The 66,077-nt window shown below is 46.2% G+C and overlaps 1 long non-coding RNA gene across 2 annotated transcripts; it reads left to right on the forward strand.

The window, feature by feature from the left end:
- Nucleotides 1-8,254: 8,254 nt before the first annotated feature.
- Nucleotides 8,255-37,366, forward strand: LOC311612164. 2 transcript variants are annotated; one of them, XR_014793238.1, is made up of 5 exons: nucleotides 8,255-8,424; nucleotides 22,662-22,845; nucleotides 24,796-24,869; nucleotides 34,437-34,601; nucleotides 37,204-37,366. It is a non-coding gene; the product is annotated as an uncharacterized lncRNA (long non-coding RNA). The 2 variants fall into 2 exon arrangements; XR_014793239.1 differs by lacking the exon at nucleotides 24,796-24,869.
- Nucleotides 37,367-66,077: the final 28,711 nt, after the last annotated feature.

Below are 66,077 nucleotides of genomic sequence, written 5' to 3' on the forward strand. Positions count from 1 at the left end.
ACCCTTTTCTTTTTATTGATTGATTGATTTTAGAGAGAGAGAAGAGTAAGAGAGAGAGAGGAATTTATTTTTCCACTTATTTATGCATTTATTGGTTGATTCTTGCATGTGGACCCTGACCGGGGATTGAACCCACAACTTTGGTATATCAGAACAATATTCTAACCAGCTGAGCTAGCTGGCCAAGGGTCAAAGACCCTTTTCTAACTTGAACAGGGTTGTTTCAATCCTTCACTTGTCATTGTTTAAAGAGACTTGTGAAATTAGATGGTGTCTTCAATATCATTTAAGGTCATTTAAGGTTGAATTCCATAGCCTCCAGAATAGTCTCCTGGAAGAGTGGTTTTCCAGCCTGTGTTTGTACAGTGCCAGTGATGGATTATTCATCAACCCAAGGTACACTTTCCATTATGGCCTGTTGGAAAGATCTTTCTGTACCAAAGTTGAAACTTAACTCCCTATAATTTCTCCTCTTGGGCAGTAGAGTACATGGAAGGGCAGTAGGAGCTGTCTGTCCCAGCAGGAGCAAATATTTTACCACTTAAGTTATTTAGAATTTCTACTGTGCAATGCTAATGAAAGCATATCAGCTTTTCGTGTGTTTTTTGTCATTTTCAAATTCCCACAAACAACACACTCCTCATTGCCTGAGCCAGAAGGACTCAGCTGACCAAGGCCCCTTGGTCCTAGTCCCAGTTCCTGGGACCATACAATAAGTCTGCTCCCCCTTTCTCAAGGCAACCTGTGTAGCCCCCAGAATCTTTCTTTGACCTGGTTTCTCGTGGTAGGTGGCAATCCAGATTCTATTACTTGGGAGCTGGGTAAACTCGAGCAAGTCACTTAATCCTTCTGGCCTCAGTATCCTCATTTTCAAAAGGGGGCGCAGATCAAATCAGACATGTGTTGATCATAGAAAACCAGAAAGTGCTATGCATGTGCTGATGATTGTTCTAATGCTGACCATCTGGGGCTCCAACAGGAAGTGGCCTTTTGCTCCAGGGACAAGGGTGGGAGCCCAACCTAGAGCTGGAGGATGAAAATAGCAGGGGCTGGTCAGGAAATTATAAGCCCCAGAATCGGGGCAGAAAACAAAAAATGGGATCTGACTCAGGAGGACTTTTATGTCAATGAACACACTGACAGACACGCCCTGAGCACTGTGCTCCAAGCAATTTGCATGCAGCATTTCACAAACACCTCATAACAGCTCCAAGAGGTAGGGCGATTGTGGTCTCCATCAGGCAGATGAGAAAACTGAGGCACAGAAAGACTACACTTTGCCAAGGTCACACACTCTGTGCTAGAGCTGACTGCCTGGCTCCATAACTCTTGACCACTGTTCTATCATGATTCTGGCAGCAAGGCCAAGGTGAGGAAGCAACTGGGACAGGAGTAAGGATGGAGCCCAAGGTCTTAAGATTTTACCTAATGGAGCTTCGGGAGGCAAAGGAGCCAGTGGGACTGGGTTTCTGGAAGGGAATGAAATGTCCAGAGCAGATGCAGAGGCATTGGAACTCAAGTTCATGGGTCAGAAGGGCACCTGTGGGCTCAGACACCATAAATAATGCTTAACATGCCCCGGCCCCTAGGCTTACATGATTACCCTTGGTCACAAAGGGAGAAGCTGAGCTGGGACATGTTTGATGCCCTTTCCCTGAGCTTCTGAGCAGGATCAGGGCACCATGTCCTTCCTTAGCACTCTCACCTTCCAGGAACTGCTCCTATTCCCCCAGGGGGCAGAGACAAACTTCCCTTTCCCGCCCCTCGCCCACGCCTGCATGCCCCACAGGGCTTCCCCTCTGCAGGTTCCCGAGCCACCAGGCGGGGGCCACTGTGGGAGCTTGCGCCCACCTCCAGCAGAGTTTGAGCTGAGCAGGCTCTGGCGGGCTTTCGGGCTTTCCCAGTTCCCAGGCTTTCGCAAGCCCAGACACAGCCCACCTCCCAGGGCGTGGGACAGCGGGCTGCGAAGTCAGAGGTGGTTTTCAGGGCTCTGTTCAGACTCGTGGGTGGTGCTGAGCCAGATGTGTCAGGGATCAGCCTGGGGTGTCTGGGGCGAGGGAACCAGACAGACCATTCCCCAGGGACGGAAGCCAAACCCATAAATAAAGGCCCAGCACAAAAGAATACATCTTGAATTCACAGATTTCCTAAAGAATGTGTAACATGGCATTAAGCATAGCCACCTAAGATTGAGTCATATTTCTCTCACCATTTGGCTGCAGCTCAAAGGAGAAATATGCTAGATACCCAGGGGTCCCTTTAAGACAGCTGACTCAGTGGTTCTCCTATCTGCTTCACGTGGAATCAAAACTCAAGACATAATAACAGACCATTGTTTGCAACTGCCAAGTTTAACGTCCTAGTTGGTTTACTTTCCCTGCCTCTTGACCTGGGAACTAAAGAGAGGTCAGGATCCATCTCTGTGAACCTCAGTTTTCTCTGCTGTAAAATGTCTCTCACCCTTGCTGGTTTGGTGCAGTGGATAGAGCGTCAGCCCTCAGACTGAAATGAAAGGTCATGGGTTCAATTCTGGTCAAGGGCACATAGTTTCAGGTTTGATCCCTGGTCCTGGTCGAGGACCCATGCGGAAGGCAACCAATCCATATGTCTCGCTCACATCAATGTTTCTTTTTGTCTCTCCCTCTCCCTTTCACTCTCTCTCAAAATCAATGAAAAAATATCCTCAGTTGAGGATTAACAAAAAAATAAGTAAATAAATAAAATGGGTCTCTATCTCAAAAACTTTGTTTCTATCTGTCTCTTCCCCTAGCATGCCTTACTCTTTCTCCACCTCCTCCCTCAGGGGATGAAAACTTGTGGGGGAGGTTACTGCCAAAGGTCACCAGGTCCCTGATATTGCCTGGTTGTGTCCTGTTCGCCTTTTAAGTCTACACTCAGCCACATTTTGCTGGAAGTATTTTCTGGTCTTTCCCCATCACTCAGTTGGGTTGGGTGCTCCTTTCAGCATGTCCTATATACTAGTAGCTCTATAATTGCATGTTCATTTGTGTGCTGGTCTGTGACTAGTCTAGACCTTGTATACACCATCGTGGTGTCGTTTCTGTCTCTGAAATGCCAAGGCTGGCCCTGGCTCAGTGTCATCCTATACACTGAAGGGTTGCAGGTTGGATTCCCAGTCAGGGCACCTACCCAGGTTGTGGGTTCGATCCCTGGCTGGAGTGCAAATGGAGGCAACTAATTGATGTTTCTTTCTCACATCGATGTTTCTCTCTCTCACCCTCTCCCTTCCTCCCTGTCTCTTAATCCAATTTTTAAAAAGTGCCGAGACCTCTCCTTGTATCTGTAAATATTTGTTGAATAAATACCCACCTTATAGGTATATTTGAAGATCAAATGAGATAAAGGATGTGAAAACAAACTGTAAGTTACTATTACATTTATAATTATTATCCATAGATACATTTATGAATTTTATACAAACTGACATATGTATTATTATATTATTTTGTATTATATTGCATATTACATATATGATATATATATATTAGTAATATTAAAATAGTAATAGATGCCAAAGCCTAGGCAAAGAGATGTGTGTAGTCAAATGTTGATAAAACAATCAGAAATATACATGCATATATACAACTGTGTATTCATCTACATTCATACCATCAATGACAAGAAATTATTATATGCCAAAACCGGTTTGGCTCAGTGGATAGAGTGTCGGCCTGTGGACTGAAGGGTCCCAGGTTCGATTCCGGTCAAGGGCATGTACCTTGGTTGCGGGCACATCCCCAGTAGGGGGTGTGCAAGAGGCAGTTGATCAATGATTCCCTCTCATCGATGTTTCTAACTCTCTATCCCTCTCTCTTCCTCTCTGTAAAAAGTCAATAAAATATTTTTTTAAAAAAAGAAATTATTATAACTCCTGGACTGAGAATGCCAGTCACAGCTTTAAATTATTTTCCAAGAAAGCAGAAAGGTGCAGGCCAGGGTTTGAATGTCACCACCGCTGCCTTTTAAGTGATGAAGACGTTCTGGTTTCCAGAAGATTCTCATACCCCTGGCTCTTACCTTTGCATGTAAATCACTTTAAGAAATCAGACAGTACGAAGGAGGGAAAGTGCACGAGGCCCTTCCTTTATGTTTATGTTTTTTTCTCAGGAGAGAGGACGTGCCAACAGGCTAAAGGCCTGTCCTCTGTTCCCGGACTGGGGAGGGGCCCAGGAAGGGGCCACGAGTGTGTGAGCGGCTGCTGAAAATAAGGCCGAGCTAAAGCTCCACGCTGCGGCCACGCCCCTGTCCAAGGACGGCCTGCCACACCCAGACTTGCAGCGTCAGATGCTGGTATGTCAGCATCCTCTCTCTTATCAGCATCCCCTGCTTATCAGCATCAGGCTCAGCCACATCCAGGGCGCAGTGACAAGCAGCACGTCCCTCTTCCCCGCCGGCACAGACCCGCTCTCCTCAGCCCTACCCTGCCCGGGTCTGCTGGGAACACATTCCTGCCTGCCTCCCTCCCTCCCTCTTGCCTCTCTCTCTCCTCCCTTGCCTTCTTCCTGCCTGCCTCCCTCCTTTTCTGCCTTTCTTTCTTTTCTTTAAAAAAATGTTTTTTATTGATTTCAGAGAAGAAGGAAAAGGGAGAGTGATATAGAAATGTCAATAATGAGAGAGAATAATGGATTGGCTGCCTCCTGCACACGACTTCCCCCACCCCAACCTCCACCCCTCACTGGGGATGGAGCCCACCCTGCCTGCGATCCTGGGCATGTGCCCTGACCAGGAATTTAACTGTGACTGCCTGTTCATAGTTCAATGACCTATCACGGCCTGGCTTTTTCTTAATAAAATTTTACTCTAGTTAATTTTTAAAATTAAATAAGTAATACATTCTAGAGGTTACAAAAAACTACTATAAATGTACAGTTAAAATTCTTCCTCTCTTGCCGGCTGGTGTGGTTCAGTGGTTAAGCATAGACCTGTGAACCAGGAGGTCATGGTTCGATTCCTGGTCAGGGCATATGCCAGGGTTGTAGGCTTGATCCACATTGTGGGGCCAATCAATGATTCTCTCTTATCATTGATGTTTCTATCTCTCCCTTCCTTTCAGAAATCAATAAAAATTTAAAAAAGGAATTCTCCCTCCCTTCACTAGCTCTCAGGGACTCGATGCCTGCTGTATATCCCTCCAGAGATTTTAAAAATGCACATGCTAATATGATTATATACCTACACTCCTTTTTTGTAAATATGATAAGCTTGCATGGTGATACTTAATGTTCATCTTTTTTCTCAATGAATCTCTCTTGGAGATCTTTCCAGTTCAGAACTGAAAGAGCTTCCTCTGTGTTTTTCAAGGCTGTGTAGTTTGCCAATTCATAATTGTTTTAATCAGCCCTAAACTGTTGGACATTTACAACCAATGCTGCAATGAAAAACCTCGACGTCATCACTGCCCTACTGTCCTCTGTGATCAGGAGTGGGCTTGCTGGGTCATTTTAGTAGTATTGCCAAATTGCCCGCCATGGGAGTTGTACCAATTTACATTCTCCCCAAGAACATAGGAGAAGGAACAGAGTTGTAAAACTTTAAAATAGGGGTAATTCTACCACCGACAGCCATTTAGTAAGCACTCACTCTATCCCAGGCAGTTTGCATTTATTACCTCGTTTAATCCCCCAACAGCCTTAAAGTCGGTCTGTTGTCAGAGGGACCCCAAGATTCACAGATGAGGAACCTCCGGCGTCACCATGGCCCTTCTGGCTACTTGGTCTCTCATCTCAAAGCCAGGAAATCGATGCTCACCAGAATACTCCCTGCCTGCTTTCACGGAGCGCCTAATTCTGCCAGGCACGCTGCCTCACCTAATCCTCCCGCAGCCTCGTGACTCAAGCTCTGTCATTACCTCAAGAATGAGCAAACAGAAGGCAGGAGCGGGAACGAGCCCTAGGCTCAGAGCTACACAGCATATCGGCAGCTGTCCCGAGATCTGGACACCAATCCAAACCGTTCGCAGCACTAAGATCAAAAACTCTGTGGGTGGACGCAGGGAGGGCAGCAAGACAGCGTGGATGCCGCTGGCCTGTGCGTACACTTCAAAATGGTGAAATGGTGACTTCTATGTGATATATATGTTACTGTAATTTTTTTAAAGAGGGAAACATGTAATGTGTGTTGGGAGAAGAGAGGTCTCGCTTGTCAAGGCTCAGCACAGGCCTGGCCCGGAGAAGGTCCTCACCGATGGAAGCTGCTCAAGACTCTCAGCAGTAACTGCTGTGTCTGCAGCCACACAGGGGCCTTAGTCCCCGGGGGAAAGTCGCCTCGCGCGTGAGGAACAGATGAGCATTCTGTGTGAAAATGCTTGGCAAACTTAGGGGGGAAAAGCCAAGAAGTGATGGATCAAAGCGTTATCAGCACATTCTGCAGAGTGGAGCTTTGTGTCTGTGCCTCTTAGCACTTTATTTTCCCCATCACAACACTGGTCGCCAGGGGCGGGGGTAGCTTCCTCCGGCCCCTCTCCCTCCCCAGGCTGGAATCTGGGGCTTCCGAGACCAGAGGCAAGATGTCCAGTCCTGCTTCCTACAGCGGGTCCTCTCCTGGGCCAGTTTCTCACGTCCAGCTCCACGCAAACACTGCATCTGCTGCCCAGCGGGCATTGCCCTGTGGGGCGGGAAGGGAAGTCAAATACAGGGTGAGGGGAGGGAGGCTCCGGACCTCCCAGGAAGAGGTGGCTTCAGGACAGGCCGCCTGGTTGTTTGTGACAGATTCCATTACTGGGTTTGAACTCCTGTGGAGTGGATGTTTCTCAGGCATATTTGAGGATCTAATTCTGGAGTCCTTAAGCACAAAAGAATGTGATAAAATGCCTGCCCGTGGACGTGGAGGCGGCTGCCTGGGCTGTCTGTGCATACCCTTTACAGACAGGGGGCGCTCAAAAGGGTGAGGGACCTGCCCAGGGTCCCCCTGGAAGTGTCAGAACGAGGACAAAAGCTCACAGTGCTTGGCCAGGACTGACTACAACCCTCTGCTGAATGAAAAGGCTGGTGTTCAGGTAAACTGAGGAACAAAGGCAGGCTCTCTGGGCAGGCAGGCAGTTTTCATATTAAAATACCAAGGTGTTCGCCCAATAGCCTCTACACCTCTGACCTTTGAACTGAATTAGTCCTCCAAATACCAGACCAGAAGAATCACTTATTCGTCATTCTGTCTTTTGACTCCTCATAACTCCTCAGCGTGTCCTGCAGGAGGGAATGCGGGTGAGCCAGGAGAAGAGGAAGGAAAGATGATGAGGTGGCAGAGGGCTTCCTTACTCAGCACAGGCCAAGAAACTGCTTCCTCTGGTGTCTCCGTGATCAGCAGGACTTGCTCCTCGAGGGAGGAAAGACAACGCGTGCCTCACTGATTCCCCTTCCAGTGCACAATGGGCCAACCAGCGCCGTGTTTCTTCCCGTCAGACTTGGTGGTGGTCGCCGTGGGGGTGGCTGTGGGGACGGGGGGTTCTGATCTGAGGCCTGAAGAGATTAGGCAGTTTGTTCTAGAGCCGGAGACAACCCATGAAGTTTGTCTCACTCAGAGCTCAGGCTCCTCCCTGCTTCTGGAAGATTTCACCAGGCCAGGAAGCCATCAGCGTTGGGGTCAAATGAAGGGAGGAGCCCCAGGACACACCCAGAGCAGTTTCTGGTCAGGCATTCCTGGCAGCAGGGGCACCTCAGCCTCCACGCCTGGTCCCATGCCTGGACTGTGATGAAAGTTGATAGGCGAAGCTGCCGAATGCCGGGGCAGGGCAGCCACTCCAGCGTAGTTTAGGGGCACTGAGAGATCTCCCTGCTAAAAATACCTCCCCCCCTTTCCTGCTGTGGGAGCTGAAATGGTCACATGGGAGTGCTACTCCCTTGGTTTGAGGCTTTATATTCTTAGTAGATCTGATTTTAAAAATTAAACAGCACTGTGTGCAGAATAAACTGAGGCATGACCACACCATGACGCCTTGCTTGGCATTTATTTATATCCATGTGTAGATCCAAGGAAGAATTTGAGAGTCTCACAAGTTTATTTCTCAGAGTAGCAGCTGAGGCCACCAGATCTTGCTCCGGCAAACCTGTGGGAGAGAGAGAGAGACAGGGAGAGAGAGAGACAGAGAGAGAGAGAGAGAGAGAGAGAGAGAGAGAGAGAGAGAGAGCGAGCTCTGCCTTGGACATTTCATTCATCTGTTCAAAATGCTCCAATAGCTTCTGACTGCACTTTAAATAGAACTCTCACCCATACCATTCATCATCTTGCTCATGAACTCCCACCTCAGTCAAATGCTCTGAGCTCTCCCTGTTTCGGGACTTCCTGCAAGCTGCCTCTTTTGCTGGCTGACCTTTTCCCTCTGTCCCTGGCTCCTCTCTGTCCTTCAGGCCTTGCCTTGAAATGCCACTACTTAGGTGGCCCCCTGACTATGATAGCTAAGGTAAGTAGGTAAGTATCCCCTCTTTCAAACTGTTCTTTTCCTTAACAGTCTTTCTTACTATTTGTGTGTGTGTGTGTGTGTGTGTGTGTGTGTGTGTGTAGTCAACCCTCACTATTTATAGATTCTGTGAGTTTGCCTACACCCTAAATTTATTTGTAACTCCCAAATCACAGTGCTTTTGAGGTCATCTGTGGACATGCACTAAAGGTGAAAAATTTGAGTCACTTCAACGCCCATGTTCCCAACTGAGGTCCAACAAGGTAACACTCTGCTTCTTGTTCAGCTCTCAAGCTTCATACAAGTGTCCTTTTCACGGTCAATTTTGTGCCATGTTTTCATTTTTGGGCTTTTGGTTGGGGGTTTTGCTGTTTGGAATGACCCCAGTGTAGTTAGTGCTAAAGTGCTACCTGTGTTCCCAAGCTCAAGAAGGCTGGGAGGTGTCCTGTGGAGAAGAGATTCATTCAGGCATGCGTTGTACTGCGGTTGGCCATGAGTGCACATGAATGAATCACGGTATATTAAAAAAGGTGTATTTAAACAGAAGTGCACATAAAATAAGGTCATGTTTGGAGTGGTTAATGAAAATGCTATGACTGGAGCCTCATAGGAACCTAACCCTGTATTTTGCCTAGGAGCAATGGTGCCATATTCACCAACACAACGCTTATGGTAACTTTATAAAACATAATTTCCACAAATAATAAGGATGAATTGTATTTTTACTGGTTCCTTAGAGCTGCTGTAACAAATACCATAACCTGAATAGCTTAAAACAACAGAATTTTATTCTCACAGTTCTGGAGGCTGGAAGTCCAAAATCAAGGTGTCAGCAGGGTTTACTTCCTCCAGTAGTTCTGGAGGAGAACCCTTCCCTAACTCTCCCTAGTTTCCGGTGGTTTGCTGACAGTCCTTGGTGCGCCCTGGCTCACAGCTGCATCTCTGCCTAAGTCACCAAAGGGCATTCTCTCACGCGTGACTTTGTCTCTCTTCCCTCTTCTTGTAAGGACACCAGTCAAATTTGATTTAGGGCGAAGCCTACTTGAGTATGATTTCATCTTAACTAATTCTATCTGCCAAGACTCTATTTCCAAATTAGATCACATTTTGAAGTTCTCGGAAGGACATGAATTTGGGGGAGAGGACTCTACTCAACCCAGATATACATTTATTTTACCTACTTATATATAATTTTAAAGTATATGGATTTAATCAATATCTATATTAAAGTACTTACTTAATCAATATATTAAATAATGTGCATATTTAATCAATATCTATCTCACCAAATAGATTACAAACTCCACAAGGAATGACAATGTTGTTCTTGTTTGTCTTTAAAAAAAATTTTTTTTTTATTGATTTCAGAGAGTAAGGGAGAGAGTGGGTGAGAGAGATAGAAACATCAATGGCGAGAGAGAATCATTGATCAACTGCCTCCTGCACACCTCCTACTAGGGATCGAGCCCTCAATCTGGGCAGGTGCCCTGACTCATAGGTTGATGCTCAACCACTGAGCAACACTGGCCAGACTTTATTTGTCTTTTTACCTCCAACACCAAGCCCAGCCTGACACCTGCCAGGAGTTCAGTAAATATTTGTGGAAGTTGAGTGGATTAATGAATGAATGATTTCAAAGCCAGCAATGAGCAAATGATCATGGAGCCTCGAGCTCCTGGACAGTCATCATCCATCAGGTCAGGCTGAGAAAGAGGCCAAATGGGTGGGCTTCCATCTCCACCTCCCTCCCTGCTTCTCTTCAACCAGTTTCCCTGCTTGTATATTGCTTCTATGCAATATTATTTTTATAAAACAACCTATTAAATGAGTTTGAGAAGTGTGAACCAACACTGAGCCTGTTATATAGATGAGGAAACCTAGGTCCAAAGACATGACTGACTGGGTCCTCAGGCAGTCATGGCAGAGACGGGACTAGGGGGCTGGTCTTTTGAGCCCTGTCCCAGAAGTTTTGACTGGACACTCAGTCTCCTGCCAAGACATACACAGGGAGCGCTTTGGAATTTACCCTCCCTGGGACTCTGTTTTTCTATCTGGAGCAACTTCTGGGAGAAAGAAACAGAGCCTGTGGCATGTGCCCCTTCCCCAAGGCTCTGAAAGGCCCTTTGTGTGCCAAGTTCATGGACATTCCACAGGCCTGCCCTAGACAAATCCATCTGCCAGCGGGTCACAATCCCTGCCTTCATCTCTGAGCCGAGGTATTTTGGCCTTTCTGCTTTTAAATGTACCCTTTGCTTTTTTGGAAGCTGAAGCCCAGCAAAGGAGGCCGGCTCGGTAGCCCCGAGGCAGATGGGGCGGGGTGGGCTACTGAGGAGAGGGCTCTGTTTTGCAGACCTGGCTTGAGAAGAAAACCGGGCTGATTATCTCCCAGCCCAGCTGCAGAAATGCCTTAGCTCAGCAGCAGATTATAAATAGCCCCAAGTGCACTCCCAGCTGCTTGAAAACAAGGATTTTCCCCCCTGTGTTAGAAGAACAGCTCTTTACTGCCATCCTGGGCTCCCTCCTCCTCCCCACCCCAAAGAGCTGTGATTTATGTCTTAGCACCATTACTGGGGCCCAGGATCAGGCAGCCCCAATAAACAATGATTAATTCATTGCCAAGTTCTATGAAAAAAGGAGGCATTCCTTTGGAAGTCCTCTCGGTTATTCTGGCCGAGATATGCTGACCCATCAGACCAGAGGGGCACTTTTGTTGTGAGTTTATTAGCCTGGGTTTCATCTGGCTCTTTCTGCCCTTGTACCCAGAGAGGGCTGGGGGAGAGCTGGTGGCTTGGTGACAGACGTGAGGGCACGAGAGGCAGAGAAGAGCCTCTGAACTTGACTGAGTTGACTGAACTTGTTCTGAGATGCTCCCTGGTGAGAAAGCCAGGGATGCTGGGCTGGTCCATTTACATTAGAGTCCTTCTCGCTTGAGGAAATCACATCTCAATGCAAATATCGGAGAAATCCTCACATGAGTGGGCTCACTCACTAGGACCTTAAGGGGGAACAGTGCCAGGTGTAAAAGCCCTTTCCAGGTTGCTTGGTTTTCTAGGATCAAAGCTAAATGCCTGCTTGTGGGAGAAAAGTGTTAACATTTCAGAAAAGCATGGAGAGGAAAGAATTTCATCCAATTGCCACCACACCGAGGCAACAATGTTTTCATGGACATCCTTCCAAACCTCCCTTATTGGGTTGCAGGTGGATATAATTTTGCCTAAATGGGGTTATATCAGTGTGTTAGTTGAGCTCTTGATAGAAATAGATGACCCATTAAAGTGAGTAATTGAGGAGAGTTTAATAAAGAGACTATTTACATTGGTCTGGCCAGAGGTTAGGAACACCAGCAAGGAATCGTGGTTTATACCACAGCTAGCAACAGGGAGAGCCACTATCACCCTAGGCCTGAAGGTCAAGGGGAAGGAGTGGCTCCTGCAAACCAGAGCTGTACAGAGAAGGCTGCCCCGCAGGAGCTGGACCCTTCCCCAGAGACACAGCCAGCCCCAGAAAACCAACAGGGATGGAGCCCGAGGAATAAATACCTTGACCTCACGCTGCCCCAACCCTCAGCTGCTGGTGCCTCTGGCTGGCCAGCCCAGCCAGAGTTAGAAGGCAGAGAAGCCCATTGACAGCAGTCCATGGAGGCCAATACTACAGGCACAGAGCAGGGTGGAGAAAAACAGAGAGCAACTAGGAGAGGCCAGCAGAAATGATCCATTACATCCGCTATTACACTGCTTTTGTCACTCCATGGTGACCCAAGAAGTTTCTAAATCAATGGCTATGGGTTGGCTTTATACTTTTTAGTGGCCCTGTGCAAATGCACCAAATTTATTTCACCGATGCCCTATTGATGGACCCAGGGTTAGTTTCTACTTTCTCAAGAGCATGGACAATGCTGTGTTGAGCAGATTTGTACATAAAAGTCTTTGTGCACTCAGGATGCATACTTTGATTCTCCTTTGATGTTTTTTAGAGACTGAGGCTCATGGCCTTTGAAGCTTGCCCCTAGTCACACAGAGGGCACGGGGCTTTTCTGAATCTTCTTTGTCAACAATGGACGTGGAGTGGTCTATACTAGAAAAAGGAATAATAAAGTAAATTTTAATGTGTTTTTTTTTTTTTTTTTTAATAATGTTTATTCCCTTGAAAGTCCTATCGCCCACATGACTCAGAAAAGCAATGGGCTGCTAGGTCCCAGGAGAGCAGTGCCTGGGTGGGTGATGAGGGACGAGGGGAAGGGGATAGAGGAAATGCACAGGGTAGAGAGGAAATTATGTGACAGACACTCCTTCCTGGGTTTCACAGTTATTACCTCAAAAGCTGGAAACGGCTCCAGAGGCCTGTGAAGAGCAGAGGAAATGGGCTCTGAGGTCTGACAGAAGCGAGTGGGAGGCACTTCCTGTTTGCACCTCAGTCTCCTTGTCTGAGACGTGACAATGATGCCACCACACGGGCCTGTCTTTGCGTGACATACACACACAAAAGGGCCTAGCGCTTCGAGGCGCTCAAGAAATACACCTTTCTTCCTGTCTGGCCCCCAAGCTGAGAGCCATGCCAGATGAAATCTTTCATTTTTTAAATTCAACTCATATTTACGGAGAAGTAAACAAGACTCTTTTTGCCTTCAAGGAGCTTAGGAACCATGGTGTGCATGAACTCCCTCTGTACCTTAGAGCCTCGGTGCTTTTATCTGGACTTCTGTTCCTCTGTCTGACTGTGCTTGTCTCCTCTCCCTGGCAACATCCTTATATCCTCTTTGTCCCGTGGGAGCCCGCCCAAACATGTCACTCCCCTCTCTGTATCCCCGTAGCACATGTCTGTTCCTCTCACAGCTCATCACTTGGTACGGACCAGGGATTAAGAGTTGGAGTCAGATGGCTTCGGTTTCCATCCCACTCACTCACCCGGGGTAGCTCAGTCTCCTCATCTGAAAAATGGGTACAATAGCATTTCCTACCCCAGAGGGTGCTTGTAAGAACCAAAAGGGTCTATGCATGCAGAGCCCTTTAGAGGCTGTTACTCTTCATCACTGCCCACCTGGTGTGTATTTATTTCTAAAACGAAATGGTCTGGAACCAGTGGCACACAGAGGACAAGATACACGGTGCCGTGGCGGCGTGGGGGAGAGAGGTTCTCACGGTGGCAGCTTAAGGAGGAGGTGAGGTGGGGCCCATGCTGATTGCCCAGAGGGGAACAGAAGGACAGGGACTATTGAGTCCTCATCCAGCGCTTCTGCGCTGTGTGACTTTGGACCAGCGCCTTCACCTCTCTGGCACATTTCTTAAATGAGAGGTGCTGTGGGGAGTAGGTGGAGTGAGCTAAGTGGCGCTCCCACACACAGTGAGGAAGGCTGGCAGCTCCGATTGTACTGTTATTGCCCCCTCACTCACAGCCCTGCTGCTGGGCTGCTCCCTACCTGGTGGGGTGCCTTTGAGCGTTCTGATCCGGGATTACATGGATCTGGGAGCCTCTGTCAGCTAGAGAGCAGGAGACTGGGCACCTGTCCTGCACTCGCAGAGTCTGTGCCGGGTGAGACCCGGGTCCCTGCTGGGAGCCCATCTGCTGGGTCTGCTAAGGCCAGAGCCAAGATGTAGAAGCCGGGAAGGAGTCACGGTGTCTGAGCTGGATGCCAGCCTGGGCACTGACTTTCTGCTCCCCCTGGTGTCCCCACAGGAGCTGCCAGCTCGCCTGCCTCCTCTGGCCTTCCCCCAAGAGCAGCCACTGAGCCTCCCAGCCACTGTTGCCATGGAGACTGTCTCCCTCCGAGGCCTTGCCTACCATCTCTGAGTCCCGCATGTTCTTCTTAACAAGGAGTCCACCTGCCCCAGACTGACCTCCACCTCCCTCTTCATTCTTCATCCATTCACTCATTCATTCAGGTAACTAGCATGTTGGATGCCTACTATATACATGCCAGGCCGTATTGTAGATGCTGCTGATACAGAATGAACAAGACAACAGAGTCCCTGCCCTCCTAGATATTATGTTCTAGTGGGGAAGAGGGATAATAAACAAATAAACGTATATGACACAAAGAAAATAATGCAAAATGACCTCTCAGGGGAAGTGATGTTTAAGCAGAGGCCAGAATGGATATCTGGGCAGAGACATTTAAGCAAAGGAACAGCCAGAGTGGAGACCTGGTGTCAATAACATACTCAGTGTGTTTGAAGAACAGCAAGGCAGCCAGTCAGGTTGGGGTGCCGAAAATGAGGAGGTCACCGGTGAAAGAAGTGGATTAATATCAGGTGCCAGGAAGACATGGCAGAGATACTGCATTTTATGAGAAGGGATGGGAAGCTGTTGCCAGCGGAGGGGGCTTCAGAAGGGGAAGGGGGTGTTCTGACTCCATCCGAAAGTTTCACTCTGGGCGCTGTGTGGAGATCTGATGGTGGGGGTGGGATGGGGGATGACGGAGGAAGCAGGCTCTTACTTAGAAGGTTGTTCAGTGGCCCAGGTGGGATGAGCTGGCTTGGACCAGCGTGCTGATGGTGTCAGTGATGACAAAGAGGTGGACTCCAGACTTATTTTGAAGGAATAGTCAACAAGACTTGCAGCTAAACAGGAAGTGGAGTGTGAGAAAGTGAACCATCTCAGGAATGACTCCCAGGCTTTGGGCCTGAGCTGAAGGCAGTGTTTCTCCTGAGGTAAAGAAGATGAGGAAGAAGGTATTTGAATAAAATTCAGAGTTCAGCTTGAACATGGAAGTGCCATTTAGCTAGGAAAGAGAAGGTGATAAGCAGGTATTTTACTGGTCTTTGAACCTGGAGTTCAGGAGGAGACAAGAAGCTGAGGACACGTGCAAGGCCAATGGCCTGAATGAGATTTTTAGAGAGTGAGTGTAGGGGTCTGAGGACTGGGCTCTGGTCCCAGTGGCATCTAAACATTGAGATGAGAAGGAAGATGCAGTGAAGAGGCTAAAACTAAATTCAGAAAAGGAGGAAAACAAGGAAAGAGCGGAGTTCTAGAAGCTAAGTGAAGAAAAAAAAAAAAAATTAAGAATGAATGCAGTAGGCAGGATGATGGCCTCCCAAAGATATTCACATTCTACTCCCCGGACTCTGGGAAGGGCACCCAACCTGGTAGAGACATCGCAGGTGTAACTAAGACCATGGACCTTGAGGTGCAGGATCCTCCGTATGACCTGGGTAGATCTTAAAAGCAGAGGGCCGGAGGGAGCCAGGACTACAGAATACGGGTCAGAGAAACTAGGTGTTGCCGCTCTTGGAGGTGGAGAGAGGAGGCCATGAACCAAGGAAGGTGAGCAGCCTCTAGGAGCCTTATTTGCTGGAAAAGACAAGGAAACCTTCTTTCCTGGAGCTTCCAGACAGGAGGGCAGCTCTTCCAGAATCTTTGCCTTGCAAGACCCTCCTCCACCTCCTTATCCACAGAGCTGTCAAATAATAAACTCGGGTTGGTATAAGTCACAAAACTTTTGGTGGTTTGCTACAGAAGCTGTAGAAAACCGACACAGTGAGGAAATGATCAGCCGGTCAACTCACAATCCAAGCGCCAGTAAAACAACAATAACCATTTCCCAGTGTTTTGGGCAAAATGGAGGTCTCGGGACCTTGATCAGATATGTTCAATGGGCACGCAAGGAATTTTAAGAGGCCTGAGGAAAATGTGGGAGGAGAGGAGTAAAATCTGGGCATAGGCCAATCTGTGGAGGAAATAATCTAGAACAGGAAGCCGAGACATGGGGTAGAGATGAATGTGCCCTCAAGGGAGTTTCTGTTCTTATTTTTGAAGATGAGAGATAGTACCGCGTGCTTGCATGCTGATAAGAATGGTCCCAGAGAGAAGCAGAAATCTGATGAAGCAAGAGGGAAACTTGATTCAAACTGGGAGTTCTGTGCTCTGTCCACTCTGAGCCAGGAGCAGGGGTGAAGGACGACAGAAAATCGACCCCTCAGCCCAGCCTTTCATGGGGTACAGGATTCCCCCCAACAACATGGACACAGACTCTCATCTCAGGCCACTCCTGTCTCCAGGTTTGGTTCTGCAGAACCTCAACCCCTCCCTCCCACAACTTGTATTCCAGGAGCTGTGAGGTCTCTTGGGCTTCTGTTTGCCTGTTTCTCTGATGAGCAAGACCACATCTACCTTGTTTTTGTGTCTCCCCAGCCTAGCCCAGATACCGACACAGTGGGGGCACCCATAAATGTTTCACTGATGATAGAAACAAGCCAGCTCCATGAGTGCTCCAGTATGTGCCTGGGCTGCACCCCCCACAGGTATGATCTCACCGGTCCTGGCAGGGGCCCACCCATCCCATTTCCTAGGCAAGTAAGCTGGCCCAGGGAGATGCCATGACCTGTCCAAAGCCACTTGCTGCTCAATGGCAGAATTGGGACCTGAACAAGGGCAGTCAGACACAGAGGCCCCTCTCACCACCAGCGCACCACGTCACCTGTGGCCTAGGGCAGGTGAGTGTGTCAACTCAGGAGCTAACGGGCACAGTGGAGGGCGACCAAGGCCTTCTTGGAAAGCTTTGAAGGCTGAGGCCTTCTTAGCCAGCAGGAAAGAGGGAGGGGCTTCTAAGTGAAGGGGATAGACCAATCTGTGAAGGCACCCTGGTGGGCAATGTGTGCTGGCTGGCAAGCAGCTTCCAGAAGCTGGTCCCAGTTTGCCGTGCATGGGAGTGAGGAGAGGGGAGAGCGATGAAGGCGAAGGAGACGGCCCAGCCAGGGGGCTCAGGCTGGATTTCAAGGGAGATCCCTGAAGGAGCCTGGTATAAAACCAGGCAGAGCGCCAGTTCCCCACCAACAGGGCTGGAGTCCAGATTTGGCCACCGGACTAGAATGGGGAGCCAGCGGCGGCAGCACCCAAAGCTCCCGCACAGCTGCCTCTCGTCTCTCCGTCTCCCTCGCATTCAAGTTCATTTCAGAAAAACAGTGGTCAGAGGCCGGAGCCCAAAGGGGAGGCGTCAGAGAAGGCAGCGAGGGCCAAGACGCTGTGATCCCACAGACAAAGGGAGAAAGCAGGCTGGGAGAGGGGACAGCATGTGACACCTGGGCCACAGGCCTGGGCAGCAGGCCTGGCAGCCCCGGGGATAATGGCTCCCTTTGTCCTGCACACAAATTCTCCGGAAAGAAAGGAGCCCGGGCCCCCTTCTCCTGCTTGCACAATGCTGGCCGCCGGGCCTCACCGCGCCGGCCTGCCGTGGCTTTTGGGGAGCATTCAGGCTCCTCTGCCTCGGCCCTGCCAGGCTGCAGAAGGGGAAGTGGCAGCGGCGAGCCAGACATTCTGCAGGGGGTTGGCAGCCTGGGCTGGGGCACAGCCTGAGCCAGAGCTTTGTTTCTTAGTCCAGAGGAAACCAGAGCATCTCGAGGCTCTGCCTTAGAGCCGCAGACAGACAGCCCCAGCTCGTGCCCTCCCCACCCTCCCCCTCCGCCCCCACGCCCGCAGCTCAGCAGACGACAGTGTTTACAAGGACATCTCGGGGCAGAGAAAGCTGGTGCAGGTTCTGACATTGCCTCTTAACATGCCCAGCTATTTACCTCGCGGGGCCCCAGTCTCCATTTGTAACAGGGACATAACAATGCCAACCTCATAAGATTGTCAGTAGGCATAAGTGAGAAAGTCTATGAAACATGCTTAGCTCACCAGCCTTCCAGAGGGCTCGACGAGGGCCCAGTGGACTCTCCGGTCTGTACTTGGATTCCTCCGAGGGCAAGGCACCCCTGCCTGCCTTCCGAACTCACAGCAGCTGGAAGCCTCTCCTTCACCCGCACTGATGCTGAGGGCAGAGAGGAAGGGGGCCCAGAGTTGTCAGAGGACACTTGGGTGACATTTGGCTACAAATTCATGAAAAACCCTAAGCCACAGCCCCCCAGCTAGGCTGCTCCCAGACACCTGATCCACAGAAACTGGGAGATGTGTACAATAAAATATTGTTGAATATTTGTTGCTTACATTTGGGGGGAATTTGTAATGGACCTAAATTTGTAATGGAACGAATACAATACATGCAAAGACTTTAGAACACTGCCTAGCACATAGTCAGTTTTCCTTCAATGCCATCATTATTTTTATCTTCCTTCACCTCTGTGCTGAATGTCAGAAGTCATCACCTCAGCCACCTGGGGAATCTGGAAAATGAAAAATGATGATCTTCTGTAACCCTCCCTGTAACCTTATGACTTGACATATCAGAATCTTCATTTTACCGGTGATGACAACTTGAATCACTCACCTCTGCTTCCAAAGACAATGGTCCAGAATCTGAGCCCTGGTGGCCTAGCTCCAGCCCTCCATCCCCGTCCGATGATGCAGTGTATGGCAGGCACCAAGGGAGGCTGCATTGCACTGTGAGAAGCTCCCAGCTTCATGAATTGTCATTCAAGCCTGCCAGGATGGCATGTGGGAGCTGGGGACCCACGGAAGCAGAGGAGAGAGAATCCAGGGATTGGTACTGAATGTTAAGAGGCCCAGGAGTAATGCTTTTGACACCAGCGCACACACATATCCTCGCCACCACCTTATGGGGGTGGAACTGTCACAAGGATTCAACGTAACTCAGCAGATAAGAAGAATGCGGAGCTGACCGCCCCTTTTATAAAGACTTCTCTGGATTCAGGTGCAGGCTGAGTGGACACCTCTCAGTCCTCCCAGGAAGCCCCCAGGGTCCTTCTAAGGCTGGGCTGCCTCCTCTCCCCCCCCCCCCCCGAGACTTGGCCTGCTTCCATCCCCACACTGAGCTGCCACCGCAGGCTCTGGTCTTGGGGAGTGCCCTGTCCCCTTTTCAACCTTGGAGTGGAACTCTAGCCCACCCCCAGTCTTTCAACCCGGTGCCTGAGGCCCTGATTGAAGGGGCTTCTTGTCAATTGCTACGTAGGAGGGCGCGGTGAGAGTTACCGGGAAAGTTCAGGAATGTATAGTGTAGAACCATGGAGAAAATAGAGGTTTGAAGACAGACCCAGCTGGCTTCAAATTCTGATAAATCTCATTGTTGACACAGCCTGAGGCAAGTGACCCAGCATCCCTGCTCTGTTAGCTGCCTGAGTATTGAAGAGGATGCTTTGGGAGGGCCATCAGCACACGCTATCAAAAGGCACAGGACACACGCTCTTCCGCTACCGAGAAACTGCCCACAAAAATACACTGGCTGGTGTTCACCCCTCAGGAAGTGGGTTCATAAATCACAGAGCTGCCTCGGATGGGACTGCTTAGCAGCTGTCAACAAGAACAAAGGGAAAGAAGAATATCTCAAGAGCTCATTTCTTCTCCTCCCAGGTGCAGTCCCGCCTTCAACCGAGCTGCCTTTCTTATAGCCTGTGATCATGCTTTCTCAATCTGCCCCCACACCTGGCAGAGTGTGCCCCACACCTGGCAGAGACCCCCCACACCTGGCAGAGTATGCCCCACACCTGGCAGAGTCCCCCCATACTTGGCCGAGAGCCCCCAACAAGTGATGCTCCACAGTGAGCTGTGGTTCCTGGACTGACACGAGCTGGGGCCCTGCTCTCTGAGAGGCAGCTCTGACTTTTCTGAAAGCAGCTCCCTTCTAGACAAGCCGGTGGCAGGGAGTATGACCCAGGTCTCCCAGCTCCTCATGCAGCCCCTCCTCCAGAGCTCAGCCTCTCCCAGTGCTCATCTTTGCTCTGCTGCCCTTGCAGCTCCACTGATGTCCCTGCTCCCTCTTCCCCTCCAATTCGTTCACGCTGCTGCGCCGGAGTAAAGCACAGCTCCCAGCCTCGTTCCCGGGGCTCAGGGGACAGTGCACCTGCATCAGCACCCCTAACACACCACTGCCCTCCCCACTGTCACCCTTAACGAGGGCCTTGGCTCCAGCCTCCCTCACACATCCCAGGTCACAGCCACTCCTGCCATTCCCTCCACCAACCAGGCCGGCTCAGAACTCCTGGAACACCATTTACAGGACTGATGTGCCCATTAGACGTGGAGACTACTCCAGACCATGGCAGATTTTCCTCCAAGTCCCCCCCCCCCCCCACACACACACACACCACAGGGAACCTGGCATTTCATAGGCAGCAGATGCTCAATAACTACTTGGAAAAATGAATAAACCAGGGCAAAGGATTAAGGCAGGAATAATTTCTAAGTGGATGAAAGAGTAAATGAGCGAATTGTCCTGAATTCATGAAGGAAAGATTATAACTGACCACTGAGTCTCATGGTCATTGGCCTCCTTTCCCCAGACTATGCAAGGATCCATCTTGGTAAAGAAAACACAGATGCAAGCTATGGATAGAATTCACTTGGGATCCCAGCAGAGAAACACCACCACCACCAGTGACTGCAGAAAAAAAAAATACAGATCTGCAGAAATATAAATTATGGTCCACCTCTCCCATGATTTTTTAAAAGTGTAATTTAAAATGAGACAGAACTTTTTCTTATTAAATGCATAACCCTTAGTGGACAGAGGAGGGAACTAGTCTCAATGCTGTTGGTGGGAATGTTACCATATCTAACATTAATAGGGGCCAATCTGGAAATACACATAAAAATTTTGACCTTGGAAATATGTTTAGCTTCTGATACAGCAACTTCACATTTAAGAAATTAAACACCCCCCCCCCCCAAAAAAAAGAATTAATCCCAACAAAATAATTGGGCAAAGAACCAAGGCTTATGAATGAGAATTTTAATTTACATATTGTTTGTAAGTAGAATAGAAAAGAATATAAAAGCCTACAACAGTCTAGTTAAGTGATTTTCAACCAGTGTGCCTCAGGAATTTGTAAAACATGCCATACCTGACTATTTAGTCAGGTGCACTGACCTCTTTTCCCTTAGATTGTCCAATAAAAATTGACAGCAGTCAACACAACAATAGCCATCTGGTGTGAATGACTCAAAATTATACCCTTTTTTTTTTTTGTCAGATAGGCAAAAAATATATTTTTTGGTGTACCACAGAATTTCAGTAATTAGTTTATATGTACCAGGAGATGAAAAAGGTCTCATTGAATAAATTATGCTTCATCCACACAGAGAAACAACCAAACCTTGTAGAGTAGTTAAATAGAAAATAAGTTAATACAGACAGAACACAATGCAAAAGCAGATGAGTACTTATGTCTTTTTATTGATATGTATGTGTCTATGTTATTTGTGAATACAAGAATTATGGAAACCTATACACCAAAGGCTAAGATTGTGAGAAGAACTGTTGCTTTTCCTTGAACACACTTTGGTAGTTTTTGAAAAGCAATCATTGATTACTTTTCTAATCAGAAAAATCTTTGGAGAGCGCAGGGTGCAGCAGGCAGAGGCCTGGCCTAAGTCCCTCCAGCCCTGACCTTGCTTCTGGCCTTCGCTGCGGCTCTGCCCAAGGACTCAGCCCCTGGGAAAGGCTGCCCAGCCCACTTTCTGGAACAATGAAAACAATGGTGCTTTGGACAGCAGCGTCAGGAGCACTTCCAGAGTAAGGCCTGGCTCGCTTCAGCCCCAGGGTGAGGTAGCAGAGTGCGTGAGGGCCCCACAGCCCTGGGAAAACTACGCAGGGTGCGCCCCTGGGGACAGGCTTCCTCCTCTGGTCCTTGCCCAGCTTTGTTCCAAGGCCGCACCACCTGTGGCCACTGCCCTTGCAGCTCTTGGACTTCATCCACAGCCCCAGGGCATGAACTAATAAGGCCTAGGCAGGGCTCCAGGTTAACCAGGAGAGAAGAGAGTGTTATTTTAACCCAAAAGCTCCATAGGAAAGGAGGCAACAGGATAAAAATATTTGCTAATGTTTCATCATTGATGTATGCCAGACACTGTTGGCGAAGGCTTGTAGTCAGTGGTTTTGGATAAAAACTTCAACTCTGTGAACCTTGGCTGTTGGTTTTCCCCCTCATCTATGAAATACCTAGCTCTCAGGGTTACTGTGCAGAATACATAGATTATGCATGTAAAATACTTAACCCACCCTAACTGGTTTGGCTCAGTGGATAGAGTGTCAGCCTGTGGACAGAAGGGTCCCAGGTTCAATTCTGGTCAAGAGCATGTACCTTGATTGCGGGCACATCCTCATTAGGGGTGTGCAGGAGGCAGCTGATTGATGTTTCTCTCCCATCAGTGTTTCTAACTGTCTATCCCTCTCCCTTCCTCTCTGTAAAAAATTAATAAAATATATTAAAAAAAACAAAACAAAACAAAAAAACAACTTAACCCAGTGCCTGGCGGATAATAAGTGATCGACAAGTAGTGGTTGTTATATTCTTCTTGGTGTAGTTACACTTTGATGTACACAAGGTGACCTGCCTTTTTTACTTACCCTCTTACCATGCAGCTGGTCCATTCCAGTGGGGACAGTGGTTGGCACCACTGGCTTTTCCTCAACCAGCCAAGGATCCTTGACAAGAGCAGATGAGCTCCAGCTAATTAGGATACCAAGTTGGAGCTAAACTCGGGCTGCCTGAGACTGTCTCTGAAAGGAAGAGGAGCTGTGCGTGAGGGATGCCAACGCCTCAAAGGTAAGTGTTAGGGGTTGAACTGTGTCTCCAAAAAGATGTCAAGTCCTAACCCCAAGACCCGTGAATGTGCCCTTATTTGGAAATAGAGAATTTATAGATGATCAAGTTAAGATGGAGTCATTAGGGTAGGTTCTACTTCAATATGACTCCTGTCCTTATAAAAAGAGGAAATTTAGACACAGAGGCAGACGGACAAAGGGACAGAGCCATGTGAAGATGGAGGCAGGGATTGGAGTGATGCATCTATGAGCCAAAGAACACCAACAGCTGCAACCGGCCGCAGCTAAGAAAGAGGCATGGGACAGATCTTCCTTCACTGCCCTCAGGAGCCGCCAATCCGACCGGCACCTTCATCTTGGACTTCCAGCCTCCAAAACTGTGAGACAGTAAATTTCTGTTTTTTAGTTACCCATTTGTTATGACAGCCCTAGCAAATGGCTACTGTGGGGTACACTGAGAGAGAACAGACTCTGTCTTTTGTAGCTATGTGGCCCTTGACAAGTTATTTACTCTCATTAAAACTAGTTCCTTTATTTGTGAAAATGAAGAAGTTAATACTAGGGACTACCTCATTGAGGTTGAGTGAGATAGTGCATGGAATGCTCTAGACACAGTTCCTGACACATAAATGCTCTGTATATATCACAAATGTCCAAATTAGTCACCATAGAGGCTTATGTATGTGTGTGTGTGTGTGTGTGTGCTTAAATTCACTTTAAGTTCTTCACAAGTATATCTTTTTCTTTTCATTTGAAATTCTAAACTACTTATTACAGGAAATGAGTAATCGTGTTGACTCCCCAGTGACATCAGAACAGCTCTTTCTCTGAATTTCATAAATGCTCAGCGAACGCTTCTTACTCAGTAAAGTGTGTTCTGTATTATGATTGTATTAGGGTAAGTTCTGGAGTGGATTTTGATGTTTTTTGTATCCTCAGTCCTGGATGCCTACCTAAGACATTCAATGAATACTGATTGATTCGTATTGAAGGAATGAATGTAATTTATGGGGTACATGATTTGGCCTATAGTATGATTGAATCTATGGCAAGGTATGATGTTTTATCAAGAAACAATTTCAGCCAGTACTTGCTATGATCTCTGCACCATAATAGACTGAAGGAATAAAAATACTAAGCCAATTATTGAACACTATCGTGTCAGGTCCTGAGCTTCATGCAGGTTATCTCTTACATAACATTCTGGAGTAATTGCAACTCTTATCTTCCTTTTGCCAATGTGGAAACTGAAACTCACATCAAAATCCTTGCTTCAAAAGTCACAGCAAGGAAAGTGGTATCAGGATTTAAACTCAGGAAGTCTGATTGATTCCCGGCTCCACACCCTTAACCATTGTAGCTCACTCCCTTCCTCTTACTAAGGAAGTGGAACACTGTCAAGGTTCCTAATCTAGTTTCAGCATCTCTGTTGGGCCTGGCATGGACCTTGAAAAGCATCTACTTCCACACTCGTTATGAAATGAAACTGAAAACCAAGAAAGACACTTGACTAGCCTTATAATGAGAAAGTTACTCAAAGGGGATTTGAACCCAGGTCTCCTGACTCCCAGCCTGGGTTGCCTTGATGCGAGTGGAGACTTGGGCTGCAACTGGTCATTCACCAAGGTACTTAGTTTTCCATCCCACAAATGGTCAGGAAAAGTCAGGAAATACTGGCTGCCAACTTCTCTCCCGTCCATGGAGAAGATGGGCTGGAAGGAATCTTTCTGAAAATCTTTAGAAAATCGCTCCTTCTGTCCCCACCTCCTCTGAGTGTGAGTCTTGCCAGTCAGGGCCAGGCGCAAATGGCATCCCAGGCTTTATTCTGGGTGATGTGCTGCTCGTTCTAACTCAGAACATGGACGTTATAGTCCACGGGCTCTAATGATGCAGAGAACCATAGGGCGTCTAGCTCTGTCCCTAAAGGAGACAAAATGATCTGTTTACTTAGTTGTAGCCAGAGGAGGCTGGAGCCAATTGCACAGAAGTCCAGATGGCGCCTTTCAAAGCAGAGAAAGGACACTGGTAAGCCTTCCTCATATTTCACAACATGGTGTGTGTTGCACCTGGCTTCTCCTCCTGGCCCCACCCTTTCCCAGGCGCTTGCCTTCTGCAGTCCCACAGTTATGGCTCTGGGTCGGGGCTGAAGCTTGGGCTGGAGCTGGGGCTGGAGAGGTCTGAGCATAGTCACCTGGAATCTGATTCTCCTGAAAAGCACTCATGGATGTTCTTCCAAAGACCCCGGGTCCTCACAGAATTTTCTAGATAAATAGCAATGGGCTCCTTAGAGCCCAAACAGTTCCTGAGCTGTCAGACAGCTGCCAACATCTGGGCTTAGTGCTCAGGGAAACACTTTGCAAGAGCAACTATTACATGTGAGCTTTGCTGGGTCGCTTACCATCACCTAGTTATTTTCCACTCAGTTGAGAGGCAGCGCAGCTCTGCCTGGTGGATGTGGTTTCATTGCATTTAACTGGAGTCAGAAAATGTGAGCACTGAAATCGATCCGGGCCACAAATGGCTGGGCGGTTGACACACTTTCTTCTATTTCATACATCGGGCTTCCACACACATCAGTGCATTTGCAAAGAGAGATCAGATACTTGAAACTAAATAATAAAAACGCTTATCAATGGGTCCAGCCCCTCCTTACGAAAGGCAACTGAAGCCTAGAGAGAGAAAACAGCTTGTCTGGAATCACATTGCCAGCGAAAGCGACAACGATAGAAGCAATGGAACCCAGGGACCCGGCTCTCCGGGTAAGGGGACAGGGCCTGTGTACTGGTGTCTGAAATTCCATCTTTGGGAATGGTTACATATTTTTTCAAACAACTTGCTGGTCTTGCTTGGGTATAGAAGTAGTGAACAAATACATTTTCATTCTACATCTTTTTAAAAGACCAAATGTGTTTATAACATCTTTAAAAGTTCTCTTTTGCACCTCCTCATCCTCTCCCCAATGCCAGTGCATTCCCAGGGGTGGCCAATGTTAACAAATGGTGTCAAATATTTGCAGGCTTTTTCAATACAGTTAGTAATACATTTACAATGTGTGGTTGGGTTTTTAATATATCCTTATATAATATATAAATTATTTTTAAACATATACCAATATTTACAATATATATATCACCTCATTTATAAATACCAGATCAAATTATATCGTTTTGAGACTCTCCCTGTCCACTTAACCTTGTGTCTTAAGGCTCTTTCCATATGGGTCCTTCCAGAACCGTGGCGTTCTGTCAATGGCTCCATGGTATCCATTGTTTGAATGTACTCCAATGTGTATTTAGCCATTTCTCTATCTTCGGACATCCAGGTTGTTTCCCAGCTTTTTCTGTTGCAGTCACAACTGCAGGGAACTTCCTAGTGTGTACATCTCTAGGACAGGAGCCAGTGTTTCTGCAGAAGAGTTATCTAGAAGTGAAACCTGTGAGGTCATTTGTCTTGCAAAGGTCTCCCTTTAAGTTTTGATGCGTCACCTTATTGTTCTGAACTTTCTCTTCTGAACCTTCTTTGAGGGCCTTCAACAATCCTAAACTTTCATCTAGGATCGTCCTGGAAACCCTGTGAAAGCTAAGTGCGGTCCCTATTTTACAAAATAAGACTGCAGCCAGAATTTATTAACTAAATTCAAAGACAGCTCTTGTCATCATGCCCAGCTGGGCCCCTTGGGGGCTGTCCTCTCACCTGGGTCAATCCCAGTTTTCACATCCGGGAGGTGGGACTGGAGACAACAGCTACACTACCTCTAGCAAGGTCAAGTACTCCGTGGGAGAAGCCAGCACAGCATAAACAGTCCCTGTGTTTTCTGCCAACCCCTACCAGCCAAGAGAATTTTGCCCTATCTGTTTCCTGTAATTTGTGTAACAAAGCCAATAGGCTTATATTTTTCATTTCCAAAGCTAAAGATATATCATAATATTGAATAGGCTTTATCAAACCCAAGAGTTTGCTATGCCCTGCTCTCCATTACCCCCTGCCTCTCAGCATTTCCAGATCGCCAAATGTGACCCCCCGTCAAGAGAGGACCCTGACCCATCCCTTCCTCTTTTTGCATCTGTTCTCAACAGAGGAAGAGCTACCAATTTCCAGCTGCAAGGTTAAAATGGAAACCAGCAAAAATGCAAGTGAAGGGCTCAATTTCCCAGTAGCTGCAGCTGTCTAGTGCCCTGAGCTATTTTTAAAACCCTTTTCAGAAACACCAGTGCTTGCAATGGATCTATTTTCTTAACTGCCAAGAGATAATGCTTAAAAGGGATAGCTTGAAAATATTCCCCGGCCCTCATGAAACTGACCGAAATAGATGGTGCATAAGGCAGCCTTTGTCCGGGGCAGTGGAGGAAAGCGAGATGAAGTCTTTCAGACCCCAGGGCAGCCGCGCTGCAGCATCTACTCCTGACAACCATGGCTTTGTGTCTTGAATGTGCACCAGGACCAGCAAAGGCAAGAAGACCAAACAGTAATTGTAGAGAAACTTCAGAGACCTGACATTTAAATCGATCATCCATTCCAGGAAACAGGGGGCTCAAAATAACTCCCAGGGAATCCCCCTCAACTTGAGTGCTGCCTTATCTGGTAAACTTGTCCATATCACAAAAATTAAATGAGTCTTCTGCCCTTTACCCCCAAATTTTCCCTGCCTCATTTGGTGGAATCACCAGCCATACGGTCATTGGTGTCATAAATTTTGGAATCATACTCAACTCTGCTTTTTTTTTTTTTTTTTTTTTTTTTTTTTTTTAACCTCCTACATCCAATCAGATCTTACTAATACTGCCTCCTCAGTAGTTCTGGAGTCGTATTCCTTTACATGCCCACAACCACTGCCTTGATTCAAGCCTTCATCATCTCTCAGCTGGGTTTTTGCAGGAGCATCTTAACTAGTCTTTCTGCATCTATTTTTGTCCCTCTCCACCGATTGGCACTAGGATTTTAAAAAATAATTTCAATTCTCATTATGTCACCTCTTGCTTAGAATCTTTCAGTGTTTAATTGACCTCAGAAGACAGTCCACACCCTTCAGCAAAGCGCACAGACCCTCTTGACCTGCCCACAGTGATGGCTTCCCTCAGCCATTCTATAATCTACCTCACGCTTTGTGCTCATCGAGCTAGCTGTCATTTTCCGCACGCCATATTATTTGTTTCCCCATGCCTTTGCTTATGCTGTCTCCCTGCCTGGAATGTCATTCATCTCTATTTTCTTAAGCAGGTAATCCTTTATGGGCATATATATATATATAAACATATATAGCAAAGTGAACAAATTCTATATAGAGAGCTTGCTGCATTTTTACAGAATTGATGCCCTGGAGTAATGATTATACAAATCAAGGATTAGAGTATCATCCACCTGCTGAGGCCTCCTTCCCGCCCTCTCCCAGACACCTGATACTCTGTCTTCATTCCAAATTGATTATTTTTGCCTGATTTTGAATTTTATTTAAATGGAATAATACAGTATATGCTTTTTCAAAAGATGGTTTCTTCCATTTACTATTATTTTGTGAGATTTGCTCATGTTGTTGCATATGGCAGCAGCGTGTTTTCATTGTCTTATAATATTCCATTGTATAACTATATGACAGTTTATTTATTCAGTCTAATGTTGATGGAAATATGAGTGGTTTCCAGGGTTTAACAATTAAAGAGGTCCTGAGCACATATGTGCATTTCTGCCAGTTGAATTGCTGGATTGAATTAGCTTTAACAGATATTGCCAACCAGTTCTCCTCTATCAATATTGAGAGTTATAGTGGCACCATATGTTTGTCTACACTTGAGATGATCAGTTTTTAAATTGTACCTATTTTGTTGGACTTTTAAAACTATGTCTGACAAATATCTGCCTCTGAATAGAAGTGTCTGACCATTTATACTTAATGTAATTACTGTATAGTCAGTTTTAAACCAACCATCTTGTTATTTTTATCCTATCTGTTCTTTGTTCCTCTGTGTGTGTGTGTGTGTGTGTGTGTGTGTGTGTGTGTGTGTGCGCGCGCCTTTTTTTGGTTTATTGAGTATATTTTATTTTATTTTATTTTAAAATATATTTTATTGATATTTTATAGAGAGGAAAGAAGAGAGACAGAGAGCTAGAAACGTCGATGAGAGAGAAACACCGACCAGCCGCCTCCTGCACACCCCCCACTGGGGATGTGCCCGCAACCAAGGTACATGCCCTTGACCGGAATCGAACCTGGGACCTTTCAGTCCGCAGACCGACGCTCTACCACTGAGCCAAACCGGTTTCGGCTATTGAGTATATTTTAGGGCTTGTTCTAGGTTTGTTTTTGTTTTTTTTTTATCATGTATCTGTGAGTTAACAATCTATTTTTAAATAGTGTTATAAAACTTTATATATATTATAAGGACCTCCATGAAGTATACTTTTATTTCTGTTCCTTCTGATTGTGTATATGCGTATATGTGTGTATGATTTTATTGTTGTCACACTGATGCTTCTACATAAAGTCTACATTTTTTGGCTTAAACAGCCAATTATATTTATTAAAAAAAAAGAAAAATTAACTTAAATTTACTCACATATTAGTCATTCCTAAATCTCTTTATTGCTTTGTGTAATAAGTTTACAAATGATGCCACTCTATAAATGTTTGCTGAGTAAATGAATTATTACATTTTAAATACATGAATGAAAGCCTTTAGCCTCTTTGAGACTCCATTTCTTGTTCCATAAAATGGATAACTAACATCTTTTGTCAGCTGTCACAAAAGTGCGGTGAGGATCAAATGGAATAATAGAACACTGACAGTAGTTAGGACCCTGGAAAGTCATTCAGCTTGTATATGTTCTAATAGTTCTTTGCCATATTTTTCTCCTTTTTTTGTTAGGGGACTTTAATCGCTTCCAGTTAGATCTTTTCAATGTATTTTATATATTTTGTCCCTTCTTTATTATAAATTACACAGTTTTTCTTCTGTGCTTAAATCTGGATATTTCTTATTATCTTCTCTTCAAGTTTACTAATCATCTATTTTATCATATCAAATTTGCTAATAAATCTACCTATTAAGGTCTTAATTTCAATTATTGGACTGTTTAGTTCTAGATTTTTATATGATTTTTTTTCTGTAGACCCAATTCTCCACCTTGACATCACTCTCTTGAAAAAAATTAATAACAGTTTTTTAAAGATTGTCTGTTAACCTCAAAGTCTTTATCATCTGGGGGTCTGTTTCTATTGTCTGATTTTTTCCCTTTGGATTTTGATCTTTCAATTCTCTTTTATTGGAATCTTTAGTAATGTTTTAAAATAAAAGCCTGGGAATTCTCCTGAAAATTTTTTAGAGAATCTGGATGATGTTATAGTTCTCTAGAGAAGTTTTACTTTTCTTCTTGGATATAATTAATATAGGAACAGTTCCCCTTAATTCAATCAGAAATTGAAATGGTTTGAGTGTGAGTTTGTTTTTGGAAGGCCTGATCTATTTATTTCTAGTTGCTCTTTCTCTTAGGACATATACCCTCAGTGATCTCATTAAAAGTCTGTTGTAATTACCAGGACCTTTTCTTGTGGGCAGAACTTGAATTCCCCCAGTACCTTGAGATTGACAAAAATTTTGCTTAGATATTTGGCCTTCTAGCTGTCACCTTCTAATTGACTTTCCTGATGAACTGCAAATGCCTTAAGGGGAAAAGTGGTGTAGACTGTCACCCTCTTCTCTACAGCTCCTTTCTGTCTACAATCCATTTACCTTGTTTGCTAGTTACCTTGGTTGCCCTCAAGTCCTAGTTACCTTGGTTGCTCTCAATCCTTCCAAACAGCTGTTTTTGTTTTTTGTTTGATCAGTTGTTTGTTTGACTTGTAATCTAGCCTTTCCAGTTATTCTTGGCAGGAGAATTAGTACATCATAAACAACTATCTAATACACAGAAGCAAATGTGCCTCCACCCCTTTCTGACTGGCAAACTCACCCATTTTGTCTTAGATGCCATCTTGCCCGAAAATCTCCCCTTAATATTATTCACTCACCTCCATCCTTCTCTCCTGACTCCTCACACCTTCATCTATAATTCCATAATACCCTTGTGTGGGTAATACCCACATGTAAACTATTGTTTATAATTAAATGGTTTTGTCTCTCTTTCTCCTACACTAAACTGAGCATCCTGAAGCCAAGGAGAGACTACAGTTTATTCATCTCAGTATCCTCCATCCCTAGTACAACGCCTAGCTTAAACAACGCATGGACTTAATTGGCTTTCCATAGATATTCAGAAAAGCATCAAAAGACAACCAAATTCACCAAAAATTGGATTTCCTTGACCCTAGAAGTTATCACCAGGATTTCCTGACTCATTCTCATGGCTCTCTTCAGACTCTTAGGAGTTCCTCGACTAACCTTAAGAACATGGCCACTAAAATTCAGGTGATATGCCCTATACATCCTGAGTCACCACCTTAAAAAGGCAGTAGTGGTTTACCCAGATAAGTCACTTTATCTCTTTCATCTTCAGATCCCTCATATGTAAAATAGGAATATTAAAATCTACCTTCCTGTCTTGATATGAGTCAGTTATAGCTTTATGGTTAAACACACAGATTTTAAAGTTAGATAGCCTGGCTGCCAATTCTGGCTAAGCTACTCAAAAAGCTGTGTGATGTTGAGCAAGTTAATTAACATCCCTGTGTTGATAAGGAATTAGCATACATAAAAGTCTAAGAGCAGTTCCTGGCACAGAGTAACTATTAAACATCAATATCCTAAGAGGATCCAATGAGCTAGAATATAAATATCTTATAAAAGACCATGTTGTTTATTACCATAATGACTTAGTATCATTATAATAAGTCATTTTGCTTGAAAAAGAGAACTTCAACATTGAGGCTTCAATGGGTGCTACCAAATGACATATTTAACTAAAATATAAAGATTCAACCTTTATATTTTCTTTAACTTGTTGAAGAAGAAGAAGAAGAAGAAGAAGAAGAAGAAGAAGAAGAAGAAGAAGGAGAAGAGGAAGAAGAAGAAGAGGAAGAAGAAAGGGAAGGTCAGCAATTTGAATTTGATCAAAGAAACATTAGTGAACTAAATTTTCTCCTCTCCAACTTTTAAAAAAATATGTGTTTTACTGAAATATCAAGAAGAAGAAGAAGAAAAAGGAAGAGAAGGAGGAGGAGGAGGAGGAGGAGGAGGAGGAGGAGGAGGAGGAGGAGGAGGAGGAGGGAGGAGGAGACATTTTCAGCTCCAACAATACTCTGAATGACTCACATATGAGAACTGAGGTTTTCTCTGTAGTTCCTAAAATCTATAAATCAGAAACCCAGAGCATTAGATGTTTCCCCAAACACAGGCTATGGGCAAACTGGGCCAGAGACAGCAAAGGAAACATCTGAGAAGGCACAGAAACCTCCAGACAGTATGGCATTCTCTGTGACAGCTCTTGTCCCCAGGACTCCACATTCAGGACTCTGATGGCATTACAGGGGTGGGAACTGTGAGACTGAGTCTCTCTGTGACCAAGATGTTGGCCAGCAGTAGATACCTTTAACAGCATCTTACCCTTAAGCAGTGCTCAAAAATATTTAAATATTGAAGAGGGCCATGATATTTCAGTCAAAGTTCAAAACTATTAAAAATAGCCCTAGATATAGACAATCAATGGCAAATCCACACAAAAATTAGTCTAGCCCTAGCTGGTTTGTCTAAGTGGATAGCGTCAGTTTGTGGACTGAAAGGTCCCAGGTTCGATTCCGGTCAAGGGCATGTTCCTTGGTTGGGGACACATCCCCAGTGGGAGGTGTGCAGGAGGCGGCTAATCAATGTTTCTCTCTCATTGATGTTTCTGATTCTCTATCTCTCTCCCTTCCTCTCTGTAAAAAAAAAAAAAAACACACAAAAACAATAAAATATATATTTTTAATTCAAACAGTCTAGATCAGGGTTTCTCCACCTCAGCACTGGTGACATTTGGGACACGGTAATTCTTTGTCGTGGGGGCTGTTCTGTGTATTATGGGATGTTTAGCAGCATCCCTGGTCTCTGCCCACCTGATGCCAATAGTACACCCTCCCCTCCACCCCATCCCCAACCTTCGTGACGACCAAAAATGTCTCCCCTTGTTGCCAAATGTTCCCTGGGAGACAATTTTGCTCCTGTGGAAAACCACTGGTATAAAATTTGGCACTGGGGGGTGATTTTGTTTAGTTTTGATGAGCAAATTAAAGATTATACTTCCACACTTAAAAGTTAAATTCTGATGAGCTATTTATGTGGCATGTGTATATTTTTAACCTAAAAGTTGTCCATGCCAGAAACTGCCATGCCATCTTTATTATCCAAATGCATGGCTTCCTTGTCAGCCATGGGTAGCAGGAGAAGAGAGGCTATCTTTTTGAGGAGGAAAGGCGGAGTACCTTTCAGCATATTCAACAAAGACCCACTGATGGGGCTGCCAAGTAATCAAGACTTGATTACCAAGGTTTGGGGAGAAACAGATGTGTGGATATCCAAAAAAAACCCAAAAAACAGAATATGCAAAAATCATTTCTATCTGGCTTGAGGAAGCATGCTGTGTTTTTGTGTTGGTTTCTTTTTGCTGCAAATCAATTGAAGGGGATTTTGTGTAGGCCAATATGGAAATGGAAGAGGAAGCCATCTGGGCTGGTCAGAATCTGAAATTCAGAAAGAATACAAAAGGTCAGCAATTTGAATTTGACCAAAGAAACATTAATGAACTAAATTCTCTCCTCTCCTACTTTTTAAAAAATATGCTTTTTATTGATTTTTTTTTTTTTTTTTTTTTTTTTTTTTTTTTTTTTTTTTTTTTACAGAGAGGAAGGGAGAGGGAGAGAGAGATAGAAACATCAAGGATGGGGGAGAACCATTGATTGGCTGTCTCCTGCATGCCCCACACTGGGGATCGAGCCTGCAACCCAGACATGTGGCCTGACCAAGAATAGAACCAGGACCTCCTGGTACATGGGTCAACGCTCAATCGCTGAACCACACCAGATGGGCTCTCCTACTCTTTGAAGCCTTCTTGGAATAAAGGAGATTATAATCTTTTCTTCTTGGAATGAGAGATTAGTAAGGGTGAGATGTGAGGGACACTGTTGGTGCCCATCCAGAACTCCCATATCTATTGGATCAGCTAGCTCCCTGTGCCTGTCCCCACATCTGTCAGCTAACTGAGCACACCTGTAACTTTCCCACAGCATTGCCCTCAGGGAACAGGCAGGGGTGGGGGGTGGGGGGTGGGGGGTAGGGTATATAGTGTTTTTTTTTACTTGAGCTGGGACAAACTAAGGTAAAATTTATGCTCCAGAATTCCCCATGGGATCAGGGTGAGGCTGTGACATTAGCTGAAATCACTCCTTTTCCCCTTCTTCATCCTGCTTCCTCTATGCCCTTACTTGCTTCTCCTGGGAGTTTCTCCTGATGAATCAGTTCTTCTCAATTCCTGGGCTCTGGGTCTGCTTCTGAGAAGAATGGGCTACGGACATTTTCCTTTTACCCACAAGACCACGTGGCCTGTGCAGGGGGGCCTGAACCACACAACCAAACCAAAGACCTTAGGGTTTTAAGATATCTTCCCACTTTTCAAAAATTCTCTATGTAGGACCAGAGCCAGAGAAGGGACTTGAGCCACACCGAAGGGACTGCCCAGAGCAGGAGGAAAAGGATCCTGGGGTCAGGCTAAAGAACATGATTACCTGGAGATCCTTCTGAAACGCATGCCAAGGGGAGAAGACAAACCTTGCACCAGGGGCCTGAAGCACAGAAGGTGGGCACCAAGGAAACCACCAGACTTGAACCCCAATGGAGAAGGTAACCGTCAGAGCTGGCCTGCCAGCCCCATCTCCTCACGCCAGGTTCGAAGCGCTTCTTATGCTCTGTCCTGAGCATCGTGGGGTGTTCAGGAGCATCTTTTGTGGGGTAGCAAGAGCAGTATGGTTTTGTGGGGAAAACCCCTGGTTCTGAATGCAGACTCTGCTTGTACAACAGATGAGAGTTGGTGATATCCACACCCAATCACCCGGATGTGACCGTGGAGACAGTCACAGCACCCAGGCCTGTAACTCTCTTCACGGCCTTGCCCTGAGCTCATATGTGTATACAGTAGTGCTTAGCACTGGATTGGCCCCAAATAGGTAAATGTTGAATGAACAAATGAATGAAAAAACAAAGAGGGTTACCTGAATGGGTAGTAACCAGGAGGGCAATGGGCTGTCCATCCGTCACAGAATATCCAGATTCAAAAAAATGTGTGGTGGCTCATTCCCATTGCTCAGCCCACCCGGGGACCCGGGGACCGGCGAATGCTGTTCAGTGACCAAGTCACCATCCGTCTTCCTCTTCCTGTGGGTCCAGACAAGGTGGCCAAGGAAGGAGGCCCTGGTGAGCAATCACGGGATGACAGATAATGGCACAACATGGAAAGGTGCCTCCTGGGCCCCTGTTTGAGCCGACTCTTGGACACACGTGTTCTTCCAAGCCTGCCAGCCACCCTGAGCTTCCATCCAAGGCCCTTGCCACACCAGGGACACCATTGGGTGCGGCATCCTACAGGAGTATCCATGGCTGAAGCCAGTGCGGTCAGCACCAGAGTCCCAGAGAGCCAGTTGGCTGGGTGGTTGGAGGGTCCAGAAGAGACCCTGGGCTGGGAGGAAAGACTAGCCTCAGCCTGACCCGGGAGGGGCTGGGGAGGCACTGGTGCAAAACTGCTCCACAGACATGGGGTCTCCTTGGCAGCCAGGGACTGGGGTGTGGAAACAGGGAGGGTAGCTCCCAGATAAGATGGTTCCTGACTGCTGAGGGCAATTCTCCACAAAGGGGGCAGCTGTGAGCATTAGCAGCCAACACTCACCGCCATGGGGCGGGGAGAGGGGTGACGGATGCATGGCCCCTGCAAAGGGGATCAGGGAGGGGCAACCCCGGCTCCCATGCCAATGCGGCTGCGTGCCCTGAGCAGGAGCCTGCACAGGAGACTCCTCCCACAGGACCCCTCGCCACCAGTGAGCTCTGTGACCCAGGATTTCCGGAAGACACCTGCCCCCGAAGGAGTGCGTTTCTTTTCTCTTGTTGGGATTTTAATCAAACAAAACAAAGCTTAACAGTCCACCTCTCCGGCCCGCCCTGTGGGCGTCTGGGCCTTGGCTTCTCTTCTCAATCCTGCAGCACCTGCTGGTGAAGCCTCAGCAACCCCAGGCCCCCACTCGCACCCCAGAAGGTTCTGACCTGCAGCCTCTCTCTTCCCTGGAAGGAAGATGGGCCTCCCGCTCTCTCGCCCGCCCTGCCCCGCAGGTGCCCCACTCAGCGGTGGCCTGGCAGCCTCCACCGAAGAATGTCACTCTGGCCTGGGGCCCGGCCTCAGACAAAAGCCCTTTGGAGCGAGGCCTGCATCCCCAGGCCACCAGGATCTGCCGCCTCCGCCACCAGGGAGGGCGGCTAAATTCATCCCCTCGAATGGAAGCTTTCCACAGACCGAGGCCGCGTCTCTGCTCAGGAAGTGAAATGAGTCCGAGCCTTTGCTGGCCTGCCCTTGGCTCTGGGACAAATAGCTGACTGTCCTCGCACTGAGGAGGGAAGGAAGATGAGATGTCACCAGCCACAGGCTGGAGGCTGGGAGGCCTGCAGACACGTGTGCACTGGGGCGGGAGGAGGGAGCCCGGTGCCCAAGACAAAGCCAGAGTCTGAGCCTCAAACAACCCTTCACACCCAGCCTGACGCTGTCCGGGGCTGGGAGTCAGACGAGCCTCAGTCTAACTCCAGACTCTGTTGTTTAAAATGGTGCAACCTTAGCAGCTCATTCTCAAACTGTTTCCACATCTAAATGAGGTGATAGCATCACTAACTAGATAGAAATACTATGAGAGTAGGTCATAGTTTTCTGATTACAAAAAGAAATACATGGAGAGAACCAAAAAAAAGGTGTAAAGAAAATAAAGCTAAAATGGTTGAGATGAGGCTAATGATTATATTCTTTTGATACTTTTCTTTCCGGTCTTTTTTGCATTCATGCACATAAGTGTGACTGTTGGAAATCACAATCTTGAAGCCCCTCAATGTGTTTTGTTTGTTCACAGAATTCACATTTAATACACACGCACACACTAAAGGAGAATAGAGCTTACCTTGTAATGACTTGTTTTGAAGATTAAATGAGATGATATAAGCTCTTAGTGCAACGCCTAGCACTTTCCCAGCACTTCTAAGACCACACCCCATCACATCAAGCCGTTTGTTGGGGAGCCAGTATTTAACCTGTGTGGAATCTTCCAAATGTACCCACACACTCTTCTTAACCAAGATCACTTGCACTGCTCATTCTTTCAGGTTAAGTCTCAGTGTCTTTGTGATTCTGTTTCTTTGGGATCTCTCTCTAGGCTTGCTTCTGGGAGGCCATCAGCTGTGGTCTCATCTGGACCAGGAACAACAGTTCCCACCAGTGCCCATCAGAGGTGGCCATTGAAAGCACGGCCATGGTGCTGGAGAAGCTGTTGTTGATTGCAGACTCATCTAGAACAGGAGACCTGTCATTCCAGAACTTTCTTGCCACAATGTCTTGCAGACCACTGTGGCCCTTCATGGCCCCCAACCCTCCTCACTTCCTCCACTAGGAAATAGGAGACATTAGAAGTGGATATGGCCTTACAGGTCAGCCCTGTCATTTTATGGATGAAAAGGTGGACACTCAAAGGCGTGAGATGAGTACAGAACTGAAATGTTCACCAGGCACAGAGGCCTCCTCCCCTCCTGCCACCACCCACTTCCTCACTCTGCTGTCACCGTTTCCTTCTATACGTCTTGGATCGAATCTTCCAAATTTCTTGGATGTTAATTTGGGAAGTCCTACCAACCACAATTTTAATAGCATTTCCCAGGGAAACAAAAGTCACATCCACCTGGAACTTCAGAACCTTATGTGACCTTATTTGAAAATAGAATCTTTGAAGATGAACTTAAGAAGAAGGCAAACCGGATCAGAGTGGACTCTTAACCAATGACCGGTGTTCTAAGGAAGGGGGAGTTTAAACAGATACACAGAGGGCAGACAACCATGTGGAAACAGAAGCAGAGATCGGAGGTATCACCACATGCCAAGAAATGCCAAGGATGGACAGCAACCAATCCTTGAAAGAGGCAGAAAAGATTCTACCCTAGAATCTTCCAGAACTGTGAGAGAATGGTTTTCTGTTGTTTCAAGCTACCCGGTGTGTGGCACCTTGTTACAACAGACACAGGAAATTGAGTGGCCTTAGCCTGGTGCTCTTTTCCTTCCCTTGATGAAGGAAGAGCACAGCTTTAAAGACAAGAACTTCTATAAACGAATTAAGGTCCGGGCCCACTGCTCCATCAGATTTGCATTTTTAAAGATGACTTCTCTGGAGGGTGATGAAGGTGAATGAAACAGGAACAGGTATCCTCACAAATGGAGTTCTAAGTCCAGCTCTGCACTCACCCCTTACAAATAATGTATTTTTACCTCCAAACCAGGGCTCAAAGAGACATAATGAGTGGGCAGTGTCAAAGGGAGGTGGAGAGCCTGGTTTCTGGCCTCATTACCTGTGCCCAGATTCTGATAATAAAATCACCCCATTAATTTGCAATTTCATAAGTACATTCATGGAAAAAGCTTAGAATAGGGTCTGGCACTAGTAAATAACCAAGTATTAGTCCTGTCACCAGGGCTCAAGATCATGTGGTTCTGAGTGACAGAGGCAACATTTGAACCAAGGTCTTTCTGGCTCCACTGAAGGTGTAGGTTCCATGGTTCTGTCCTGGGAAAGATCCATAAAGCTCTGAGCGCCACCTTCATCCACAGATTTCATCTTAGTAAATAGGCCCAAGCGTCGTGTACATGATGCTCTGACTTGATGGGGATACCCCACCCAACCAAATGCTCCAAACTGGATGGTGACAAAGTCTTTGATTGGAAGCTTTCTTTGAGAAATAGGACTGGTGGAGAGGAAAGGATGTTCACGCTCAAGCTGTAGCCCAGACGAGGCTGAAGCCAGCTCTTCATTCAGTCTTAGATGATGAGGTGTGTGTATGTGCATGTGTGTGTGAGGTGTGTGTGTAGTGAGAGGACTCAGAATCACCATACCCCTGAGCAGAGTCGGTCAAGAAATCAGGTTCATGGTCATCTTTGCAACTGAAGATTGCCTGCACATGTCCACCCTTGTCCACCAGCCTCCCCTGAGAAGTGGTATAAACAGGTAGTTACCATCGCAGGCTCTGGAACACAAAGGTCTGAATTGAAATCCCTGCTCAACCACTTACTGGCTTGGGAACATAAGCAGGACAACTTTTCTGAGCTTTTTTTCTTTTTTTGTAAAGAGGGAATGACCATTGGCCCAATGTCATGGAGCAGTGGTGAAGAACAAACAAGATAATATCTGTCAAGCATCAAGCCCAGAAGTACTTGCACTCAGCAAATTGATGCTGCTCTGATAACGGCGTTGATGAACGTGAAAGTGAAGCCCACTCAGAGAGTGAAATGGGGGAGGCCATCATTTCCACAACCACCAATGTCTGGGCAGCCCCTTGCCTTGCACACTCCCCACAGCATGGAAGGGAAATCAGATTAACAGACTTGAGTCCTTTAAGTCCACTTGTAAATTTCTGCTTCAACTGGGTGCTGGCAAATGCCTTCCATTTCGTTTCCCTTGGAAATGCTATTAAAATCCTGCCTGGACGGACTTCCCAATTGATACATACAAACCACCTTCGAGGAGGTTGATCCTAAAACCAGCATCTCCGGGAAACACAACCCTGTTTGTATAATTTGTGAACAATGACTGCAGCTCTTTGTTCTGTGTCTTTTGGCTGATTTTCAGTTTATGAGGAAGTGTCTGTACTGAAGCCAATTTGAATAGATTTTGCAAGTAAAATTTCAGGGGACAATGTGCCAGGTGCCTCAGAGAGCCGGAGTCTGGTGGAATCTGTCATCTGTTCACAATAGCCCTAGCTGACGTCTGTATGGTGATCCAGTTTCTAAAGCACCATATTTTCACATTTGGTATTTAATTCTATCTTCACAGTAACCATTTGAGTCTGATATTGTTCTCATTACTTTACAATTTCCCCATTTAACAGATGAAACAATAAGAGATTGAGTGATGCCAAAACCGGTTTGGCTCAGTGGATAGAGCATAGACCTGCGGACTGAAAGGTCCCAGGTTTGATTCGGTCAAGGGCACGTACCTTGGTTGAGGGCACATCCCCAGTGGGGGTTGGGAGGTGCAAGAGGCAGCTGATCAATGTTTCTCTCTCATCGGCGTTTATAACTCTCTATCCCTCTCAATTCTTCTCTGTGTAAAATCAATAAAATATATATATTTTTTAATTTTTTTTTAAAAATAAGAGAGAGAGAGATTGAGTGGTGTGCCCCAGTTCTTATATGCAGTCCTGGATTGTCTATAAGTTGCACCCAGGATTTTACTTAAAAGCATTATTTCAATAATTTAGTGAGTACCTACTTGTGTCAGGTATGCTGTACCAAGCACTGAAAATACAGAGATAAATAAGGCATAGTGAGTAGCTTGGGTAGGAAGGGAAGCTGACGCGGAAAACAATGTGTGATATACATTACAATGTACACACAGACAAGAGGTTAATTATTCATTTCCTACCCCCAGTCTCTCTTCCAGACACTCTCACGGGATTGCCAATCCCTGAGACATTGTTCCTACCCAAATCCCAACCCTCTCAAAAACCCTACTCTTTTCAAGACAATAACCTTAAGTTGCCAAATTCAAGGGTCAATTCTTCATTCTCATTGAACTCAAGTTCTCAGAAGCAATGAACAGGTTGACCTTTCTTCTAACACTTTCTCCTTAGGCTTTGGTTCTCCTTTCCCAGAAAACAAAGATCCTTTTCAGTCTTTCTTGCTTTTCATTTGCTCTGTTTGTAAATACTGAAGACCCCTGGACTCAGGTTGGCTCCCTTTCCCTGCCGAGGCCTGCTCTCTTCCTGCATTCCCTCGTGGCCCCAGGGATACCAATACCATCCAATTGCTGATAATTCCAAGTGGTTAATTATCTTCAGCCCCAATCCCTCCCCCAAGTTCAAGGCCCACATACCCATTTAGCTTACTGATCTCTTCACTTGGATATGTAATAGTCATGAAAGTTAATCATAAAAATTATGCGCTTAAAACAAACTCCTGACTTTCTCCCCTACACCTGTTCCTCCATTCTTGCCTATCACTGTTAGAGGCACCATCATTCACCCAGTAACTCAGGTCATATGTAGTCATAGTCATGCTTGATTCCTCTCTTTTCAAAAACCACATCCAATCTATCAGCGAGTCCTGGAGGTACAGCCTGCAAATTGTCTTGAGTCTACTCACTCTTCTCCATCTCTACTTCTACCACCCATCATAATCTCTCTGAAAATAGATTTCTAGCTCATAGCTCTATTCTTACTTCCTATTAACTCATGGAAGTTAGATCTTTTGGCTCAGTGGATAGAACATCAGCCTTCAGACTGAAGGGTCCTGGGTTCGATTCCTGTCAAGGGCACATGCCTGGTTTCGGGCTCGATCCCCAGTAGGGAGTGTGCAGGAGGCAGCTGATCAAGGATTCTCTCTCATCATTGATGTTTCTCTCTCTTTCCCTATCCTTTCCTCTCTGAAATCAATAAAAATAGAAAAGTAAAATAGAGACAAAAGAAATAGCAAATCTTAACTTAAAAAAAAAAAGCAAATGAGATCATGTCACTCTACTGTTAAAATCCTCCCACTGCTTTTACAATGAAGTCTAAACTTCTTAGCATGGCCGATCAGGCTTTCCATGATTCCACTCGTCCCTTGCTCACTGACTTCCCATCCAAAGCACTCAACCGGCTCCCTCACTGCCCTCCGCCCAAACTGCCCCAGGACTTTGCACGTGCTCTACCTTCTGCTTGAAATCATCCCCCTTGCATCTTTGCAGGCTGGACTCTTCTTTCAGGAAAAGTCACGTTCTCCTTGACCCAGGTGCTGATCATATGGAAGTGTCACTCAGTGACAATCAATAGAGAGGAACACAAATTTTTGCATTTTCCTGTATTATGTTATAATTCCATAAGAAGTTTTAAAATGATTTCACCTGAAAATTTCTAAGAATGAATTTTCTCTATTAAGGCAAATTATAAGTTTTTGGCAAATGGTACTATTGTAGGTTAAACTGAATTGTGTCCCCCTAAAGATACGTTAAGGTCCTAGTCCTGCGCATCTGTCAATGTGACCTTATTTTAAAATATGTTCTTTGCATATGTAATCAAGTTAAATGAAGTTATACTGGGACTAGGGTCATCCCTAAATCCAATGACTGGTGTCCTTAAAGGGAGAGGGGGGCTTGGGGACACACAGGAAGAAAACCACATGGCACGGAGGCATAGAGACAAAAGTGATACAGCTATAAGCCAAGGAAGATCTGCCCAGGATTGCCTGCAACCACCAGCAGCAGGAGAAAAGCATTGAATAGACTCTCTCCCTCATAACCGCCAGAAGAAACTGACCCTGACAACATCTTGATTTCTCCCTCTTGACTCCTGAACGGAGACAACTGTCATTGTGTGAAGCCTCCTGGATTGTGATCATTTGCTATGGCAACCCTAGGAAACTAACATAAGAATCAAATTCCAAGAAGGATTACTTTTTGATCCCCACTCAGTTTCTTGGTAGAAAAAGTAAAGAATGTGCTCAAGGAGTGGTTACATTTCATCATTTTTTAAATAACCACCTTGTTTTCAGCCACACCAGGTCATCGTCTTTACTTTCCACTGCAAATGACTGAATCAGCCAGTTTCCCGGGCAGGTTAGTCATGTACAGACCTGGAGGCAAAGGAGGGAGAGAGTGGGCAGAGGAAAAAAAAGATGGCACAATCTTCAGATATCATCCATCCCAGCTCTTCTCCACTATTAATGTTAGGCAAAGATATTATTCCCTTTTCTACTTAACTCCTTTGTCATTACATAACAATTCAGGATTACTTTTAAATGTAGACAATATAGGAAAACAAATAAAATAAATAAAAACTACTCATGGTCCACATCCAAAGACAACCACCTTGCACATTGTGGTGTATTGACTGCCCGATAGTTTTCTTTGCATATATATCTTTTTCTTAAATAAAAAAAAAAAAAAGTCCTTTTCTAACACCTACATGTCTTCTCTTCCTTTTTCTTGATAAACACAGATCTTTAAAAATGCTCTTGAGACCCATTCTACTGCCCACACACACATTTCTGCTTTTGTTTTTCCCCATCCAGTCCTTGCCCTGTGCCCCTTCCTGTGGCCAGCCCATGTTTCCACACAAGGAATCCATTCTGTCTCCAGCCCTGAGTTCACGTAGGAAGGCCTGGATCACAGTGCAAACAGTACAAGGGGAAAGGGTGTTTTCCAAAGACTTCTTTGGAGTAGTTGCTGATTTTCCAGCAAATATTATATTTGCTTTCTCTTTCAGACCTCAGGTGCTGAGAGCTGAGTTCATTACACTCCTCCATTCAAGACATGATTATTCTCAACATCAAGGCAAAGCACTTTTTGATTTAGTGTGCTCCTTTACACTTCAAGTCCCCACCCTCTCCCCCACACCCCCATTAAGAACCCTCCTGATTTGTTTGATTTACGTCCTGGAATGGATGGCTTCCATTGGCAGCTCCAGATCCACTCTCCATATCTCTTGGCCCAGCTCTGGGACCCTGGGGCTCATCTGTAGGGTGAACAGCAGATGCTTGCTTGCTAGATGGCTTCTGATTGGGTTTGTTCAATGAATGGGAAGCACTGTCAATTCCTTCCTCACTGCTAGGGAGTAAGGGCCTCTGCTGGGGGCAGGTGTTGGCTGCATCCCACACTCCTGTGAGGTGACCCTTTCAGGAAGCTCTCCCAGCTGATTTGGCCTCCAGATACTTCATCATCACTGGTTGTATTCCTAATAGTCCTTTTGTTCATTCTCCAACTATGTAATGTGTGTAGCCCATCTTTTTCCTGCCTAGAGCATATCAGGCACTAACAGGTATGTATCTTTTATATTAATAAAAGAAAAACATACAAATTAACCATCACTCTGCTATACCAACAAGCCATGCCCACCAGCCAATCAGGAGCCAGTATGCAAATTAACACAACCAAGATGGTGGCCAGCTATGGAGCCAGCAGGAGCTTAGGTTTCCCCGGTGATGGAGGAAGCCAAGCTTTCTGCCCTCTCTGGCAGGCCCTGGGCTCTGCTCAAGGCTACAAAGTTTCGATTATAGAAGATAAATAAATCCCCGATCCAAGGGCCTCCACGTGGGTCACTGGAGGGCATGGCCAGCCTGCAACCACCACAGGCACCTCACCCAGGCCACCCTATGTCCCAAGGGAACCTCCACCCTGATCTAGGACACCCTTCAGGGCAAACCAGCTGGCCCCCACCTTTGCACCAGGCCTCTATCCTATTTAATAAAAGAGTAATATTCAAATTGACTATCACTCCAACACACAAGATGGCTGCCCCCATGTGGACACAGATGGCTGCCACAAGATGGCCAGCAGGGGAGGGCAGTTGGAAAGGACCAGGCCTGCAAGGGATGGCAGTTGGGAGCGATCAAGCATACAGGGGAGGGCAGTTAGGGGTGACCAGGCTGGCAGAGAAGGGAAATTGGGGGTAACTGAACCTGCAGGGAAGGCCAGTTAGGGGGGACTCAGGCCTCCAGGGGAGGGCAGTTGGCGGGGGGGACCAGGCCTGTAGCGGAAGGCAGTAAGGGGTGAGCAGGCCTGCAGGGGAGGGCAATTAGGGGCAATCAGGTTGGCAGGGAGCAGTTAGACATCAATCAGGCTGTCAGGGGCGTGGTTAGGGGGTGATCAGGCTGACAGACAAAAGTGGTTAGGGGCAATCAGAAAGGCAAGCAGGTGAGCAGTTTGGAGCCAGCAGTCCTGGATTGTGAGAGGGATGTCCGACTGCTTGTTAGGCCTGATCCCAGTACCAGGATCAGGCCTAACAGGCAGTCGAACATCCCTCGAGGCATCCCAAATTGGAGAGGGTGCAGGCTGGGCTGAGGGATACACACTCCCCATGCACAAATTTTGTGCACCAGGCCTCTACTGTAGTTGTAAAATAAGGACTGTTTATTTGCAGGCATGTGTATGTATGCACATTTAATGAATAGAATATTACTGTCCGCCAGATCTCATCTGTTTCTTATTCACTTCCTGTAATGCTATTTCTGTAGTCTGCATTTCTGTAAATAATCCAAGTTTTTGCTTCTATAATAATTGCAGACAGCAGTGCCCTCCTTCCCCATCCCACCAAGCATCCCTCCTCTTACTCCTGAGTCCCCAGTGAGGATCGCCCCGAATGCTCTGCAAGGCCACAATAAATGTGAATCTGTATACTCTTTTTATCTAATATTTTTCAGTTCTTTTCCCGGTCTCAGTTTTTAGTTTTATGAGCAAATCACATTGTGTAAACTTTGACTATATTCCTCAATTAACAAAGTCACCCTAAATTCAGAAAAGTTGCTCTCAGATGTTTTTTTTATTCTTGATTTTTTTTCCACTTTAATGATAAACTGTGTAATGAAATAAGTGACAAGAGTCACATAGCTCCCATTTATGGAGTACTTCATATGCGCCGGGTTCTCCCTTAAGCCTGGCCCGAGCTTCAGCTCACCTACAGCATGGAGCCCATTCAGACTGGCTTTCAACGGCCACTTGTTCAATTTCCAAAAGTTTTGCAAGCCGGTCACTAAACACAGCAATTATTAGAAATGGAATTACGTAAACTCGCAATTAAATAACTACATGAGAGACAAGCATAATGAAAACTCAGCACTCATCATTTCCTAATTATCTTACTACCCTTAACTACTAGCTAGGCTCAGATCTGTACAGTGGAAATATCACCTAATGATGCACATCTCTTTCCAGTTCTATGTTCAAAGATGTTACACTGCTGTCTTGAAATCAGCTGAGGTGGGAGTATGTGTGCCACGGAAATTAGCAAACACTGTAGATCAGGAATACCCCATCCCTGAGTGTTAGTTGTGAAGCATTTACCAGCACACCACTGCCCTTGACCCTCACAACTGCCCTATGAGATTCCACTCCCCCCTTGTTTACATATAAAAAAGTGAGGTTTAAAATAGATCAACAATTATCCCAAATCCTTAATCTAGTGAAAGTTAGCATTGGGAGCACAAGGATAACTCGTAAAACTGGAGGCCACACCGGCCCAAGGAGTCACAGGACAACAGGGGGCAGACATGGCAACCGGAAGGCAGGACTTGGTTATGTAGTATCCTGTGCAGACAGGAAGCTGCCTCTCTCTCTCTTGCCACCTGAAGACCTCTTGGCGCTTCTCTCTGCACTTGCTTTATTTTCCTCTTCACTTTTGTGCACGCATTTCTGCCTCATGGTTCCCAAGTCCTTGACTTAAGAACTTGTCCAGGATGACTCAAATGACTTCCAGAAAACACCATGTTCCTAGAACAGGATCTGATTGGCCCAGCCTGGGCCAAGTAGCTGCCCCTGGTTCAATCCATGAGTCCAGCAGGGCTACTGGGCATGAGGGGAGTGATTTGGGAGGGGGTGGGCTGAGCAGACACCCATAGTGTATCGCCCATCTAGACCTGCCTGAGGGACCACTGGCCGCTAACTCAGGTAGAATGACAGTGATAATAGGCAGGTAGAATAACAGTGATAATATTAACCACTCTTCCAGTTCTTAGGATGCAATGGCATTTAATACAATAACCCTTCGAGGTATTTCTACTATAATAATCACTCCCCTTTTTACAGATGAGAAGCCTAGGGCATAGAGAGATTGAGAAACTTGCCAAAGAGCAGTAGTCAGAGGGGCAAGGCCTGAATTCCAGCCCAGCTGTCTGTCTTTAGCACTGCCCTTGGGATCTGCTATGTCCCACACCTGGCCGCTCAGATCTGCCAGGCCTCCCTTTCAGAGCTGGTGGGAGGACCAAATTAGATACTGGGGCCTTGGAGAGCGGTCTAAACTCTATAAACACGAGTCCCTCCTCATGTTGTCATTTACGCTGGAATCCAGGCAAATGTGGGGCACATTGAAGGTCAGCCTGCCCTGCCTGGCTCTTTTCTGCCATCCCACCAGGAGAGTCACCCTCCACCCCGCCCCCCCCTCCCCCATCCATAAGCCATGTCAGTGGAAGGACTCTAGTGAACTTTAAATACGCTAGGTAAAACAGGCAGTAAAGCTTTTATTAGACCCATAGTCACAGCTATGCTTTCTCCAGTGAGGGCTTGGAGGGAGCACGAGAGAGGGGAGAGAGGGCAGGACAGCTGGGGGAGGCAGCATTCAAGTGGAGGCAGCAGAATCGGAGAGGAGTCAGGGACGAAGGCAGGGCTGCAGGGTGGGACAACCCTGGCCAAACAGGAAGTGCCATCCAGTGCCAGCTGTGTCTTGTCAGCATTGGAGCCATCGGATCACCACGCGCTGAGGGAGCTCCCCGTTACACGGATGAGGAAACTGAGGCCAGACCTGCTCAGGACCAGGTTGGTCCTGTCTCTTTTCTGGTTTCCCAGGTGACCTCTGTCAACCTTCCAACAATACCTCAGTGTCTTCTTTGAGGGAGGGTCCCCTGCCTGTGGCAGGCACCAGGGAGTCACCGCTGAGGATGCAGAAGGCACAGGCAGAGCCGGGACTCCCAGCCTGAGCTTCCCCAGGTGCCTTCACTCCCACTGATGAGCCTACTCAACTGCAGGTGCGCCATCACTCCTGCTTGTCACTTTCCAAAATAAACTCCAAGCCCAAACGCCCGGCAGTCAAGACCTCCCTCCCCCTCCAGCTATCAGGCCTCCTGCCCTCTCCCTGCCAACAAGGGCAACACCTGCCCCCCCCCCTCCCGCTGCATTCGCTGTGGCTGACGGTCCTGTCTTCACAGCCAGCCTGCAAGCCCAGGAGGGCCCTCAGGTAAGTCCTTTCTCTGCTGCTCAATGAGCCTTTATTCACCCTCAGATGCTTCCACTCTCCTCCTCAACATATCCTTCAAATTTCTATCCTTTCACCCGATGAAGCAAGAGGCAGTGATGAAGCAAGAGGGAGCTGCAGGCATGCCGGGCACTTCACACACCATCTCTGTGAGCCCCAGCAGGAGGGCGTTATCTCCTCCCTGCAGAAGAGGAACCGGAGGCTCAGGACCGCTGAGCAGCACCCGGCAGGGTGAGCAGCAGGTCCAGGGTCGGGTCCAGATCCACCTGCCTCCACAGCCCCTGCTCTTTCCCATCGGCTCCCTTTTGTGGACTTCGCCTCCTATTGGAACAAGAAGACTGAGGCCACGTGGTGGAAGCCATCTCCACTCCTGCTGCCCACCTCTAAGGCATCTACCTCCACATACACCCTCCCCCTCCCTGTCTCGGAGGATGAGCCCCCAGCGCCTCCCTCAGCCCAGCCTCTGGGTGCTCCTGCTCCTCCCATCCCACTTGCTTCATCAATGATCTCCCCTCTCTCGTGTCTTCGGCCTCCTCCTCTCCGGTGGATTCCCCTTGGCTCATGAACATGCTCAAGCCTCTTCTATTATTCTCAAGACAAACGAAAAGTTATTCCTGGTTCCTAAAAAGTGTTAAAAATAGAATTACCATATGACCCAGTGATTCCACTCCTAGATATAGACTCAAAAGATGGAAAGGCAGTTAAACAAACACTCGCACATGAGTGTTTATAGCAGCACCATTCACAATTGCCAAAGGTGGGAAGAAAACCCAGATGTCCACCCGCAGATGGATAAACAAAATGTGGTGCATCCATACGAAGGGTCTCTCTCTATCTCCAGTCTTGCTCCACTCAACTCCATCCCCAGCACCGCCACGAGAAAGCAAATGCGATCATGTCATACTCCCAAGAGTCCCTTCACCTTCTGAAGCAAGTCCACATTTGGGCCGTGCGGCTCCTGGGCATCATGGCTTGATGCCTACCTCCCTGTTGACACCCACACTGGTCAATAAGATGTTGCAATATCCCAGCGCTTTAGTTAGTTATCTGCTCACCCAATAGTTGTCTCAACTCCTCCATCCATTCTCATCTGGCAAACTCTGCTCTCCTGAAAGGTACTATCTGGGAAACTCTGCTCATTCTCCTCCAGAAAGCCTTCCCAGAACCCTCTGTGCGCCTGGGTTTTCCCATGCCTCTCTTTATCTTTGCACTTGGTGCATTCGCTGTAAGTGACACCCCCTCCACCCTGCCCCCTCAGACTGAGCAACAGGAAGGCACACATAGTTTCTTACTTGATTTGGTAACTTCAGCATCTAGAACAGTGTCTGGCACAGAGGTCTTCAGTACAGATTTATTGATGTGAACACTGAAAATTCATTTTAGTCACCACTGTGTCCTCACACACCTCCCTGCCCAAGCTCTGCCACTTAATAAATGTGTGTGTGTGGGAGGGGGGAGGGGGGCTGTGAATGTTGCCTCATCCCTTTGGGACAGGGTCCATGTTTTGCACACACTGCACCCTCCACAGCCGGTGGCCCAGCACCTTGTACATAGTAGGTACTCAACAAATATCATTCAAAGATCTAGAAATTAGTTTGTCAAATCATGTGTTTCTTTTTCAGGTGGGGTTTATTTTTAATCGCATCTTCCTTTGATTTTAAAATTAAAATATATGCCTGGCTGCTGTGGTTGAGCATTGAACCATGCACCTAAAGGTTGCAGGTTTGACTCCCCATTAGGACACATGCCCAGGTTGTGGGTTTGATCCCCAGCCCGAGTGCATGCCAGTGGCAATCAATAGATGTTTCTCACATTGATGTTTCTCTCTCTCTCCCTCTCCCTTCCATTCTCTCTAAAAAATCAACTAAAATGTTTTAAAAACAAAAAACTTGAAATAAACTCATTGTAAAAAAACATGGAAAAAGCTTAAGAAAAGATAAAAATCACTCATAATTCCTCCACCTACATTAATGCTACCCTGTTTCCCCGAAAATAAGACAGTGTCTTATATTAATTTTTTCTCCCAAAGTTGCGCTGGGTCTTATTTTTAGGGGATGTCTTATCTTTCCATGCGCTAGGTCTTATTTTCACAGGATATCTTATTTTCGGGGAAACATGGTAGAATGGGTCCCCCTCTCCTCCCCTGTCTCTTGTATGCACAAGCTCTTGGGGGAGTGCCCCAGCAAGGCAAGGCCCCGATGGCTGAGCTCAGGCTGGCATCACTAGGACAAGCTTCCAAAGAGAGGACAGGGAAGGGGCAGAGTCAGCACTAGAAATGTGAGAAGTTTGTTTTGGGTGCAAATTAATGGCTCCTGTTTATGGAATGCTTGATGGGGACGGTGTTCAGATTAGAGCAGCTTCTCATCACCACCCTCATCTTTTCCCCACCCAGTTCTGAGCCTTTTGAAATAATAGAGGGAAGATCAGATAACAGAACCAGTACTGGAGACCTTGGCTTAGATTTAATGGCAACAGTGGATGTCCTTCTACCCACCAAACACCTGGCCCTGGGCAGTGGTGGGAAAGTGCTGGCCTCCCCCTGTCCTGTGCAGCCCCCCCCCCCGCCCCCCCCCCCAAAAAAAAATGTAAGGTTGGAGGAACAAGACAGAATGAACGCTTCCAGTGGTAACTGGATCCCAAAGGAAAAGTCAACAGGGTACATATGCACAATTCCTACTAACAAATTTACCAGGCAGGCGATTCACTCCTCCTGCTCGAAGAGGGGAGGAGGCCTGAGTTGAGGGGCCAGGAGGAAGCCCGGAGTGTTACAGGTATGATGTCCCTCCATGTGGAAACATAAAGGCGAAAGTTCCACGTAAGAGGACTGTGCTAATGATAGTGATTATTTTATCTCTCTTCTGAATATAACTGTAAGGAGGATATTTAACTGCCGGGGTTCTTTTCCCAGCCTTACAAAGGGTTCAGCATTCAGGAGAAAGGGGCTGTGCGTAGATGATTAAAAAGGAGTCCAAAGACAAAAGATATTTTTGAAAGACGTTTGAGGTCAGAGGAACTTCAGCTAAAAGGAACTGAAGACTCTCTTTGTTTCAGACCCTGTGCTATTTATTCAACACAATTTGTCCCAAGGCAAGGTGGAGATAATACATTTCAAAGGGTACTGTATCAAAGGGTAGAGAAGCATTGTCAGTTTGGGGAATAGCCTACAGCTGTTCAGGTGTTTGGCCAACAGGAGGCAATAAAATGCCCTGGGCTGTCTGGCAGCTAGCAATCCTATTCAGGTTTGGGGGAAGTGCTGTTTAGCTATTTCCAACAGGTAAACTACATATGTGGCTCACCCTTATTGAACCTCCAAGTCCCATCAACCTTTTGATGGAACTCTTGTGATTATTACATGCTGGAATTGGTTCTTGGCAATTAACATCTCCATTTTAGTATGAGGAAACCAAGAGGGATTAAGTAAGGGTACAATGTCTTACAGCCAGCAGCTGGGGGAGCTGGGATTTGAACCAGGTTTTTCTGAATGCTGGTCCCACATTTTCCAACCTGGTTCACTGCTCTTCCTCTTTCCTTTGGAACCCCATCCACTGTCTATCAACCCTGCTAACAAGGCATGCAGTTCATCGGGATGGAGGGACCATGAGCACAGTAAAAATAATATTAAAAAATTTAGTTAAAAATTTAGAATAGGTGGATGTCCTGGTTATTGTGATCAAGCAGGTGGAGGCCTCGTTAAGCTGGGCTTTGCAAAACAAATGGGATTCCTGTGTTTTTTATTCTCATTATTCTGATTTGTGGGGTCGTAAGAATCAGCCCAGACACCCATTTTTCTTTTCCCACGTGTGTTGACTTCTGGGTGTTGGTTTAGTGTTGGTTCCATGATCAATTGTCTGGGGTAAGTTTCTTATTTTGAGTCTAGCTGTCTTCATCTGTAAAGTGTGACTGTGGTAAATACTAAATGGCACGGAGTCTATGAAAGTGCTTGGGCCACAGCCTCACTCAACTTGTTTTCTCTGTCTCCTGATCTCCAGTCGTTTTTCATCGCTGCTGCTAGGAAACCCGCAGAGATCTCCCTGGCTTTGACGCAGCCTGATTGCAAGGCTGGCAGCTGCTGGCCTCCTGCCCAGAGCCCTCATTTAAATCCTCACCTCCCATCCTTGCACAAACATTATCTCGCTTCTTACAAGGGTGGAGACAAGATGTTGTCTTGATGTGATTCTTCCATGGACACCTGCTGCTCTGCACAATGAAGCATGAACATGTTTGGAAAGGGAGAGCTGGTGACACTGTAGCGCTGAGTCCCAGGAGGAGCATAGGCCTGGGTCCCCGGAATTCCCCACAGAGGACCACCTGGGCCCACCAGTCCCCGGGTGCGAGAATGAAGCAGTCTGGCCAAGGCTGCCTGTCATCAGAGCTCTATGTGTGTGTGTGTGTGTGTGTGGTTTTGTTCTTGTTAGGCAGTATGTGTGATTGCAGGAATCCTGGACTGGCTTGGATCTTCCCAGGTTTCTAAATGGGTTCCCCAATCTCCAAAAGTGACTTCTGGAATTAATTCACCTTCTAAGGGTTTGCCTCTTGTATACATGAATAGCTCCTCCTCCTTCTTTTCCTCCAGGCCATACACGAAACCCCCCAGGCCATACCCATTCTGAAGGCAGAGACTATGCTTCACTTTTATACCTTACCACCTGTCCACTCCCCTCGACTCACACGTCCACTAGGCAACTAGCATTTTGACTAACACATTAAAGAGAGTCATTCAGTAGGTAATGAATGAATGAAACCAGGGTAAGTGGATATCTTTCTGAACTCAAGGAGTCCAGTGATCGTAGAAAACAAAATGGGAGTTGGGAGATCTTGTATCCTGGTCCCAGATCAGCCAATACATGATGATGATGATGATGATGATGATGATGATGATGATGATGATGATATAAGAGCTAATATTTATTTATCGCTTTCTATATTCCAGGTACATGTAAAGCTCTTTCCAGCCACTTGCTGCCTTATACAATCTTTACAACAACTCTTCAAATAATGATTCTTATCCCCATTTAACGGATGAAGAATCTGAGAAGTCCGTTAACTTGCCCAAGCTCCCCGGATCTAGCATATCGATATTTGACCCAGCTTTGGCTATCCTGCCACCCAAGCTTTTTCCAGTTGGCTACCACGCCTGATCTCCTTGCCCTGGGTGGCTATGGCCAAGTCTCTGCCCCTCTCCGGGCTTCACTGTCCTCATCTGTGAAATGGGGACAGGGGACAAATGGTGCAACTACTAAATGTCCTATTAGAACTCTCTTTCCACAAGATTAGCAGCAAAGCAAAGTGCAATCCCTTCTGTGCTTGCAGCCTTTCATGGCCCATAAATCCCTTCTCATCCTTCTCATTAAGCAGATTGCCTTGGAAACAAGATTTGCCTACATGGTTAGACCAGCTCCCCAGAGCCACTGCTCCAGGGAAATCTCAGCGGCAGGACAGCTCCTGGAACAGGCCTGTGTGAGCTTACCCCGAGGACCTCGGAGGCACTGCCTGTCCTTCCAACACAGGCTCCCTTCTCAGGGCCTGGCAGGGGTTCCAGTTTAGAGCGGTTAGACCAGCAAAGCCACGTCCTTGCACAATGCAGGCGAGGCAGGGTGGGGACTGGGCAGGGTAGGCCTCTAGGAAACATCTAGTTCTGGGCTGGCATGATGTAAGCAGTTCTGAGAGGCTGGCTCACCCACCCTTGTGCACTCCAGGAGGGGGATCTGTCATTTATTCTCCATAGTTCACTCATTCATTCATTCATTCATTCATTCAACAAACACATATTAAGCATCATGGTGAGACCTCCTTGTGATGGTGCCGCCTTCTCTTAAGGAGCCCATCCCTGGAGAGAGAGTGGAGATAGTACAGCACTCTTTGGCTGTGGGGCCCTAGGACCCGGGTCAGCAAACTGCGGCTTGAGAGCCACATGTGGCTCTTTGGCCCCTTGAGTATGGCTCTTCCACAAAATACCACAGCCTGGGCAAGTCTATTTTGAAGAAGTGGCATTAGAAGAAGTTTAAGTTTAAAAAATGTGGCTCTCAAAAGAAATTTCAATCGTTGTTACTGTTGATATTTGGCTCTGTTGACTAATGAGTTTGCCGACTACTGCCCTAGAACATTGCATACCCTCTCTGAGCCCCAATTTCCTCACCAACTAAATGGGGTGTATAATGCCCCATTTCTTGCCTCATCTTTTGCAGCTCCCATATTCTATAAACTATTCCCTGTTTCCCAAATACAAAACACCTACACTTTCATCTCTTTGCATCACCATGTTTACCCCCACCCCCGCACCTTCTCTCTGCCCGGGATGTCCTTTTCCCAAGAACACCTTAAAAATACCTACTCAAGCCTAGCACCTAGCCAAGTCTCAGGCACAGTAGAAGATGAATAAATATTTGCTCAATGAATAAATCCCATAATATCAGGTTCCTCCCCCTCTCTTCCTTCCCTCCCCTTCTCCTCCTTTACCTCTCCGTCTTCTCCCCACCCCTCTCCTCCCCCTCTCTCCCTTAGCCATACCTGATTTCCGCAGGCAAAACAATTATTTATTTTCCCCATTAAACTGACACTGTGAATGACGCAGAACACCGGTGTTTTGTAAACATTTAGTAAAAGTGAAAAACAAGTTAGTCAGGAAAGGTATTATTATCTTCGTTTTCATAATGGCTCTTAGGTTCTGAACACTCCCAAAGAACTTGGTGAATCATCCTGGAAGATTAAGCAACTAGCCCAGCCACAGGGCCCCGGGGAAGCCTCCTTTCCTGACTCATCTGAGCTGTCAGACCGCAGCACCCCTGGGCATTGAAGAGGAAGAACCGATTTTGTGACTCCCAAACGCATGTGTTCCAGCCCCTCAGGAACGGGGTGCATTTTTCTTTCTTTTTTGGCACCTAAAATAATGGGGAGGTCGCTTACGAGCAATGTGTCCTTTGATTCTCGATGAAATACGTCATGAGTCATAATTGGAAAATCTGGAAGCAACCTACATTTGGCAGCTACTGGTTAAATAAATGAAGGCACTTTCATGCAATTGAATAATACCAAATAATGATAAATGCTGTTAATAATTATGATTAATTATAACTCATGTGTCTGTGTACGGAGAGAAGAAGCATTTGTGACTGTTGCTTCAAACACAGGTGTTCTTTTTTCACAGCCGAGTTTTCATTACCTTAGAGATAGCTAATTCCAACATTATTGAATTTTGGGAGGTTTTTTAAAAACTTAATTTGAAATAATTTCTAACTTACAGAAAAGTTGCGAAATTAGTACAAAGAACTCTCATTTGCCTTTCTTGTGCATTTCTCTCCCTCTTGCTCTCATTTGATATCCACTTATATTTGTGTTGACATAGTTACTTTTTATTAAACACTAGAGGCCTGGTGCATGGATTCGTGCAGGGGTTGGGGTCCCTTGGATTGGCCTGCAGAGATTGGGCCCCAGCTCACACCCCCAGACTCATGGTCCCAGCTCATGCCCCCAAGCCTCACAGCCCCACAGCCCTGCCTGGCACCCTGCCTTGGCCTGGCACCCCCCCCCTCATTTGCTCCACCATCCAGCCTGCTGGGTGATTGATCAGAGCCAGGCCCGCACCTGGCTCCCTTAGTGCCTGGGAACCTGGTGGGGGCCCCCGTCCCCCTCCCCCCCACTACTGCTGGTCGAAACCTGTGGGGCAATTCTGCAGGGCAATCGGGCCCCTGCTTGAACCAATATGGCCTGGCACCGCCCACTCACCTGCTCCATTATCCAATGTGGTCCCATTCTCGTTGGAGCCCATTGGGGCTGGCAGCCCGCATTGCTGACACCTGCCATGTTCTGCACTGCCCCCTGGTGGTCAGCGCACATCATAGTAAGTGGTTGAACTCCTGGTCCAACTACCGCCCAAGGGGAAAATTTGCATATTAGGCTTTTATTATATAGGATTTTAGGATAGTTCACATATGTTATGTCCCTTTCGTTACCTCTTAGTATTTCAATATGCACTTAAGAACAAGGATGTTATCTTATAAGTATTACATATAAAATCAGAATTATTTTTTAGTTAAACTTTACTATAATCATTATATTATTTAATCTTATATCATATGGCTGCACCTTATTATACTTAAACTTTCTTCTAAGATCTGATATCAGAATTGTTTCAGATTTTTAACTATCCTCAGTAGTTTTGTGGTGAGGTTCTCTGGGTATAAATCTTTATCTTAATCATAGATGACTTCCTTTGCATGAATTCCTGCAGGTGGAATTCTTGGACAGTGTTCATCAATTTACATTGCTCCAAGCACCTCACCACATCCTCACAAGTGCTGAGGATGATCATTTTTTAAATTTTAATTTAATTTATTGGGGTGACATTGGTTAATAAAAGTACATAGGTTTCTGGTGTACAATTCTGTAACACATCATCTGTATATTATATTGTGTATTCCCCACCCCAAGTCAAGTTTCCTTCCATCTCCATTTGTCCCACCCCCCACCCTTTTCCCTGTTCCACCTCCCCCAACCCAAACCAATCCCCCTTCATTACTAATTTGGTGTTGATTCTTTTCATTAGTTTTCTCTATTATTAGTGGATCTAATTTTTTTATACATGTATTAGCCATTTTCCCTGAGAACGGATGTTTCTTTGTCGACTTCGAGGGGAGATGAAAGGCAGAAGCTCTTAAAGGGGGAAGCAGTAGGGTTCACCTTGAACAGCATTTGTTTTCATCGTCGGAGGTTTCTTTCACTGCTTGGGAGAGGCAGCAGCTGAGAAAAAGCAGCTGGGGGAGGGGGCAGCACAGCAGGAGTGACTTCAGCTCTGAGTCATCCTGAAGCTCATAAAGACGGTCTTCCTAAAATGCAGGTTTGATGACATCACCGGCCTGCCTGTGCCTTTATCTCCCTATCACCGACCAAGAGAAAGGCCTCCTCAGTGGGACCCAACCACCTGCTCAAGCATGTTTCCCTTCTCTGAACATGTCACATCCTCCATTCAATGGCCTATGTGCCATTCGAAACACACTCTCTCCTCTCCCTCCAATTCGGTGTCCTCTCTGCTTGATCCCCTAGTCCAGTGGTCGGCAAATGCGGCTCACAAGCCACATGCTGCTCTTTGGCCCCCTGAGTGTGGCTCTTCCACAAAATACCATGTGCGGGCGTGCACCTACAGTGCGACTGAAACTTCGTGGCCCATGCGCAGAAGTCGGTTTTCGGCCTGGGCGAGTCTATTTTGAAGAAGTGGCGTTAGAGCACTCAAGGGGCGGAAGAGCCGCATGTGGCTTGAGACCCACGGTTTGCCAACCACTGGCCTAGTCCATCTTTTCTTCCTTCACTAGTCCAGCCCTAGCCAGTGGTTCAGTTAGTTGGAGCATTGTCCTGTACACCAAGAAGGTTGTTCTCAGTGTTTCTCTCTCTCTCTGTCCCCACCCCCCACCTTCCTCTCTATAAAAAAGAACAATCAGTAAGAGATATCCTCAGGTGAGGATTAAAAAAATTTTTTAAATAACCATTCCAAAGACCACCTCTTCTTCAATCATACATTCATTCATCACCTAAAACTCAAGTGACTTTCATTCCTTTGGACTTCTCTTTGTTCTTGAGGCAAGAATCAGGGCCAAGTTTCATTCAACCCCTGGTTTGTTGGGTTCTCCCACTTCCTAGAAGTGTGCCTTGGGCAAATTATTTAAAAAGCTGAGTCTCTGATTCCTTTCCATAAAATCAGAAAAGTAAATGAGATCATGTAAGTAAAGTATCCACCATCACTGGCACATAGAAGAAAGATGTGAGTTTCTGCCTTACTTTACTTTGCCTTACATCCCCATAATGAATTTGTTTGTATACCATCCCAGCCTTTTTCTAGAACACATGGTCCTCGCAGGACTGTGTACATCCGGGTGCCCCCTACACCATAGCATCTAGCACAAACTAGTCAATAAACATGTGTTGAATTTGTTTATGATTAAAGGCCAATCCTTGAGAATTTACTTCGGACTGAAATTTACCAGTAATAGGCAAGTGAAAGCAAAGTGCACAGTTTCTGCAATGAATTACTTGGGGAGGTAAAGAGAAACAATTGAGCGTGAACTCAGGCTCCAAGGCTGGATCTTCCTCTCTCTGGTTGTCAGATTCTGAAAAACAAACAAACAAACAAAAAAAAACAACACATTTATTTCAAGTAAAAGCCTTAGTTTTTTTGTCTGTGCAGGGAGATATAAACAACTTATCGCATGGGGTTCCTGGCAATCATTCATAGAGTGGATAGAACAGATATCTAGTGAGCACTCCAGCAAAATTATCATTTTATGGGTATAAAAGGAGACAAAGACAAAAAGTATTGTGAGAATAAAGTTATTGAGGAAAGATTGACGTGTATATCTCGTACATATTTTAAAAGTCCCCGAGAATGCTCTTTAATACAGTATTTATTTAAAATCTGCTTATTTAATTATATTTTCAAAGAAAAATATTTATAAACAAAGAGTGAAATTCTTAATTAACATGAATTGTCAGAATTGCTGAGAGTGCCACAATGCCATCATCTTATGTTTCACAGAAAGTATGTATCCTGCAGCTGGGATGGCAAGCCCATGGCACACTTTCACTGGCATCATTCATATTTGGGCATATATGGTATGCCAGGCATTTAACAAAGCATATGCAAAGTACAAGGAAAATAAATAAAAAAAGATTTCAAATTAACTGTGTATTGTACTAAAACCATGAAACAGGAGTCCTGAAACTTTCAGGTTTTTAGTGCTTCTGAGTTGGAAAGAAATGGAATATTTCTCAATTTCGTCCGTTCCAAGGTCCTGAATAAAGTCGAGAGGGAATTCTGGATCTGAATTTTTAAGGAAAGAGGATAATGTGCACAATTTAACCATCCATTTAGACCAGGAGTGCGGAAACTGTTTTCTGTCAAGGGCCATTTGGATATTTATAACATCTTTCAAGGACCATTCAAAATTACCAACTTAAAAATTAGCCTGCTATATTTGGTCAAACATTCATTAACTCACCCCTAATACCTTGGCAGGGCCAGACCAAATGATTTTAAGGACCTTATATGACCTTGGGCCAGATGTGCCCCACTCCTGATTTAGAGGACGGAAGAAAGGGAGGGTGGAAGGGGGGAAAGAAAGGAGGAAGGAAGGTAAGACCATCCCATCAATAAGCAAGTTTCTGCTCAAAATCCTTCAATGGTTTCCCAGTGACATTAGGAAAAACTCCAAACTCTAGCAGGAAGTAGTGGGTAGCATTGGTTGCCTATAAAGTCATCATTCTCCCTTCCCCCTTCCCAACTATACCTCTAACTCATTCATGTAACACTTTATCCCCAGTTTCAGAGAGAATCTAAACTAATTTCCCCCCACTCACACACACACCCAGTACATAATAATTTCTGATGATTGTCATTGACCATCATCAGCAAAGGAGTCTTACTACAGCTGCTGCTGGCAGCCACCCTGTGACCATGAGGAGAACCAGGCTGGGAATGACAGAGCAATGAGCTCAAGATTCTGAATCAATCAACTCTGAAGCCACCCCCTTTGAACCTCTTATAATGTTAAATGAGAAATTTCTTTAATATTAAGTCATGTGAATCTCAGTTTTGTGTAACTGGCATCAGCCAAAACATTCTACCAGTAATTCATGCTCCACGGCTTTCCTACAAGGTATCTCACCACTTGATCTCAATGCTTTCAAGCCCTGTATGTCTTTCAGTTACTCCAATATGTCTTTCCTCTAAGTCTTTACACATATAACTCTCCTTTTGGCTGGGTAATTTCTACCAATCCTTAGGTCTCAGCCTAAATGTTACTTTCTTTGGGAAGGGTAAGTTTTCCAGCTAAGTTACATATCATTCTCTGGAAGATGTTTACATATTATTTGGCTAACCTGTTAATGAACAGGATTAAATTTTGGAGGCGATATTGCATGGTGAGTTAACCTATAGATTCTCAACCTGGGTTAAATCTAGGCATTGTCTCTTACTATCTGGGGGACACTGAGCTTGGTCTTCCCCATGACTTGGACCAAAGCCAGTGCTGAGAAGGCAGCAGGGAGAAGAGGCTACTGTGACTGTGTGCCTGATGCTATCTTTATTGCGGGCCTTGCCCCGCAGGCAGCATCCACTGGCTTTGAGAAAGGAAGGCTCTGGATTTGCTCCATCGTTGCACAACTTCTGGTCACGTCCACAGCTAGATATTGCTGATCACCCAGGCAGGGTGACCCATGGGGATGAGCACTTGGAACGGACAAGCTAATAAGCAAGTCTCAACTGGGCCTCATGGTCTCATCATCCTGCCTGAACTGGGCGATCCTGCACAGGCCTCACTGCCCGAGGGCTTGCCACTCACTCCCAGCCCAGCCCACTCTGATTCAGCCTGTTGGCCAGGAGGAAGGCAGGTGTCTGTGCTCAGAGGCTGAACAGGGAGCGAGTACTCTGGCATGATGGGTCTGTGGGAAATGTCCCTTTTCCTTTTGTCTATTTAAAATTTTTTTGGACAACATACATATTTATTGTTGAAAAAAGAAAATATTCAGATAAAAAAATCCATCACCCTAATTTCCACACTGAAGTAAAAGTCTTAATTTTGGTATATACTCCTCTCTCTTAGTTATATATTTATACTAGAGGCCCAGTGCACGAAATACATGCATTGGGGGTGGGGGGCCCCTCAGCCTGGCCTGCACCCTCTCACAGTCCTGGACCCCTCAGGGATGTCTGCCTGCTGCTTAGGCCTGCTCCTTACACGGATCAGGCCTAAGCCGGCAGTTGGACATCCCTCCCACAGTCTGGGACCCCTAGCTCCTTACCGCCCACCTGCTCGCTGCTCCTTAGCGTTGCCATGGATGCGGGAGAGGCTCCCACCACCACTGCTGCACTTGCCAGCTGTGAGCCTGGCTTCTGGCTGAACAGTGCTCCCCCTGGGGGAACGCATTGACCATGAGGGGGCAGCACCTGCATTGAGTGTCTGCCCCCCGGTGATCAGTGCGCATCATAGTGACCGGTCGTTCTGTCATTCTGCCATAATGGTTGTTTGGGCTTTTATTATATAGATATCTATATATTTACATATTTATATATTTATGTACTTTTATATGTTATATATTACTAGATAATATCTTGTGAACACAAAGGCAGAAGGAGGAATAGAGTTCAAGTGCTCTAAGGTCCTAGTATTTTGGGGAAGGTGGTAAAAGTGTTCTACATGAAAGTGTATTTTATATTAATAGTAATAAGTCAAGGATACACATTGAAATATCTAGGGTAGCCACTAAAAGAATGGTAAAAAGCATATGTAACTAATAAGCTAATTAGAGGAAAAATAAAGTCACAAATAAAGTAAAGGAGAGGGAAAAAACAAAACAGATATGCCAAATTTAAACATGTACAGGTAGATTTAAACATGTACACATCAGTAACTATATTAAATGGAAATGGATTAACTATTCCAAGTAAAACTCAGAGATTGTCAGATTGGATAAAGAGAAGAACAAAAGCCAACTTGATGCAGCTACAAGAGGTCTATAAGAACACTGAAAGGTTAAAAGGAAATGGACTGGAAAAGACAGACCACATGAATACTCACCACGGGGAAAGGACTCTTGAGGTTCAAAGTGTTGTTAGAGACAATTCACAAACTTTAAAAATTCAAAACTTTACTTTAAAAAGAAAAAATCTAGACGTTTAACTTTTCTTGAAAAAATTGGAAGATCTGGCACCATGCGATCTGCATTTCCACATGGCAATAAATGACAAGCGTTGGGAAACCTGGTTCCTCGCTGCTCTCACCTCTGCTGCTTCTCTCATTGATGGAACGTGACCGGCCAAAGGCATCGGAGGGAGCGGTATCTGATGCAGACGACCCTTGTGTATGTAATTAAGCACTTGCCACCTCAAGTGTCTCCGAAGGACCCTGGAGGTCCATGGCCTGTACTATCTGTGATATAACTGATAGCCACAGAAATTTGACTCAGGCATGGACATACAAATAAAAACCACAAGAACTTTCAGACAACCAAATAGTCTTAAAACTAATTTTTTTTTTTTAAATTCCAGTGTTGTACCGTGGATCATTCTGTTAGGTGTCGATGTCATATTTCTTCCTTACTTTAAAAAATAATTTGCTATAAAAGTAATATTTATGATAGAATCATACCTGAAAATACAGGTAAAACTAAAGGTAGAAAAAAAAATCGGTCAAAATCCCTTGACTCAGACATAAGCTCTGCAACATTTTGTGTACATCCTTCTCATCTTTATTCTATGCATTCAGATACATAGGAAGTGAGTTTTTATTACCCCAAATGTTTTATAATTTTTGTAAACTTAACAATATGGCATCAACAACTTCTCAAATTTTTAAGTATTCTCTCTAGTATGATCTTGAATAACCTCATTATTATCCATCATGTGGTTGGCCTTTGATTTATTTAACCAAGCCCCTATTTTTGAGATATTTAGGCTCTTTGCACTCTGGCGTTATGTTTTTGAACAATGTTTCAAAGGACGTTCTAGAAGTAGAACCAGGGAGCCACAAGCTGTGCAATAACCCCAGGCTTTTGATAGCGGTGTGAAGGTTGTGCTGTATTTCAGTGTGCAGAGGTTTGGCTTGCAGAGTAAGATTGGGTTGTCAGGAGAGACACTGGCGGGAATGGAAAGCTTATTGCTCATACTCCATTGAGAAAAGGCCTAAAATTTTAACGTGCATCTGAACACTAGAGAGATTGGGTATGATACATGTTGGTTCCAGTACTTGGGGTTCAAAAAGCAAATCACAGAAATTCAAAGTCAAGGAGATGTGGCTTTGTTGTGTGTGTGTGTGTGTGTGTGTATGTGTGTGTATGTGTGTGTGTTATGTACAGGAAGGTGTGTATAGCAGTTACTCAGAAGTCTCAAGCTGCGTTTAACAGGAGAACAAGGACAAGGCCAGCAGCAGGAATTCGGCTTGGTCAGATCACTGCAGAACAGCGTGCTCAATTCTGAGCGCCCCAGTTCTGGACGATACGGCAAATTAGCTGTATTCAGAAGAACAAGGCCAGGATAGTAAGGGGCCTCCTGACTGTGCCCGCTGGGCGATGCTTAAGGAGCTGCGAGTGTCTGGTTCTAGGAGAGGGGACTGACCTGTGGGAATTGCCAACTACCTGGAAGGCTGTGGCCAGTTGCATGGTTCCCAGAATCCAGAACTTGCCAAAATGAATGGAACGCTCTGGCTGACAAGATTTCCATGCAGCCTAAGAATGACTGTCTAACAGTCAGAGCTGTTTCTCAGTGAAACAGAAGTTTCTGCAGGGAACACAGGGGGACGCACCATTTGGAAAAGTTTTTAAACCGCGTGCATGAACTATATTTATGATGAAGAGACAAATTTAATAATGCAATACAGCAGAGAGAAAACACAGGTGCAGTTTATCTGCTAAGGTATCTTGGTTGCAAGCACTAAATTCTAATTCTGACTAATAGGCCAAACAAGCCAAAAGGATGTAATGGAAGGATACGATTGCTCACAGAATTGAAGGGAAGGCTGAGCGAGGTCCAGAGTCCCCGAGCTGCTGAGGCCCTCAGGGGCGGTCTCTCTTCGCTGTGACTTGGTTCTATCGGTTTTCTATCGTGGTGTCCCTGGGTGCCAAACTCAGGTTCCTGTGAGAGACAGTCAGATGGGCATAACATGGGGTCCTATACCCACACCCTTGCTGATTGGCAGCCCCTCATAGAATGACTTGAAATGGGTGTAGGCAGTTGCCCAAAATAAATGTGGGATGCTATTATCAAACAAGGTGGAAGGGATGCTGGCAAAACTGAGGTCTCCATGACTCTGGTTGGTAATAAGTGGAATTATTGATAGCTCTCCCATGAGGTAGTGACCCGTAGGAAACTGGAATGCTCAGCCACCACAGGACCCCTCGGGAGCACTCTGTACTGATCTGGGTTTCGGGGTTGGAAGAACATGATGGAAGTTTACAGAGTGAGGCACGTGGGTGATCTATTTTGGAGGAATTATCTGGAGAGGAGAAAATGAGAACTGCCGGTAACCTTTGGGCTCGCGTTAGGCAGGGAGGGGCGGTTCTGGGACATCCTGTAGCCGGTCTCTCAGGCCACTGCGCTGAGCGCTGTGAGTCCCTGCGAGTTCGGGTTGGAATTGACCGATGTGACGGTGTGTGAGCTCCACTAGCAGAGGAAGAAGAAGTGCTCATAGTAAACAGGCCACGTCCTGTGTAGGAGGGGATATTACTTTCAATTTAATTTAATTTTTTTAAAATATATTTTTAGTGATCTCAGAGAGGAAGAGAGAGAGAGAAGCATCCATGATAAGTGAGAATCATTGATTGGCTGCCTCCTGCTGGCCCCACACTGGGGATCGAGCTGCAACCCAGGCATGTGCCCTGACCAGGAATCAAACCCTAACCTCTGGTTCGTAGGTTGACACTCAACTACTGAGCCACACTAGCTGGGCTAATTTTATTTTTTTAATTACAGTTTGCATTCAACACTTATTTGTATTAGTTTTAGGTGTTCAGCACAGCAGACAGACATTCGTATAGGTTACAAAGTGGTCCCACTGAAAAATTCAGTGCCCACCTGGCACCAAAGATAGTTCTTACAATATTGTTGGCTATGTCTCCTATGCTGTACTTTACATCCCTGTGACCATGTTGTAACTACCAATTTGTATTTCTTAATCCCATCACCTATTTTTTTATTATTATTATTACCCGGGGGGGGGGGGGCAGATTTTTTTTTTTTTTAATTGATTTCAGAGTGGAAGGCAGAGGGAGAAAGAGATAGAAACATCAATGATGAGAGAGAATCATTGATTGGCTGCCTCCTACATGCCCGCACTGGGGATCGAGCCTGCAACCCAGGCATGTGCCCTGGCCGGGAATCAAACCATGACCTCCTGGCTCAAAGGTCAAGGCTCAACCACTGAGCCACGCCAGCTGGGCCTAGGAGTGGATTTTTAATTTTTTTTATTTTTATAAATATATTTTTATTGATTTCAGAGAGGAAGGTAGAGGAAGAGAGAAGTAGAAACATCAATGATGAGAAAGAGTCATTGATCAGCTGCCTCCTGCACGCCCCCCATGGGGGATCAAGCCCGAAACTCAGGCATGTGCCCGTGACTGGAATCGAACCTGGGAGCCTTCAGTCCACAGGCTGATGCTCTATCCACTGAGCCAAACTAGCTAGGACGGGAGTGGATTTTTTAAAGCAAACTTTTTATTCATATGTAACGGACATGGAGAAAAGTGATTAATCAGAAGCCTATCACTCCATACATTTTCAGACGTGAGCATGCCCATGTTACCGGCACTTAGGCACGGAAGCGAGTTTTAAGCGTAAAAGTTCACAAGGACCCCTTGGGGAGCGTGGCAGGGAAGGTGCTGTCCTGGCCACTGCCGGGGTCCCGATTCCCTCTGTGCTGCCCAGGAATCTGCATTTCCCCGTGCAGCACCAGAGCCAGGGCCGTGCTTCCGGAAACACCGGCCTTTGGATGAAAACAAGCTTTTGAGTCATGTGGTCCTGGAGCTGGAATCCCACCTTCTCCCTGAGTGAGTGCTTGACCTTCTCCCCTGGGAAGCGGGGCCGTGGCACTCAGTCACAGGCTTGCTTTGAGGATGAAACAGGAAAAGGCATGTAAATCCACAGAAGCTGCTTAGCACGGAGCTAGGCACACAGCTAGTGCTCAATAAACGTAGCAGAGCCAACACGTGCCCAGTAGAGACAGGGTCGCCCCCAGGTCTCTGTGCCCAGCACCTAGGAAGGTGCGCCATCCAGCAAGACTGAGGGGAGGATAAGAGTTGGCACCATAGGCTTTGTGGTGAGACACCCTGGGGTGTGAGTTTGAGTCCTCGGACTCTCGGTTTCCTCATCTGGGAAATGGGCATGATGATGCTGCCTTCACAGGGTTACCGTGGGTATAAAGTGATATCGCCCAGGAAAGCCCTGAACCCAAGTCCCGGCCTGAGAGGAGCTCCTAAAAGTAGGCTGCTGCTGTTATTGCAGCTGAAGCTGAGAAGCTCTGAGTAATGGAAAGTCCTCCTCAGGGGCAGGCTGACAATAGTCACTCCTGTGATAACAACGGAACATGGCTCTGGGTTGAGCGGTGTCATAAGAAGGCTAAGGGCTGGACATTTATTACCAGGCCAAAGGGTCACTGCCGGTACGGGGCAGGCGGGGCTGCCGGGAACCTTCTTGGATGTTCCCACCTTCCCAGGGGTGGAGGCAAGGCTTAGCTCTGCCTCCCAAAGCTCTTATTGGACTCCTGCCCCACAAAAGGGCTGGGATTGGGATTCTTGAAGAGGATGGGGCATCGCACTGTTTCCAACGACATTCCCCAGGCTCACATCTCGGCACAGC

This window comes from Pipistrellus hanaki (assembly GCF_964339955.1).
Source record: "Pipistrellus hanaki genome assembly, chromosome: 17".
NCBI classification, from domain to species: domain Eukaryota; kingdom Metazoa; phylum Chordata; class Mammalia; order Chiroptera; family Vespertilionidae; genus Pipistrellus; species Pipistrellus hanaki.